Source organism: Salminus brasiliensis, chromosome 20 (assembly GCF_030463535.1).
Source record: "Salminus brasiliensis chromosome 20, fSalBra1.hap2, whole genome shotgun sequence".
Lineage (NCBI taxonomy): Eukaryota > Metazoa > Chordata > Actinopteri > Characiformes > Bryconidae > Salminus > Salminus brasiliensis.
Genome location: NC_132897.1, coordinates 26,510,757 through 26,582,845, shown reverse-complemented (window position 1 = coordinate 26,582,845; position 72,089 = coordinate 26,510,757).

Genomic DNA, 72,089 nt, shown 5'->3' with positions numbered 1-72,089 from the left:
TAATTGCAAGCCAACCAGACACTGATCCAGAAAAAAGAAATCAATATGTATGAAAAACGAATTAACACGTATCTTATACACAGTTGCAGATAATTGCAAGCCAGCCAGACACCGTTCCAGATGCAGACAACCACTCGCAGCTGAAGATCGATTGCCCCTTGTTGGCCAGATCCACTTTCAGGTAAAAAGGTGCGTCATGAGATCGTGTGACAAGAAAAAAGAAAATCAATATATGTATAAAAACCGAATAAACACGTACCTGTTACATAGTTGCAGATTAATTGCAAGATCCACTTTCAGGTAAAAAGGTGCGTCAGGTGGGTCATGAGATACTGAAAATAAGAAAGACAAAAAAGAAAGTCAACACAGTTGCAGATTAATTGCAAGCCAGCCAGACACTGATCCAGAAAAAAGAAATCAATATATATAAAAAATGAATTAACACGTATCTTTTACACAGTTTCAGATTAATTGCAAGCCAGCCAGATACTGTTCCAGATGCAGACAACCACTCACAGCTGAAGATGGATTGCCCCTTGTTGGCCAGATCCTCTTTCAGGTCAAAAGGTGCGTCAGGTGGGTCATGACATCCTGAAAATAAGAAAAACAAAAAAGAAAGTCAATATAAGTATAGAAACTGAATTTTCACTTACCTGTAACTCAGTTGCAGATGAAAAGAAAGCCAGTCAGACACCATTCCAGATGCAGGCAACCTCTCACAGCTGGACATGGATTGCCCCTTGTTGGCTAGATCCACTTTCAGGTAAAAAGGTGCGTGATGGGATCCTGTGTGACAAAAAAAAAAAGAAAATCAATATATGTATAAAAACCGAATTAACACGTATCTGTTACACAGTTGCAGATTAATTGCAAGATCCACTTTCAGGTAAAAAGGTGCGTCATGAGATCCTGTGTGACAAGAAAAATGAAAATCAATATATGTATAAAAACCAAATTAACACGTACCTGTTACACAGTTGCAGAATAATTGCAAGACAGCCAGACACCGTTCCAGATGCAGACAACCACTTATAGCTGAAGATGGATTGCCCCTTGTTGGACAGATCCACTTTCAGGTAAAAAGGTGCGTGATGGGATCCTGTGTGACAAAAAAAAAAAAGAAAAACAATATATGTATAAAAAACGAATTAACACGTATCTGTTACACAGTTGCAGATTAATTGCAAGATCCACTTTCAGGTAAAAAGGTGCGTCATGAGATCCTGTGTGATAAGAAAAAAGAAAATCAATATATGTATAAAAACCGAATTAACACGTATCTGTTACACAGTTGCAGATTAATTGCAAGCCAGCCAGATACTGTTCCAGATGCAGACAACCACTCACAGCTGAAGATGGATTGCCCCTTGTTGGCCAGATCCTCTTTCAGGTCAAAAGGTGCGTCAGGTGGGTCATGACATCCTGAAAATAAGAAAAACAAAAAAGAAAGTCAATATAAGTATAGAAACTGAATTTTCACTTACCTGTAACTCAGTTGCAGATGAAAAGAAAGCCAGTCAGACACCATTCCAGATGCAGGCAACCTCTCACAGCTGGACATGGATAGCCCCTTGTTGGCCGGATCCACTTTCATGTAAAATAGTGCGTGATGGGATCCTGTGTGACAAAAAAAAGAAAATCAATATATGTATAAAAACCAAATTAACACGTACCTGTTACACAGTTGCAGATTAATTGCAAGTCAGCCAGACACCGTTCCAGATGCAGACAACCACTCGCAGCTGAAGATGGATTGCCCCTTTTTGGCCAGATCCACTTTCAGGTAAAAAGGTGCGTCATGAGATCCTGTGTGACAAGAAAAAAGAAAATCAATATATGTATAAAAACCGAATTAACACGTACCTGTTACACAGTTGCAGAGTAATTGCAAGATCCACTTTCAGGTAAAAAAGTGCGTCATGAGATCCTGTGTGACAAGAAAAATGAAAATCAATATATGTATAAAAACCGAATTAACACGTACCTGTTACACAGTTGCAGAATAATTGCAAGCCAGCCAGACACCGTTCCAGATGCAGACAACCACTCATAGCTGAAGATGGATTGCCCCTTGTTGGCCAGGTCCACTTTCAGGTAAAAAGGTGCGTCATGAGATCCTGTGTGATAAGAAAAAAGAAAATCAATATATGTATAAAAACCGAATTAACACGTACCTGTTACACAGTTGCAGATTAATTGCAAGCCAGCCAGACACCGTTCCAGATGCAGACAACCACTCGCAGCTGAAGTTGGATTGCCCCTTGTTGGCTAGATCCACTTTCAGGTAAAAAGGTGCGTCATGAGATACTGTGTGACAAGAAAAAAGAAAATCAATATATGTATAAAAACCAAATTAACACGTACCTGTTACACAGTTGCAGATTAATTGCAAGATCCACTTTCAGGGAAAAAGGTGCGTCAGGTGGGTCATGAGATCCTGAAAATAAGAAAAACAAAAAAGAAAGTCAACACAGTTGCAGATTAATTGCAAGCCAGCCAGACACTGATCCAGAAAAAAGAAATCAATATGTTTAAAAAACGAATTAACACTTATCTTTTACACAGTTGCAGATTAATTGCAAGCCAGCCAGATACTGTTCCAGATGCAGACAACCACTCACAACTGAAGATGGACTGCCCCTTGTTGGCCAAATCCACTTTAAGGTAAAAAGGTGCGTCAGGTGGGTCATGACATCCTGAAAATAAGAAAAACAAAAAAGAAAGTCAATATAAGTATAGAAACTGAATTTTCACTTACCTGTAACTCAGTTGCAGATGAAAAGAAAGCCAGTCAGACACCATTCCAGATGCAGGCAACCTCTCACAGCTGGACATGGATAGCCCCTTGTTGGCCGGATCCACTTTCATGTAAAATAGTGCGTGATGGGATCCTGTGTGACAAAAAAAAAGAAAATCAATATATGTATAAAAACCAAATTAACACGTACCTGTTACACAGTTGCAGATTAATTGCAAGCCAGCCAGACACCGTTCCAGATGCAGACAACCACTCGCAGCTGAAGATGGATTGCCCCTTGTTGGCCGGATCCACTTTCAGGTAAAAAGGTGCGTCATGAGATCCTGTGTGACAAGAAAAAAGAAAATCAATGTATGTATAAAAACTGAATTAACACGTACCTGTTACACAGTTGCAGAGTAATTGCAAGATCCACTTTCAGGGAAAAAGGTGCGTCAGGTGGGTCATGACATCCTGAAAATAAGAAAAACAAAAAAGAAAGTCAACACAGTTGCAGATTAATTGCAAGCCAGCCAGACACTGATCCAGAAAAAAGAAATCAATATGTATAAAAAATGAATTAACACTTATGTTTTACACAGTTGCAGATTAATTGCAAGCCAGCCAGATACTGTTCCAGATGCAGACAACCACTCACAGCTGAAGATGGACTGCCCCTTGTTGGTCAAATCCACTTTAAGGTAAAAAGGTGCGTCAGGTGGGTCATGACATCCTGAAAATAAGAAAAACAAAAAAGAAAGTCAATATAAGTATAGAAACTGAATTTTCACTTACCTGTAACTCAGTTGCAAATGAAAAGAAAGCCAGTCAGACACCATTCCAGATGCAGGCAACCTCTCACAGCTGTACATGGATAGCCCCTTGTTGGCCGGATCCACTTTCATGTAAAAAAGTGCGTGATGGGATCCTGTGTGACAAAAAAAAAGAAATTCAATATATGTATAAAAACCAAATTAACACGTACCTGTTACACAGTTGCAGATTAATTGCAAGCCAGCCAGACACCGTTCCAGATGCAGACAACTACTCGCAGCTGAAGATGGATTGCCCCCTGTTGGCCAGATCCACTTTCAGGTAAAAAGGTGCGTCATGAGATCCTGTGTGACAAAAAAAAAGAAAATCAATATATGTATAAAAACCGAATTAACACGTACCTGTTACACAGTTGCAGAGTAATTGCAAGATCCACTTTCAGCGAAAAAGGTGCGTCAGGTGGGTCATGAGATCCTGAAAATAAGAAAGACAAAAAAGAAAGTCAACACAGTTGCAGATTAATTGCAAGCCAGCCAGACACTGATCCAGAAAAAATAAATCAATATGTATAAAAACCGAATTAACACGTATCTTTTACACAGTTGCAGATTAATTGCAAGCCAGCCAGACACCGTTCCAGATGCAGACAACCACTCGTAGCTGAAGATGGATTGCCCCTTGTTGGCCAGATCCACTTTCAGGTAAAAAGGTGCGTCATGAGATCCTGTGTGACAAGAAAGAAGAAAATCAATATATGTATAAAAACCGAATTAACACGTACCTGTTACACAGTTGCAGATTAATTGCAAGATCCACTTTCAGGTCAAAAGATGCGTCAGGTGGGTCATGAGATCCTGAAAATAAGAGACAAAAAAGAAAGTCAACACAGTTGCAGATTAATTGCAAGCCAGCCAGACACTGATCCAGAAAAAAGAAATCAATATGTATAAAAAACAAATTAACACGTATCTTTTACACAGTTGCAGATTAATTGCAAGCCAGCCAGACACCGTTCCAGATGCAGACAACCACTCACAGCTGAAGATGGATTTGCCCCTTGTTGGACATATCCACTTTCAGGTTAAAAGGTGCATCAGGTGGGTCATGACATCCTGAAAATAAGAAAGACAAAAAAGAAAGTCAATATAAGTATAGAAACTGAATGTTCACTTACCTGTAACTCAGTTGCAGATGAAAAGAAAGCCAGTCAGACACCATTCCAGATGCAGGCAACCTCTCACAGCTGGACATGGATAGCCCCTTGTTGGCCGGATCCACTTTCATGTAAAAAAGTGCGTGATGGGATCCTGTGTGACAAAAAAAAAGAAAATCAATATATGTATAAAAACCAAATTAACACGTACCTGTTACACAGTTGCAGATTAATTGCAAGCCAGCCAGACACCGTTCCAGATGCAGACAACCACTCGCAGCTGAAGATGGATTGCCCCTTGTTGGCTAGATCCACTTTCAGGTAAAAAGGTGCGTCATGAGATCCTGTGTGACAAGAAAAAAGAAAATCAATATATGTATAAAAACCGAATTAACACGTACCTGTTACACAGTTGCAGAGTAATTGCAAGATCCACTTTCAGGGAAAAAGGTGCGTCAGATGGGTCATGAGATCCTGAAAATTAGAAAGACAAAAAAGAAAGTCAACACAGTTGCAGATTAATTGCAAGCCAGCCAGACACTGATCCAGAAAAAAGAAATCAATATGTATAAAAAACGAATTAACACTTATCTTTTACACAGTTGCAGATTAATTGCAAGACAGCCAGATACTGTTCCAGATGCAGACAACCACTCACAGCTGAAGATGGATTTGCCCCTTGTTGGCCATATCCACTTTCAGGTAAAAAGTTGCATCAGGTGGGTCATGACATCCTGAAAATAAGAAAGACAAAAAAGAAAGTCAATATAAGTATAGAAACTGAATTTTCACTTACCTGTAACTCAGTTGCAGATGAAAAGAAAGCCAGTCAGACACCATTCCACATGCAGGCAACCTCTCACAGCTGGACATGGATATCCCCTTGTTGGCCGGATCCACTTTCAGGTAAAAAGGTGCGTGATGGGATCCTGTGTGACAAAAAAAAAGAAAATCAATATGTGTATAAAAACCGAATTAACACGTACCTGTTACAGAGTTGCAGATTAATTGCAAGATCCACTTTCAGGTAAAAAGGTGCGTCATGAGATCCTGTGTGACAAGAAAAATGAAAATCAATATATGTATAAAAACCGAATTAACACGTACCTGTTACACAGTTGCAGAATAATTGCAAGCCAGCCAGACACCGTTCCAGATGCAGACAACCACTCATAGCTTAAGATGGATTGCCCCTTGTTGGCCAGGTCCACTTTCAGGTAAAAAGGTGCGTCATGAGATCCTGTGTGATAAGAAAAAAGAAAATCAATATATGTATAAAAACCGAATTAACACGTACCTGTTACACAGTTGCAGAGTAATTGCAAGATCCACTTTCAGGGAAAAAGGTGCGTCAGGTGGGTCATGAGATCCTGAAAATAAGAAAGAAAAAAAAGAAAGTCAACACAGTTGCAGATTAATTGCAAGCCAGCCAGACACTGATCCAGAAAAAAGAAATCAATATGTATAAAAAACAAATCAACACGTATCTTTTACACAGTTGCAGATTAATTGCAAGCCAGCCAGACACCGTTCCAGATGCAGACAACTACTCAGAGCTGAAGATGGATTTGCCCCTTATTGGCCATATCCACTTTCAGGTAAAAAGGTGCATCAGGTGGGTCATGACACCCTGAAAATAAGAAAAACAAAAAAGAAAGTCAATATAAGTATAGAAACTGAATGTTCACTTACCTGTAACTCAGTTGCAGATGAAAAGAAAGCCAGTCAGACACCATTCCAGATGCAGGCAACCTCTTCCAGCTGGACAGGGATAGCCACTTGTTGGCCGGATCCACTTTCATGTAAAAAAGTGCATTAAGGGATCCTGTGTGACAAAAAAAAAGAAAATCAATATATGTATAAAAACCAAATTAACACGTACCTGTTACACAGTTGCAGATTAATTGCAAGCCAGCCAGACACCGTTCCAGATGCAGACAACCACTCGCAGCTGAAGATGGATTGCCCCTTGTTGGCTAGATCCACTTTCAGGTAAAAAGGTGCGTCATGAGATCCTGTGTGAGAAGAAAAAAGAAAATCAATATATGTATAAAAACCGAATTAACACGTACCTGTTACACAGTTGCAGAGTAATTGCAAGATCCACTTTCAGGGAAAAAGGTGCGTCAGGTGGGTCATGAGATCCTGAAAATAAGAAAGACAAAAAAGAAAGTCAACACAGTTGCAGATTAATTGCAAGCCAGCCAGACACTGATCCAGAAAAAAGAAATCAATATGTATAAAAAACGAATTAACACTTATCTTTTACACAGTTGCAGATTAATTGCAAGCCAGCCAGATACTGTTCCAGATGCAGACAACCACTCACAGCTGAAGATGGACTGCCCCTTGTTGGCCAAATCCACTTTAAGGTAAAAAGGTGCGTCAGGTGGGTCATGACATCCTGAAAATAAGAAAAACAAAAAAGAAAGTCAACACACTTGCAGATTAATTGCAAGCCAGCCAGACACTGATCCAGAAAAAAGAAATCAATATATATAAAAAACGAATTAACACGTATCTTTTACACAGTTGCAGATTAATTGCAAGCCAGCCAGACACCGTTCCAGAAGCAGACAACCACTCGCAGCTAAAGATGGATTGCCCCTTGTTGGCCAGATCCACTTTCAGGTAAAAAGATGTGTCAGGTGGGTCATGAGATCCTGAAAATAAGAAAGACAAAAAAGAAAGTCAACACAGTTGCAGATTAATTGCAAGCCAGTCAGACACTGATCCAGAAAAAATAAATCAATATGTATAAAAACCGAATTAACACGTATCTTTTACACAGTTGCAGATTAATTGCAAGCCAGCCAGACACCATTCCAGATGCAGACAACCACTCACAGCTGAAGATGGATTGCCCCTTGTTGGCCAGATCCACTTTCAGGTAAAAAGGTGCGTCACGTGGGTCATGACATTCTGAAAAAAAGAAAGACAAAAAAGAAAGTCAATATAAGTATAGAAACTGAATGTTCACTTACCTGTAACTCAGTTGCAGATGAAAAGAAAGCCAGTCAGACACCAGATAAGATGCAGGCAACCTCTCAGAGCTGGACATGGATAGCCCCTTGTTGGCCGGATCCACTTTCAGGTAAAAAGGTGCGTGATAGGATCCTGTGTGATAAAAAAAAAGGAAATCAATATATGTATAAAAAACGAATTAACACGTACCTGTTACACAGTTGCAGATTAATTGCAAGATCCACTTTCAGGTAAAAAGGTGAGTCAGGTGGGTCATGACATCCTGAAAATAAGAAAGACAAAAAAAAAAATCAATATATGTATAAAAACCGAATTAACACGTACCTGTTACACAGTTGCAGATTAATTGCAAGATCCACTTTCAGGTAAAAAGATGCGTCAGGTGGGTCATGAGATCCTGAAAATAAGCAAGACAAAAAAGAAAGTCAACACAGTTGCAGATTAATTGCAAGCCAGCCAGACACTGATCCAGAAAAAAAAGAAATCAGTATGTATTAAAAACGAATTAACATGTATCTTTTACACAGTTGCAGATTAATTGCAAGCCAGCCAGACACCGTTCCAGATGCAGACAACTACTCAGAGCTGAAGATGGATTTGCCCCTTATTGGCCATATCCACTTTCAGGTAAAAAGGTGCATCAGGTGGGTCATGACATCCTGAAAATAAGAAAAACAAAAAAGAAAGTCAATATAAGTATAGAAACTGAATGTTCACTTACCTGTAACTCAGTTGCAGATGAAAAGAAAGCCAGTCAGACACCATTCCAGATGCAGGCAACCTCTCACAGCTGGACATGGATAGCCACTTGTTGGCCGGATCCACTTTCATGTAAAAAAGTGCATTAAGGGATCCTGTGTGACAAAAAAAAGAAAATCAATATATGTATAAAAACCAAATTAACACGTACCTGTTACACAGTTGCAGATTAATTGCAAGCCAGCCAGACACCGTTCCAGATGCAGACAACCACTCGCAGCTGAAGATGGATTGCCCCTTGTTGGCTAGATCCACTTTCAGGTAAAAAGGTGCGTCATGAGATCCTGTGTGAGAAGAAAAAAGAAAATCAATATATGTATAAAAACCGAATTAACACGTACCTGTTACACAGTTGCAGAGTAATTGCAAGATCCACTTTCAGGGAAAAAGGTGCGTCAGGTGGGTCATGAGATCCTGAAAATAAGAAAGACAAAAAAGAAAGTCAACACAGTTGCAGATTAATTGCAAGCCAGCCAGACACTGATCCAGAAAAAAGCAATCAATATGTATAAAAAACGAATTAACACTTATCTTTTACACAGTTGCAGATTAATTGCAAGCCAGCCAGATACTGTTCCAGATGCAGACAACCACTCACAGCTGAAGATGGACTGCCCCTTGTTGGCCAAATCCACTTTAAGGTAAAAAGGTGCGTCAGGTGGGTCATGACATCCTGAAAATAAGAAAAACAAAAAAGAAAGTCAACACACTTGCAGATTAATTGCAAGCCAGCCAGACACTGATCCAGAAAAAAGAAATCAAAATATATAAAAAACGAATTAACACGTATCTTTTACACAGTTGCAGATTAATTGCAAGATCCAATTTCAGGTAAAAAGATGCGTCAGGTGGGTCATGAGATCCTGAAAATAAGCAAGACAAAAAAGAAAGTCAACACAGTTGCAGATTAATTGCAAGCCAGCCAGACACTGATCCAGAAAAAAAAGAAATCAGTATGTATTAAAAACGAATTAACATGTATCTTTTACACAGTTGCAGATTAATTGCAAGCCAGCCAGACACCGTTCCAGATGCAGAAAACTACTCAGAGCTGAAGATGGATTTGCCCCTTATTGGCCATATCCACTTTCAGGTAAAAAGGTGCATCAGGTGGGTCATGACATCCTGAAAATAAGAAAAACAAAAAAGAAAGTCAATATAAGTATAGAAACTGAATGTTCACTTACCTGTAACTCAGTTGCAGATGAAAAGAAAGCCAGTCAGACACCATTCCAGATGCAGGCAACCTCTCACAGCTGGACATGGATAGCCACTTGTTGGCCGGATCCACTTTCATGTAAAAAAGTGCATTAAGGGATCCTGTGTGACAAAAAAAAGAAAATCAATATATGTATAAAAACCAAATTAACACGTACCTGTTACACAGTTGCAGATTAATTGCAAGCCAGCCAGACACCGTTCCAGATGCAGACAACCACTCGCAGCTGAAGATGGATTGCCCCTTGTTGGCTAGATCCACTTTCAGGTAAAAAGGTGCGTCATGAGATCCTGTGTGAGAAGAAAAAAGAAAATCAATATATGTATAAAAACCGAATTAACACGTACCTGTTACACAGTTGCAGAGTAATTGCAAGATCCACTTTCAGGGAAAAAGGTGCGTCAGGTGGGTCATGAGATCCTGAAAATAAGAAAGACAAAAAAGAAAGTCAACACAGTTGCAGATTAATTGCAAGCCAGCCAGACACTGATCCAGAAAAAAGCAATCAATATGTATAAAAAACGAATTAACACTTATCTTTTACACAGTTGCAGATTAATTGCAAGCCAGCCAGATACTGTTCCAGATGCAGACAACCACTCACAGCTGAAGATGGACTGCCCCTTGTTGGCCAAATCCACTTTAAGGTAAAAAGGTGCGTCAGGTGGGTCATGACATCCTGAAAATAAGAAAAACAAAAAAGAAAGTCAACACACTTGCAGATTAATTGCAAGCCAGCCAGACACTGATCCAGAAAAAAGAAATCAAAATATATAAAAAACGAATTAACACGTATCTTTTACACAGTTGCAGATTAATTGCAAGATCCAATTTCAGGTAAAAAGATGCGTCAGGTGGGTCATGAGATCCTGAAAATAAGCAAGACAAAAAAGAAAGTCAACACAGTTGCAGATTAATTGCAAGCCAGCCAGACACTGATCCAGAAAAAAAAGAAATCAGTATGTATTAAAAACGAATTAACATGTATCTTTTACACAGTTGCAGATTAATTGCAAGCCAGCCAGACACCGTTCCAGATGCAGAAAACTACTCAGAGCTGAAGATGGATTTGCCCCTTATTGGCCATATCCACTTTCAGGTAAAAAGGTGCATCAGGTGGGTCATGACATCCTGAAAATAAGAAAAACAAAAAAGAAAGTCAATATAAGTATAGAAACTGAATGTTCACTTACCTGTAACTCAGTTGCAGATGAAAAGAAAGCCAGTCAGACACCATTCCAGATGCAGGCAACCTCTCACAGCTGGACATGGATAGCCACTTGTTGGCCGGATCCACTTTCATGTAAAAAAGTGCATTAAGGGATCCTGTGTGACAAAAAAAAAGAAAATCAATATATGTATAAAAACCAAATTAACACGTACCTGTTACACAGTTGCAGATTAATTGCAAGCCAGCCAGACACCGTTCCAGATGCAGACAACCACTCGCAGCTGAAGATGGATTGCCCCTTGTTGGCTAGATCCACTTTCAGGTAAAAAGGTGCGTCATGAGATCCTGTGTGAGAAGAAAAAAGAAAATCAATATATGTATAAAAACCGAATTAACACGTACCTGTTACACAGTTGCAGAGTAATTGCAAGATCCACTTTCAGGGAAAAAGGTGCGTCAGGTGGGTCATGAGATCCTGAAAATAAGAAAGACAAAAAAGAAAGTCAACACAGTTGCAGATTAATTGCAAGCCAGCCAGACACTGATCCAGAAAAAAGAAAACAATATGTATAAAAAACGAATTAACACTTATCTTTTACACAGTTGCAGATTAATTGCAAGCCAGCCAGATACTGTTCCAGATGCAGACAACCACTCACAGCTGAAGATGGACTGCCCCTTGTTGGCTAAATCCACTTTAAGGTAAAAAGGTGCGTCAGGTGGGTCATGACATCCTGAAAATAAGAAAGAAAAAAAGAAAGTCAACACACTTGCAGATTAATTGCAAGCCAGCCAGACACTGATCCAGAAAAAAGAAATCAAAATATATAAAAAACGAATTAACACGTATCTTTTACACAGTTGCAGATTAATTGCAAGCCAGCCAGACACCGTTCCAGAAGCAGACAACCACTCGCAGCTAAAGATGGATTGCCCCTTGTTGGCCAGATCCACTTTCAGGTAAAAAGATGTGTCAGGTGGGTCATGAGATCCTGAAAATAAGAAAGACAAAAAAGAAAGTCAACACAGTTGCAGATTAATTGCAAGCCAGTCAGACACTGATCCAGAAAAAATAAATCAATATGTATAAAAACCGAATTAACACGTATCTTTTACACAGTTGCAGATTAATTGCAAGCCAGCCAGACACCATTCCAGATGCAGACAACCACTCACAGCTGAAGATGGATTGCCCCTTGTTGGCCAGATCCACTTTCAGGTAAAAAGGTGCGTCACGTGGGTCATGACATTCTGAAAAAAAGAAAGACAAAAAAGAAAGTCAATATAAGTATAGAAACTGAATGTTCACTTACCTGTAACTCAGTTGCAGATGAAAAGAAAGCCAGTCAGACACCAGATCAGATGCAGGCAACCTCTCAGAGCTGGACATGGATAGCCCCTTGTTGGCCGGATCCACTTTCAGGTAAAAAGGTGCGTGATAGGATCCTGTGTGATAAAAAAAAAGGAAATCAATATATGTATAAAAAACGAATTAACACGTACCTGTTGCACAGTTGCAGATTAATTGCAAGATCCACTTTCAGGTAAAAAGGTGAGTCAGGTGGGTCATGACATCCTGAAAATAAGAAAGACAAAAAAAAAAATCAATATATGTATAAAAACCGAATTAACACGTACCTGTTACACAGTTGCAGATTAATTGCAAGATCCACTTTCAGGTAAAAAGATGCATCAGGTGGGTCATGAGATCCTGAAAATAAGCAAGACAAAAAAGAAAGTCAACACAGTTGCAGATTAATTGCAAGCCAGCCAGACACTGATCCAGAAAAAAAGAAATCAGTATGTATTAAAAACGAATTAACATGTATCTTTTACACAGTTGCAGATTAATTGCAAGCCAGCCAGACACCGTTCCAGATGCAGACAACCACTCACAGCTGAAGATGGATTGCCCCTTGTTGGCCAGATCCACTTTCATGTAAAAAGGTGCGTCAGGTGGGTCATGACATCCTGAAAATAAGAAAGACAAAAAAGAAAGTCAATATAAGTATAGAAACTGAATGTTCACTTACCTGTAACTCAGTTGCAGATGAAAAGAAAGCCAGTCAGACACCATTCCAGATGCACTCAACCTCTCACAGCTGGACATGGATATCCCCTTGTTGGCCAGATCCACTTTCAGGTAAAAAGGTGCGTGATTGGATCCTGTGTGACAAAAAAAAGAAAATCAATATGTGTATAAAAACCGAATTAACACATACCTGTTACAGAGTTGCAGATTAATTGCAAGATCCACTTTCAGGTAAAAAGGTGCGTCATGAGATCCTGTGTGACAAGAAAAATGAAAATCAATATATGTATAAAAACCAAATTAACACGTACCTGTTACACAGTTGCAGAATAATTGCAAGCCAGCCAAACACCGTTCAAGATGCAGACAACCACTCATAGCTGAAGATGGATTGCCCCTTGTTGGCCAGGTCCACTTTCAGGTAAAAAGGTGCGTCATAAGATCCTGTGTGACAAGAAAAAAGAAAATCAATATATGTATAAAAACGGAATTAACACGTACCTGTTACACAGTTGCAGAATAATTGCAAGCCAGCCAGACACCGTTCCAGATGCAGACAACCACTCGTAGCTGAAGATGGATTGCCCCTTTTTGGCCAGGTCCACTTTCAGGGAAAAAGGTGCGTCAGGTGGGTCATGAGATCCTGAAAATAAGAAAGACAAAAAAGAAAGTCAACACAGTTGCAGATTAATTGCAAGCCAGCCAGACACTGATCCAGAAAAAATAAATCAATATGTATAAAAACCGAATTAACACGTATCTTTTACACAGTTGCAGATTAATTGCAAGCCAGCCAGACACCGTTCCAGATGCAGACAACCACTCGTAGCTGAAGATGGATTGCCCCTTGTTGGCCAGATCCACTTTCAGGTAAAAAGGTGCGTCATGAGATCCTGTGTGACAAGAAAGAAGAAAATCAATATATGTATAAAAACCGAATTAACACGTACCTGTTACACAGTTGCAGATTAATTGCAAGATCCACTTTCAGGTCAAAAGATGCGTCAGGTGGGTCATGAGATCCTGAAAATAAGAGACAAAAAAGAAAGTCAACACAGTTGCAGATTAATTGCAAGCCAGCCAGACACTGATCCAGAAAAAAGAAATCAATATATATAAAAAACGAATTAACACGTATCTTTTACACAGTTGCAGATTAATTGCAAGCCAGCCAGACACCGTTCCAGAAGCAGACAACCACTCGCAGCTAAAGATGGATTGCCCCTTGTTGGCCAGATCCACTTTCAGGTAAAAAGATGTGTCAGGTGGGTCATGAGATCCTTAAAATAAGAAAGACAAAAAAGAAAGTCAACACAGTTGCAGATTAATTGCAAGCCAGTCAGACACTGATCCAGAAAAAATAAATCAATATGTATAAAAACCGAATTAACACGTATCTTTTACACAGTTGCAGATTAATTGCAAGCCAGCCAGACACTGTTCCAGATGCAGACAACCACTCACAGCTGAAGATGGATTGCCCCTTGTTGGCCAGATCCACTTTCAGGTAAAAAGGTGCGTCACGTGGGTCATGACATTCTGAAAATAAGAAAGACAAAAAAGAAAGTCAATATAAGTTTAGAAACTGAATGTTCACTTACCTGTAACTCAGTTGCAGATGAAAAGAAAGCCAGTCAGACAACAGATCAGATGCAGGCAACCTCTCAGAGCTGGACATGGATAGCCCCTTGTTGACCGGATCCACTTTCAGGTAAAAAGGTGCGTGATGGGATCCTGTGTGATAAAAAAAAAGGAAATCAATATATGCATAAAAAACGAATTAACACGTACCTGTTACACAGTTGCAGATTAATTGCAAGATCCACTTTCAGGTAAAAAGGTGAGTCAGGTGGGTCATGACATCCTGAAAATAAGAAAGACAAAAAAGAAAATCAATATATGTATAAAAACCGAATTAACACATACCTGTTACACAGTTGCAGATTAATTGCAAGATCCACTTTCAGGTAAAAAGATGCGTCAGGTGGGTCATGAGATCCTGAAAATAAGCAAGACAAAAAAGAAAGTCAACACAGTTGCAGATTAATTGCAAGCCAGCCAGACACTGATCCAGAAAAAAAGAAATCAATATGTATTAAAAACGAATTAACATGTATCTTTTACACAGTTGCAGATTAATTGCAAGCCAGCCAGACACCGTTCCAGATGCAGACAACCACTCACAGCTGAAGATGGATTGCCCCTTGTTGGCCAGATCCACTTTCATGTAAAAAGGTGTGTCAGGTGGGTCATGACATCCTGAAAATAAGAAAGACAAAAAAGAAAGTCAATATAAGTATAGAAACTGAATGTTCAATTACCTGTAACTCAGTTGCAGATGAAAAAAAAAGCCAGTCAGACACCATTCCAGATGCACTCAACCTCTCACAGCTGGACATGGATATCCCCTTGTTGGCCAGATCCACTTTCAGGTAAAAAGGTGCGTGATTGGATCCTGTGTGACAAAAAAAAAGAAAATCAATATGTGTATAAAAACCGAATTAAAACATACCTGTTACAGAGTTGCAGATTAATTGCAAGATCCACTTTCAGGTAAAAAGGTGAGTCATGAGATCCTGTGTGACAAGAAAAATGAAAATCAATATATGTATAAAAACCAAATTAACACGTACCTGTTACACAGTTGCAGAATAATTGCAAGCCAGCCAAACACCGTTCAAGATGCAGACAACCACTCATAGCTGAAGATGGATTGCCCCTTGTTGGCCAGGTCCACTTTCAGGTAAAAAGGTGCGTCATAAGATCCTGTGTGACAAGAAAAAAGAAAATCAATATATGTATAAAAACGGAATTAACACGTACCTGTTACACAGTTGCAGAATAATTGCAAGCCAGCCAGACACCGTTCCAGATGCAGACAACCACTCGTAGCTGAAGATGGATTGCCCCTTTTTGGCCAGGTCCACTTTCAGGGAAAAAGGTGCGTCAGGTGGGTCATGAGATCCTGAAAATAAGAAAGACAAAAAAGAAAGTCAACACAGTTGCAGATTAATTGCAAGCCAGCCAGACACTGATCCAGAAAAAATAAATCAATATGTATAAAAACCGAATTAACACGTATCTTTTAAACAGTTGCAGATTAATTGCAAGCCAGCCAGACACCGTTCCAGATGCAGACAACCACTCGTAGCTGAAGATGGATTGCCCCTTGTTGGCCAGATCCACTTTCAGGTAAAAAGGTGCGTCATGAGATCCTGTGTGACAAGAAAGAAGAAAATCAATATATGTATAAAAACCGAATTAACACGTACCTGTTACACAGTTGCAGATTAATTGCAAGATCCACTTTCAGGTCAAAAGATGCGTCAGGTGGGTCATGAGATCCTGAAAATAAGAGACAAAAAAGAAAGTCAACACAGTTGCAGATTAATTGCAAGCCAGCCAGACACTGATCCAGAAAAAAGAAATCAATATATATAAAAAACGAATTAACACGTATCTTTTACACAGTTGCAGATTAATTGCAAGCCAGCCAGACACCGTTCCAGAAGCAGACAACCACTCGCAGCTAAAGATGGATTGCCCCTTGTTGGCCAGATCCACTTTCAGGTAAAAAGATGTGTCAGGTGGGTCATGAGATCCTGAAAATAAGAAAGACAAAAAAGAAAGTCAACACAGTTGCAGATTAATTGCAAGCCAGTCAGACACTGATCCAAAAAAAATAAATCAATACGTATAAAAACCGAATTAACACGTATCTTTTACACAGTTGCAGATTAATTGCAAGCCAGCCAGACACTGTTCCAGATGCAGACAACCACTCACAGCTGAAGATGGATTGCCCCTTGTTGGCCAGATCCACTTTCAGGTAAAAAGGTGCGTCACGTGGGTCATGACATTCTGAAAATAAGAAAAACAAAAAAGAAAGTCAATATAAGTTTAGAAACTGAATGTTCACTTACCTGTAACTCAGTTGCAGATGAAAAGAAAGCCAGTCAGACAACAAATCAGATGCAGGCAACCTCTCAGAGCTGGACATGGATAGCCCCTTGTTGACCGGATCCACTTTCAGGTAAAAAGGTGCGTGATGGGATCCTGTGTGATAAAAAAAAAGGAAATCAATATATGTATAAAAAACGAATTAACACGTACCTGTTACACAGTTGCAGATTAATTGCAAGATCCACTTTCAGGTATAAAGGTGAGTCAGGTGGGTCATGACATCCTGAAAATAAGAAAGACAAAAAAGAAAATCAATATATGTATAAAAACCGAATTAACACATACCTGTTACACAGTTGCAGATTAATTGCAAGATCCACTTTCAGGTAAAAAGATGCGTCAGGTGGGTCATGAGATCCTGAAAATAAGCAAGACAAAAAAGAAAGTCAACACAGTTGCAGATTAATTGCAAGCCAGCCAGACACTGATCCAGAAAAAAAGAAATCAATATGTATTAAAAACGAATTAACATGTATCTTTTACACAGTTGCAGATTAATTGCAAGCCAGCCAGACACCGTTCCAGATGCAGACAACCACTCACAGCTGAAGATGGATTGCCCCTTGTTGGCCAGATCCACTTTCAGGTAAAAAGGTGCGTCAGGTGGGTCATGACATCCTGAAAATAAGAAAGACAAAAAAGAAAGTCAATATAAGTATAGAAACTGAATGTTCACTTACCTGTAACTCAGTTGCAGATGAAAAGAAAGCCAGTCAGACACCATTCCAGATGCACTCAACCTCTCACAGCTGGACATGGATATCCCCTTGTTGGCCAGATCCACTTTCAGGTAAAAAGGTGCGTGATTGGATCCTGTGTGACAAAAAAAAAGAAAATCAATATGTGTATAAAAACCGAATTAAAACATACCTGTTACAGAGTTGCAGATTAATTGCAAGATCCACTTTCAGGTAAAAAGGTGCGTCATGAGATCCTGTGTGACAAGAAAAATGAAAATCAATATATGTATAAAAACCAAATTAACACGTACCTGTTACACAGTTGCAGAATAATTGCAAGCCAGCCAAACACCGTTCAAGATGCAGACAACCACTCATAGCTGAAGATGGATTGCCCCTTGTTGGCCAGGTCCACTTTCAGGTAAAAAGGTGCGTCATAAGATCCTGTGTGACAAGAAAAAAGAAAATCAATATATGTATAAAAACCGAATTAACACGTACCTGTTACACAGTTGCAGAATAATTGCAAGCCAGCCAGACACCGTTCCAGATGCAGACAACCACTCGTAGCTGAAGATGGATTGCCCCTTTTTGGCCAGGTCCACTTTCAGGTAAAAAGGTGCATCATGAGATCCTGTGTGACAAGAAAAAAGATAATCAATATATGTATAAAATCCGAAGTAACACGTACCTGTTACACAGTTGCAGATTAATTGCAAGATCCACTTTCAGGTAAAAAGGTGTGTCAGGTGGGTCATGAGATCCTGAAAATAAGAAAGACAAAAAAGAAAGTCACCACAGTTGCAGATTAATTGCAAGCCAGCCAGACACCGTTCCAGATGTAGACAACCAATCGCAGCTGAAGAAGGAATGCCCCTTGTTGGCCAGATCCACTTTCAGGTAAAAAGGTGCGTCATGAGATCCTGTGTGACAAGAAAAAAGAAAATCAATATATGTATAAAAACCGAATTAACACGTATCATTTACACAGTTGCAGATTAATTGCAAGCCAGCCAGACACCGTTCCAGATGCAGACAACCACTCGCAGCTTAAGATGGATTGTCCCTTCTTGGCCAGATCCACTTTCAGGTAAAAAGGTGCGTCATGAGATCCTGTGTGACAAGAAAAAAGAAAATCAATATATGTATAAAAACCGAATTAACACGTACCTGTTACACAGTTGCAGATTAATTGCAAGATCCACTTTCAGGTCAAAAGATGCGTCAGGTGGGTCATGAGATCCTGAAAATAAGAGACAAAAAAGAAAGTCAACACAGTTGCAGATTAATTGCAAGCCAGCCAGACACTGATCCAGAAAAAAGAAATCAATATATATAAAAAACGAATTAACACGTATCTTTTACACAGTTGCAGATTAATTGCAAGCCAGCCAGACACCGTTCCAGATGCAGACAACCACTCACAGCTGAAGATGGATTGCCCCTTGTTGGCCAGATCCACTTTCAGGTAAAAAGGTGCGTCACGTGGGTCATGACATTCTGAAAATAAGAAAGACAAAAAAGAAAGTCAATATAAGTATAGAAACTGAATGTTCACTTACCTGTAACTCAGTTGCAGATGAAAAGAAAGCCAGTCAGACACCATATCAGATGCAGGCAACCTCTCACAGCTGGACATGGATAGCCCCTTGTTGGCCGGATCAACTTTCAGGTAAAGAGGTGCGTGATGGGATCCTGTGTGATAAAAAAAAAGAAAATCAATATATGTATAAAAAACGAATTAACACGTACCTATTACACAGTTGCAGATTAATTGCAAGATCCACTTTCAGGTAAAAAGGTGAATCAGGTGGGTCATGACATCCTGAAAATAAGAAAGACAAAAAAGAAAATCAATATATGTATAAAAACCGAATTAACACGTACCTGTTACACAGTTGCAGATTAATTGCAAGATCCACTTTCAGGTAAAAAGATGCGTCAGGTGGGTCATGAGATCCTGAAAATAAGAAAGACAAAAAAGAAAATCAATATATGTATAAAAACCGAATTAACACGTACCTGTTACACAGTTGCAGATTAATTGCAAGATCCACTTTCAGGTAAAAAGGTGCATCATGAGATCCTGTGTGACAAGAAAAATGAAAATCAATATATGTATAAAAACCAAATTAACACGTACCTGTTACACAGTTGCAGAATAATTGCATGCCAGCCAGACACCGTTCCAGATGCAGACAACCTATCACAGCTGAAGATGGATTGCCCCTTGTTGGCCAGATCCACTTTCAGGTAAAAAAGGTGTGTCATGAGATCCTGTGTGACAAGAAAATAGAAAATCAATATATGTATAAAAACCGAATTAACACATACCTTTTACACAGTTGCAGATTAATTGCAAGATCCACTTTCAGGTAAAAAGGTATGTCAGGTTGGTCATGATATCCTGAAAATAAGAGACAAAAAAGAAAGTCAACACAGTTGCAGATTAATTGCAAGCCAGCCAGACACTGATCCAGAAAAAAGAAATCAATATGTATAAAAAACAAATTAACACGTATCTTTTACACAGTTGCAGATTAATTGTAAGCCAGCCAGACAACGCTCCAGATGCAGACAACCACTCAGAGGTGAAGATGGATTTGCCCCTTGTTGGCCATATCCACTTTCAGGTAAAAAGGTGCATCAGGTGGGTCATGACATCCTGAAAATAAGAAAGACAAAAAAGAAAGTCAATAAAAGTATAGAAACTGAATGTTCACTTACCTGTAACTCAGTTGCAGATGAAAAGAAAGCCAGTCAAACACCATTCCAGATGCAGGCAACCTCTCACAGCTGGACATGGATAGTCCCTTGTTGGCCGGATCCACTTTAATGTAAAAAAGTGCGTGATGGGATCCTGTGTGACAAAAAAAAAAGAAAATCAATATATGTATAAAAAACAAATTAACACATACCTGTTACAAAGTTGCAGATTAATTGCAAGCCAGCCAGACACCGTTCCAGATGCAGACAACCACTCGCAGCTGAAGAAGGAATGCCCCTTGTTGGCCAGATCCACTTTCAGGTAAAAAGGTGCGTCATGAGATCCTGTGTGACAAGAAAAAAGAAAATCAATATATGTATAAAAACCGAATTAACACGTACCTGTTACACAGTTGCAGATTAATTGCAAGATCCACTTTCAGGTCAAAAGATGCGTCAGGTGGGTCATGAGATCCTGAAAATAAGAGACAAAAAAGAAAGTCAACACAGTTGCAGATTAATTGCAAGCCAGCCAGACACTGATCCAGAAAAAAGAAATCAATATATATAAAAAACGAATTAACACGTATCTTTTACACAGTTGCAGATTAATTGCAAGCCAGCCAGACACCGTTCCAGATGCAGACAACCACTCACAGCTGAAGATGGATTGCCCCTTGTTGGCCAGATCCACTTTCAGGTAAAAAGGTGCGTCACGTGGGTCATGACATTCTGAAAATAAGAAAGACAAAAAAGAAAGTCAATATAAGTATAGAAACTGAATGTTCACTTACCTGTAACTCAGTTGCAGATGAAAAGAAAGCCAGTCAGACACCATATCAGATGCAGGCAACCTCTCACAGCTGGACATGGATAGCCCCTTGTTGGCCGGATCAACTTTCAGGTAAAGAGGTGCGTGATGGGATCCTGTGTGATAAAAAAAAAGAAAATCAATATATGTATAAAAAACGAATTAACACGTACCTATTACACAGTTGCAGATTAATTGCAAGATCCACTTTCAGGTAAAAAGGTGAATCAGGTGGGTCATGACATCCTGAAAATAAGAAAGACAAAAAAGAAAATCAATATATGTATAAAAACCGAATTAACACGTACCTGTTACACAGTTGCAGATTAATTGCAAGATCCACTTTCAGGTAAAAAGATGCGTCAGGTGGGTCATGAGATCCTGAAAATAAGAAAGACAAAAAAGAAAATCAATATATGTATAAAAACCGAATTAACACGTACCTGTTACACAGTTGCAGATTAATTGCAAGATCCACTTTCAGGTAAAAAGGTGCATCATGAGATCCTGTGTGACAAGAAAAATGAAAATCAATATATGTATAAAAACCAAATTAACACGTACCTGTTACACAGTTGCAGAATAATTGCATGCCAGCCAGACACCGTTCCAGATGCAGACAACCTATCACAGCTGAAGATGGATTGCCCCTTGTTGGCCAGATCCACTTTCAGGTAAAAAAGGTGTGTCATGAGATCCTGTGTGACAAGAAAATAGAAAATCAATATATGTATAAAAACCGAATTAACACATACCTTTTACACAGTTGCAGATTAATTGCAAGATCCACTTTCAGGTAAAAAGGTATGTCAGGTTGGTCATGATATCCTGAAAATAAGAGACAAAAAAGAAAGTCAACACAGTTGCAGATTAATTGCAAGCCAGCCAGACACTGATCCAGAAAAAAGAAATCAATATGTATAAAAAACAAATTAACACGTATCTTTTACACAGTTGCAGATTAATTGTAAGCCAGCCAGACAACGCTCCAGATGCAGACAACCACTCAGAGGTGAAGATGGATTTGCCCCTTGTTGGCCATATCCACTTTCAGGTAAAAAGGTGCATCAGGTGGGTCATGACATCCTGAAAATAAGAAAGACAAAAAAGAAAGTCAATAAAAGTATAGAAACTGAATGTTCACTTACCTGTAACTCAGTTGCAGATGAAAAGAAAGCCAGTCAAACACCATTCCAGATGCAGGCAACCTCTCACAGCTGGACATGGATAGTCCCTTGTTGGCCGGATCCACTTTAATGTAAAAAAGTGCGTGATGGGATCCTGTGTGACAAAAAAAAAAGAAAATCAATATATGTATAAAAAACAAATTAACACATACCTGTTACAAAGTTGCAGATTAATTGCAAGCCAGCCAGACACCGTTCCAGATGCAGACAACCACTCGCAGCTGAAGAAGGAATGCCCCTTGTTGGCCAGATCCACTTTCAGGTAAAAAGGTGCGTCATGAGATCCTGTGTGACAAGAAAAAAGAAAATCAATATATGTATAAAAACCGAATTAACACGTACCTGTTACACAGTTGCAGATTAATTGCAAGCCAGCCAGACACCGTTCCAGATGCAGACAACCAATCGCAGCTGAAGAAGGAATGCCCCTTGTTGGCCAGATCCACTTTCACGTGAAAAGGTGCGTCATGAGATCCTGTGTGACAAGAAAAAAGAAAATCAATATATGTATAAAAACCGAATTAACACGTATCTTTTACACAGTTGCAGATTAATTGCAAGCCAGCCAGACACCGTTCCAGATGCAGACAACCACTCGTAGCTGAAGATGGATTGCCCCTTGTTGGCCAGATCCACTTTCAGGTAAAAAGGTGCGTCATGAGATCCTGTGTGACAAGAAAAAAGAAAATCAATATATGTATAAAAACCGAATTAACTCGTACCTGTTACACAGTTGCAGATTAATTGCAAGCCAGCCAGACACTGATCCAGAAAAAAGAAGCCAATATGTATAAAAAACTAATTAACAAGTATCTTTTACACAGTTGCAGATTAATTGCAAGCCAGCCAGACACCGTTCCTGATGCAGACAACCACTCACAGCTGAAGATGGATTGCCCCTTGTTGGCCAGATCCACTTTCAGGTAAAAAGGTGCATCAGGTGGGTCATGACATCCTGAAAATAAGAAAGACAAAAAAGAAATTCAATATAGGTATAGAAACTGAATGTTCACTTACTTGTAACTCAGTTGCAGTTGAAAAGAAAGTCAGTCAGACACCATTCAAGATGCAGGCAACCTCTCACAGCTGGACATGGATAGCCCCTTGTTGGCCGGATCCACTTTCAGGTAAAAAGGTGCGTCATGACATCCTCTGTGACATGAAAAAAGAAAATCAATATATGTATAAAAACCGAATTAACACGTACCTGTTACACAGTTGCAGTTTAATTGCAAGATCCACTTTAAAGTAAAAAGATGAGTCAGGTGGGTCATGAGATCCTGAAAATAAGAAAGACAAAAAAGAAAGTCAACACAGTTGCAGATTAATTGCAAGCCAGCCAGACACTGATCCAGAAAAAATCAATCAATATGTATATAAAACGAAATAACACGTATCTTTTACACAGTTGCAGATTAATTGCAAGCCAGCCAGACACCGTTCCAGATGCAGACAACCTGTCACAGCTGGAGATGGATTGCCCCTTGTTGGCCAGATCCACTTTCAGGTAAAAAGGTGCGTCATGAGATCCAGTGTGACAAGAAAAAAGAAAATCAATATATGTATAAAAACCGAATTAACACGTACCTGTTACACAGTTGCAGATTATTTGCAAGATCCACTTTCAGGTAAAAAGATGCATCAGGTGGGTCATGAGATCCTGAAAATAAGAAAGACAAAAAAGAAAGTCAACACAGTTGCAGATTAATTGCAAGCCAGCCAGACACTGATCCAGAAAAAATAAATCAATATGTATATAAAACGAAATAACACGTATCTTTTACACAGTTGCAGATTATTTGCAAGCCAGCCAGAGACCGTTCCAGATGCAGACAACCACTCACAGCTGAAGATTTATTGCCACTTGTTGGCCAGATCCACTTTCAGGTAAAAAGGTGCGTCAGGTGGGTCATGACATCCTGAAAATTAGAAAGACAAAAAACAAAGTCAATATAAGTATAGAAACTGAATATTCACTTACCTATAACTCAGTGGCAGATGAAAAGAAAGCCAGTCAGACACCATTCCAGATGCAGGCAACCTCTCACAGCTGGACATGGATAGCACCTTGTTGGCCGGATCCACTTTCAGGTAAAAAGGTGCGTGATGGGATCCTGTGTGACAAAAAAAAAAAGAAAATCAATATATGTATAAAAACCGAATTAACACGTACCTGTTACACAGTTGCAGATCAATTGCAAGCCAGCCAGACACCGTTCCAGATGCAGACAACCACTCGTAGCTGAAGATGGATTGCCCCTTGTTGGCCAGGTCCACTTTCAGGTAAAAAGGTGCATCATGAGATCCTGTGTGACAAGAAAAAAGAAAATCAATAAATGTATAAAAATTTATTTAACACGTACCTGTTACACAGTTGCAGAATAATTGCAAGCCAGCCAGACACCGTTCCAGATGCATACAACCACTCGCAGCTGAAGATGGATAATTGTAAGATCTAATTTCAGGTAAAAAGATGCGTCAGGTGGGTCATGAGATCCTTTAAATAAGAAAAACAAAAAAGAAAGTCAACACAGTTGCAGATTAATTGCAAGCCAGCCAGACACTGTTCCAGATGCAGACAACCTATCACAGCTGAAGATGGAATGCACCTTGTTGGCCAGATCCACGTTTAGGTAAAAAGGTGCGTGATGGGATCCTGTGTGACAAGAAAAAAGAAAATCAATATATGAATAAAAAGCAAATTAACACGTACCTGTTACACAGTTGCAGATTAATTGCAAGATAGGTAAAACGATGCGTCAGGTGGGTCATGACATCCTGAAAATAAGAAAGACAAAAAAGAAAGTCAATATAAGTATAGAAACTGAATGTTCACTTACCTGTAACTCAGTTGCAGGTGAAAAGAAAGCCAGTCAGACACCATTCCAGATGCAGGCAACCTCTCACAGCTGGACATGGATAGCCCCTTGTTGGCCGGATCCACTTTCAGGTAAAAAGGTGCGTGATGGGATCCTGTGTGACAAAAAAAAAGAAAATCAATATATGTATAAAAAACGAATTAACACGTACCTGTTACACAGTTGCAGATTAATTGCAAGCCAGCCAGACACCGTTCCAGATGCAGACAACCACTCGTAGCTGAAGATGGATTGCCCCTTTTTGGCCAGGTCCACTTTCAGATAAAAAGGTATGTCAGGTGGGTCATGAGATCTTGAAAATAAGAAAGACAAAAAAGAAAGTCAATATGCATATAGAAACCGAATGTTCAGTTACCCATTAATCATCTGCAGATTAATTTAAAGCCAGTCAATCATATCATGCATGTATCACATTTTTAATAATGAATAAATCACTATATTGACACTGTCATAATATATGCCTATTTTAACATTTTTTTATGTAAGTCTGCAGAAAGGTCTTGTGGACAGATGAGACTAAGATTAACCTATATGAGACTGAAGGAAAGAAAAAATGTGGACTGCCTCAATAGTGCTTGAAGTGCTTGGTCTGCACTCACCCTCTAATTAACAGTACATACTTTGAGTTCTTAAGAACAATTCAAAACATAGGAGTTGAAAAGCTCTCACAATGGTCTTTGTACTTCAGACATCCTTCTTTCTGAAGACATTTTATAATCCTGATCCATGCCTCAACCATGCACGTCCTTGGTTTGAGTTGCTGAGAGTCAATTTAGGAGTGATACCTTTATCCTACGGAGTCCTCTGTGTGTAAGTCTATTCCAAAGTCCATATGAAGAGCAAGTTAGTTGTTAGGAATGCAAATAAAGAAAGAAATAAACAAGAAAAATGAGAAGCTTTCTACAATAGCAGAACAGCACAAGGCTTGGCTGAATATATAAAGAATTAAACTTACAATGAGTATTAGGACCTATAGTTCCACCAATTCATTACAGTGAGGCCTGAAATTAGCCACATGTAAACCTCTTTGCTACAGCATGGTTCCCTTCTTTTGGCTTGTAACCTGGCGTACTTCCATTATACTGCCACATAGTGGATGGAGTAGGAATAACCATGAAAAAAAAAACATGCTATCTATCCCAACACTGGAGTCACATAGGTGTCATCTATGGCTTCAAGTAGGCCTAAGTTGTAGAAATTTTTTTATGCCAATATAGAAAATAGACAATAGGCAAGTGGCTTAAAGTCCAACCACAACAGGCCCAATGAGACAAAGAACCAGCAAAACAGGCCCAATGAGACAAAGAACCAGCAAAACAGGCCCAATGAGACTAGGGATGCATCTTTCAGATATTAGGGTCGGATATTGATCCCGATATTAACAATGCAATGTTTGGTCTCACTGACTTCATATTTCAGAATAAAAGCCAGGCAACACTGATGGGCACATGAGTTCCAAATAAATACACACAACTAAACATCACAATTACTGCATTTTCAGCTAAAACACACTATTCTGGAGTAATTAACAACATGAGAACTAGCAAACAGCGAATAGGCAACTGAAGACCTATCATCCAGGATAGATAAACAGACAGAAAGAGCATTGTGGATGGATGGAGAGAGAAGAGCTTTTTAAAGGAACAGAAAGGAATGCAACCCACAGAAACTTACTAAACTCTGTTAACATGGCTATGCCTAATCTCACCCTCCATACCCAATCTCACCACTTTCACTGGTGGTACTATTTCCACATATTTTTGTGAAATTTTATAATCCTGAACCTTATCTGAACCTTGGGCCTTGGTTGGAGTTGCTGAGAGTCAATTCAGGAGTGATACCTTTATCCTACCTTTGTCCTCTGTGTGTAGGTATTCAAATATCCACATGAAGAGTAAGTTAGTTGTAGGAAGTGTAAACAAAAGAAATAAACAAATAAGAAAAAAGAGAAGCTTTTTGTCAAAGCAGAACAGGATCTTCATTACAGTGAGGCCTGAAGTTAGCCACATGTAAACCTCTTTGCTGCAGCATGGTCTCTCCTTTTGGCTTGTAACCTGGCCTACTTCCATTATAGTGCCACATAGTGGATGGCACTATATTTTAGTGACAAATAAACAGTAATTTAATGCATTTACATCGGTGTTAATTTGTTGTATTTTATTTGACAAAGTTAGTGAGGTCAAATTTACATCAATCCTGATGCTTTAAGTCTCTCCCACATGGTGAGGTATACAGTTTATTTATCAATGGTTTCAGATCAGTATTGCGTATCTATTATTAAGTGTATGCATTGGTCTAGGAACTATAAAAGGTTGGTGCATCCCTAAATATAACATATAGGAAACAGAAGATCACAGCACTGTTGTGGTGCGTTTTTGACTTCACTAGTTAACAGAATATGCCTACATTGATAAATCCCTATATCTTTCACCCTAATTGGTGAATGTTTATATCAAGTCCTCTGGACAGACAATATTATAGAATAGACTAATGGACATTTACACCACATGCTGCAACAGCAAAGCAATCGGCTTTCTGATAAATTAAACTAGTCTATCAGATTATCCTACCTGTAGTTTTACTGCTGGAAGCACTTTCTAATAAATTAATCTAGTCCAGGAGGAGACCAATGAGATGAGATTGTCAGTGTTGTTTATGTTGTAATATTTCACATAATATTGACACATTGAAAAAAAAATAGCAGAATCTTAAAAAAACTGTCAATATATCACTGTCAAACACATCAAATACTGTCAATAAAGCACTTCAATATGTAGAATGTAAGGTAAAGCAAAAAATAATAAATGAATAAAAACAATCATTTCTGTTTTAAAATAATATAACAGCCATTAAAGCAGATAGAAAATTACTTACTGATAAGTAAAGTAAATAAATCGAGCCTAAAATGACAGCCAATAGCTTGTTGCCAAGGTCTGGTCTGCGTCAGAGTCGGCCAATCAGCGTTCAGGGGGGTGTTACCTCAGCTCCTCTGCTAGAGATGTGCTGTGGATCAGAAAAAAAGAGAGAAACGCTAAAGTGAAACAGGATGGAGAGTTTTATTAAGACTTTTTTTGCATGAAATCACAAGGCTTGGCTTAAAATATAAATAATTAAACTTACAATGAGTAAAAGAACCTATAGTTCCACCAATAACAATCTTCATTACAGTGAGACCTCAAGTTAGCCACATGTAAACCTCTTTGCTACAGCATGGGTCCCTTCTTTTGGCTTGTAACCTGGCGTACTTCCATTATACTGTCACATAGTGGATGGAGTAGGAATAACCATGAAAAAAAACATGCCATCTATCCCAACACTGGAGTCACATGGGTGTCAGCTATGGCTTCAAGTAGGCCCAAGTTGTAGGAATTTATGCCAATATAGAAAAACAGACAATAGGCAAGTGGCTTCAAGGCCCAACCACAACAGGCCCAATGAGACATAAAGAACCAGGCAAAACAGGCCCAATGAGACAAGGAACCAGCAAAACAGGCCCAATGAGACATAAAGAACCAGCAAAACAGGCCCAATGAGACAAAGAACCAGCAAAGCAGGCCCAATGAGACATAAACAACCAGCAAAACAGGCCCAATGAGACTAGGGATGCATCTTTCAGATATTATGATCGGATATTGATCCCGATATTAACAATGCAATGTTTGGTCTCACTGACTTCATATTTCAGAATAAAAGCCAGGCAACACTGATGAACACATGAGTTCCAAAAAAAACACAACCAATCATCAAAATTACTGCATTTCAGCTAAAAAACACTGTTCTGGAGTAACAAGCAACATGAGAACTAGCAAACAGCGAGTAGGCAACTGAAGACCTATCATCCAGGATAGATAAACAGACAGAAAGAGCATTGTGGATGGATGGAGAGAGAAGAGCTTTTTAAAGGAACAGAAAGCAACCCACAGAAACTTACTAAACTCCATTAACAGGGCTATGCCTAATCTCACCCTCCATACCCAATCTCACCACTTTCACTGGTGGTACTATTTCCACATATTTTTGTGGAATTTTATAATCCTGAACCGTATCTGAACCTTGGTCCTTGGTTGGAGTTGCTGAGAGTCAATTCAGGAGTGATACCTTTATCCTACCTTTGTCCTCTGTGTGTAGGTATTCAAATATCCATATGAAGAGTAAGTTAGTTGTAGGAAGTGTAAACAAAAGAAATAAACAAATAAGAAAAAAGAGAAGCTTTGTCAAAGCAGAACAGGATCTTCATTACAGTGAGGCCTGAAATTAGCCACATGTAAACATCTTTGCTACAGCATGGTCTCTCCTTTTGGCTTGTAACCTGGCCTACTTCCATTATAGTGCCACATAGTGGATGGAGTAGGAATAACCATGAAAAAAAAAAACATGCCATCTATCCAAACACTGGAGTCACATGGGTGTCAGCTATGGCTTCAAGTAGGCCCAAGTTGTAGGATTTTTTTTTTTTTATGCCAATATAGAAAAATAGACAATTGGCAAGTGGCTTAAATGCCCAACCACAACAGGCCCAATGAGACATAAAGAACCAGCAAAACAGGCCCAATGAGACATAAAGAACCAGGCAAAGCAGGCCCAATGAGACATAAAGAACCAGGCAAAGCAGGCCCAATGAGACATAAAGAACCAGCAAAGCAGGCCCAATGAGACATAAAGAACCAGGCAAAGCAGGCCCAATGAGACATAAAGAACCAGGCAAAGCAGGCCCAATGAGACATAAAGAACCAGCAAAGCAGGCCCAATGAGACATAAAGAACCAGCAAAGCAGGCCCAATGAGACATAAAGAACCAGGCAAAACAGACCCAATGAGACATAAAGAACCAGCAGAACAGACCCAATGAGACTTAAAGAACCTGCAAAACAGACCCAATGAGATAAAGAACCAGCAAAACAGGCCCAATGAGACATAAAGAACCAGCAAAGCAGGCCCAATGAGACAAAGAACCAGCAAAGCAGGCCCAATGAAATATAAAGAACCAGGCAAAACAGGCCTAATGAGATAAAGAACCAGCAAAACAGGCCCAATGAGACATAAAGAACCAGCAAAACAGTCCCAATGAGACATAAACAACCAGCAAAACAGGCCCAATGAGACTAGGGATGCATCTTTCAGATATTACGATCGGATATTGATCCCGATATTAACAATGCAATGTTTGGTCTCACTGACTTCATATTTCAGAATAAAATCCAGGCATCACTGATGAACACATGAGTTCCAAATAAATACACACAACTAATCATCAAAATTACTGCATTTTCAGCTAAAAAAACTTACAGTAAGTATTAGAACCTATAGTTCCACCAATAACAATCTTCATTACAGTGAGGCCTGAAGTTGGCCAGATGTATACCTCTTTGCTACAGCATGGTTTCCTTCTTTTGGCTTGTAACCTGGCATACGTCCATTATACTGCCACATAGTGGATGAAGTAGGAATAACCATGAACAAAACATGCCATCTATCCCAACACTGGAGTCACATGGGTGTCAGCTATGGCTTCAAGTAGGCCCAAGTTGTAGGATTTTTTTTATGCCAGTACAGAAAGATAGACAATAGGCAAGTGGCTTAAAGGCCCAACCACAACAGGCCCAATGAGATATAAAGAACCAGGCAAAACAGGCCCAATGAGACATAAAGAACCAACAAAGCAGGCCCAATGAGACATAAAGAACCAGCAAAGCAGGCCCAATGAGACATAAAGAACCCAATGAGACTAGGGATGCATCTTTCAGATATTACGATCGGATATTGATCCCGATATTAACAATGCAATGTTTGGTCTCACTGACTTCATATTTCAGAATAAAAGCCAGGCAACACTGATGAACACATGAGTTCCAAATAAATACACACAACTAATCATCAAAATTACTGCATTTTCAGCTAAAAAAAACACTATTCTGGAGTAACAAACAACATGAGAACTAGCAAACAGCGAGTAGGCAAATGAAGACCTATCATCCAGGATAGATAAACAGACAGAAAGAGCATTGTGGATGGATGGAGAGAGAGCTTTTTAAAGGAACAGAAAGGAAAGCAACCCACAGAAACTTACTAAACTCTGTTAACATGGCTATGCCTAATCTCACCCCCATACCCAATCTCACCACTTTCACTGGTGTTACTACTTCCACATATTTTTGTGGAATTTTATTATCCTGAACCGTATCTGGACCTTGGTCCTTGGTTGGAGTTGCTGAGAGTAGATTCAGGAGTGATACCTTTATCCTACCTTTGTCCTCTGTGTGTAGGTATTCAAATATCCATATTAAGAGTAAGTTAGTTGTAGGAAGTGTAAACAAAAGAAATAAACAAATAAGAAAAAGAGAAGCTTTCTGTCAAAGCAGAACAGGATCTTCATTACAGTAAGGCCTGAAGTTAGCCACATGTAAACCTTTTTGCTGCAGCATGGTCTCTCCTTTTGGCTTGTAACCTGGCCTACTTCCATTATAGTGCCACATAGTGGATGGAGTAGGAATAACCATGAAAAAAAACTTGCCCTCTATCACAACACTGGAGTCACATAGGTCAGCTATGGCCTTAAGGAGGCCTGAGTTGTAGGACTTTTATGCCAATATAGAAAACAGACAATAGGCAAGTGGCTTAAAGCCCAATGAGACAAAGAATCAGCACAACAGGCCCAACAGGCCAAGGTCCTGCACAATTGTTTCTTATTTTAGTGACAAATAAATAGTAATTTAATGCATTTACATCTGTGTGTTAATTTGTTGTATTTTATTTGACAAAGTTAGTGAGGTCAAATTTACATCAATCCTGATGCTTTAAGTCTCTCCCACATGGTGAGGTATACGGTTTATTTATTTAACAATGGTTTCAGATCAGTATTGCGTATATATCGTTAAGTGTATGCATTGGTCTAGGAACTGAAAAAGGTTGGTGCATCCCTAAATATAACATATGTGAAATATTATTGAAAAGAGGGAAGAAAAAAAAGCTTTACTTTGTACATTTATTTGTATTTTGTTAACAGGACAGTTATTTTCTGACTCTTCTGTGACTCTTCTCTGCAGTTTGGCTGCACCTGCGTGAACACTTGATGGTGAACCAAGCCCTCGTCTAGAGGAACAGCTTGGAGAGTTCAGAAGCAGTGGACGGACCTTTCTTCTTCTCTGGGGGGACTACACTCAGCAGTGTGGGAGGAAAATAAAGAAAGTTAGACTTTTCAAGTGGATTGAACTCGAAGGAAAGGAAACATAGCCAAAGAAAGGAGGTTTTATTATTTAATTTATTTACAACCTACTTACTGTTGAGCGGTTCTGTTGAGCTGCGAGAGTTTCAGCCTTTTCTGGAGTTGGTTGGTCTTCAGGTCGTTGGCTCTCACTCAGAGCTGTTTCTTTACCTCAATGGTGAGTCTCCGTTCTGCTCTTGGGGTCATTTTGACTGTAGATCCTCTGAAAGCTCTTTTTGGTGAGGCATGGCTCACATATGCATATTCATCTTGTGTGGAGCGAAACTCAGAAGAGTAGAGAAGACTTCAGGTATGAGAACACCTGACTCCAGTTAGCTTTCTTTGAGATTCAGAATTTTTTTGTTCTTATTTTAGGCACATTATGTTAATACGCTTGACCTGGATTAGATCTCATTTTATGACAAATTAATGCAGAAAACCATAGAATTGCAAAGGGTTCACATACTTTTTCTTTTCACTGTAGAATAGGCTAAGCATGTAAAGCATGTAAAATTGTAGGATGTATGGATTTATGGTCTCTGTGAAACAGTTACTTAGCATAGGCCTCTTCCCCTTTTTGGCATATGTCCACCAAACTTGACTTTCGAAAGGTGCAGTGCCACTTCCTAGTGCCAGATGCTGATTAGGAACTGAACCCCCTTTCAAAACGTGCCTCAGATCCTTACCTACTGGATAGGCTTGACTTTGGGCCTACTTTAGGTTACTAAACTGAGAAATCCTGCTTTGTGAAATGACCCCCAGGAGTGGCTACATGTTTACATAGGATTCAACTGATTTGTTAGATGAACAGAATTACTGACACATTTGATTCATTTTGTTACTCTTGGCATGCAGGTATCCCACCAATGCAGAGTATGTTCAGGTTGACGATGCATTAATTGTGAAGAGCCGTTTCCTGAGGGATGTTAAGGAGGACGGTTATGTAAGTTTGGTTTTTTTAGAATAAATTTATTATTGTTGATCACAGAAGAGTAGTTGGTGTAATATTGGTGGAGAGATTTGCGTAATTTCTCTTTTTTGTTTGAGACTGATAACTTTGCTGAAGGAATCATGCATTGTTGGAGAGGATGCTACGTCTGAGGCCCACATTAAGGTGTTGCATGAAAAGTACAGGACGACACAACCTGATTTAATGATCGTGAATGACCACATGAAGAAGACCTTTGCATTGGCAGCATGGAGAACTAGCTGAGGGAATGGCCATTAAAAACCTTCTGCTGGAGGTTAGCCATCAAATGTGTCAATTGTGTCTTTAATAGTCTATTATAAGATATTTATGGCTGTTCTAGGTTTTTTACTCTTTGCTACTGCCTTCATCACTGCACTTTATTACAACATCACAATGAGTGTGTATTTTCTGCTTTTATCTTACAGTTGTATGATGAGATCGATGCCATCCATTCCCTAATGATGTATGTTTGTCACTGCTTCAGCTGAAACAATGCTGGGAGTTTTCCACTAAAGGACTCCTAGGTACTCTTCAAGAGATGCTCGCCATGTGTAAGCATGCCATTTTTGTCTCTACCAGCAGACCTACAGAATACTCTTAAATTCATTGATACTCTCAGATGTATACAGTTTCAAGAAAAGGTGCTTCAGTGTGTATCTAATATTGCACACAATGATGTTTAGTATTTTCTTGGTGTTTGTGTAATGGGCCATCTGCATAGTAAAGTGATTCCATTGTTTTGGAAAATCTTACTTCCTAAACATAGAAACTCTGTGGGTTCTGTGTGGTAAAATGTTGTTTCTGGTGTCTGGTGGGTGCTTTTCTTTTTAATAAGGCTGATCAATAGGAATAAATGTAACCTTTTGATATGGATTCTTTGAGTATGGCATACATTTGGCCATGTTAGAATAAAAGCTGGTATAATAAATAATTTTTTGCTTTATTTCATTGTTTTGTTTGCTGTTAAAGCCACATTTTAATGCTATTGAGTCAAATTGTTTTTGTTTGTTTTTTTGTTTTTTGTCTTTTATATTTTCACCTCCATAAAAAAGTTCTGTTTCTAAAGCTCTTTCAATTAATGCTAAAGTTGAGTGTATGTTTACCACTAAATAAACAGCATAGAAAGACATTGTGAACATGTGTGGATATTTCAGGTACAAGGTACAAGAATGGCTATTAGGGCCAAGAATGGCTTGTCACTGGGATAGTGCCTCTTAAAGCACATTTTGGAAAGGGGACACAGTTGTACCATAGTTGGGTACGTATGCTGGCCAAAATCGGTCAAGGCCGGTGTGAAGGGGGTGCACTGGGGACGGAATGTGCCCGAACACTGCTAACAGGTAGCAAAAGAGTAAATGTTATACAGTGATGATTTTGCTTCTAGCTACATAAGGGAATGAACTGATAATTGTAGCATAACCAAGGTGGGGCTGAGGGTATAAAGACTCTGAGAAACTGTTCTGCACTGAGGAAGATTTTATGCATTGCATTGTCTTACTCCAATAAATTTGTTACTCACTTTGATCCTGACTCAGAGACTCAGCTTTTCATTTCTGTCACGGTTTTTCCATCACAATCTGGCATCACGAACAGGATGAGCAACGGAGTGCAGCGGAGGGGAGAGAAGTGAACACACACACAGAGGATGCTCTCTGGCAGAGGCTGGACCCAAAAGCAGGGGAAAATCCCACATAGCAAGGGAGAAGTACCGTGGGGTGAGTGTGACTGATCCCTCCACTTGCAATCCAAGCCTCATCTACGAACATTGGTGGTGGTGAGTGACAGAATAATTACTTCCGAAAATGTAATTCCCCTCCACCTTTCCTTGAGCATTCCTCCTGAATGAAGTTTAGTTACATGACGGTGTAACAAGTGAAGACTAGCCTGATCATAGCGAGGCCTCTATTGATAGACATATCACTAGAGCAATAGGTCCAGACCGTGGGAAAGAGTGCTAATAGTTTTGGTACAGGGTACCAAATATAGAATAAGTAGGCAAAGGGAGGTGAGACGTGGTTGTTGGGGCTAAATTACTAATTGAGTCACTAAATCAAGTGAGAGAACAAGATGGGATCCCAGTTAGCTAAGGAATTACGTTTTAAACCAAAGGTTAACACTGCAGCTCTCTTAAGTCAGATGAGCCAGGATTATGGTACTGATAGTGTAATGTATGTCCCATTGTGGATAAAATATTTCGGATTCCCGACTACTGGGAGCCATATTTCACAGTGTGAAATATCTGCATAAGTTTAAGGATAGAGTGGGACAAGCACCGGTGGGGTGCCCACAAGCAGTGTTTAAACATTGTGCGAAACATAAAGCAAGTATGTTATGGGCGATTGGGTTTTGGATAGAAGAAGCAGAGCGCAGGCAGACAGAGAGAGGAAAGAGGGGCGGGGGTAAAACTAAACCAGTGTCTCAGTGTGTCTCAGTTGCTGCCGATCCTGACCTGCAGGAAGACCAGCAGCAGCAGGAACACCAGAACTAGGCTGGAGCAGCACCCGATCAAGCGGCAGTGGAACAACCTCCTCCACCATATGGCCTACCACCAGACCCGGCATCGCAGGTCCCTATGCCGCAGCGCAACAGGCGCTTGAGGAACTGGACGCCAGACATGGGAAGGCCAGCCCACTCGCATCGCCAGTAGCTTCCCATACCCGAAGCCATGACACAGGAAAAGGACTTAACTTCCTGACCAGGGGAAGTCTTCACTGCACTGCAGCTCTTTTCCTATGGTAGAGGTGGCTGGACCAGAGGGTCCCCTCTTAGTACATCGATACTGGATTGAAAAGGACATGATGGAAGCTGCCTCCGGCCTGTCTGACCCCCGACAAGTAGGATGAAGCAAGTTTGGAGGAGAATTCGAGGACTTTGTTATATCATGTCGTCTGACCTCGAATGAGATAAAACGCATTCTGTTCCAAAAATTGGGCTCCAGCTACTGCAAGGTTGATCGAGGCTGGCCGGATGGAGATGTACGCCTGGCTGATCCCACCTACAACCCCGGAGCTAACGTTCATCCGGACCCCAATGCCCCTTATCGAAACATGATAAGAGACTTGAGAACTCAATTGGAAGCTGCCTTTCCCCTACATGTGAAAATAGCAGCATGCAAGCAGGAAGATGGAGAGACTGTTCAAGATTATCTAGTTCGCTTGACGAGAGTTCACACGGACTTTAGCAGACTGGAAGTACCTGCGGCGAGAGCAAACAATCCAGAAGATGTTACCCCATGGGAAGCACATCTGCGCAACAACTTCCTGATGGGTCTGAGATCTGACCTCTCCAACGCTATCAAGCAGCATTGCATGGGGTATACCAGACAGCCCATCGCCATCATAGAGGACCATGCCAAGCATCACGAGAACCTTCTCAACGCTCAGTCAAAGAAGAAAGAGAAAAAGCAGACAGACACATTGGATCAAGCCATGTTGATGATGGTACAGCAAGTTGCAGCCCTCCCCTCTAACGCTCCATGCGGGGGAGGCCGAGGAAGAGGACAAGGGAGGCAGAGGGGTCGAGGATGAGGCAGGGGCATAGGAAGAGGATTTGCAGGCAATGGGCCAGCTTTCCAGCCAAACCAACCAAATGCGGATCAGGGTGAATCATGGGTGAATCGATGCTATAATTGTGGCCAGTATGGACATTTTACCAGGGTTTCGAGCAGTATGTCCAGGAGGAGGGAAAACCAGCAGCAACGCATCAGGAGCAGTGACGGGCGGTGGAGGGGCAGGACGGTGGAACGGGACTGACACAGCAACTGACACAGCAAAAAGGGAAGTGCCTTCTTCTTCTCCCTATCTTTCATTAGTGCAACAGCTTACAACATGCTCATTAAGTATGCCAAAATTTACTTTGATTGTAGAAGGGAGGATAGCGGGGTGGGCCACTCAGTGATTAGGACTAATGAGCTTCATTGTGAAAACCCCAAGCATTAATAGGGGTAGAGGGAGAAGTGGTCAGAGAAAAGATGTCTGTGCCCCTCCAATGTTCCCTAGATGGGAAAACTTTTCGCATTGTTTCCTGATGTCTTCTGTTTGTCCTGTGAATTTACTGGCCAGAGATTTGATGTGTAAACTAGGGTGTACCCTAATTAGCTCCCCGGGGGGATTAGCTGTAGATTTTTCAGAACAACCATGCATGGTACAGGTAGCGTCAGGGGTTCTGGGGTATGCTTATATGTGGTGCAGTGTTGATGAGCAGGGGGAGATTGTCAGACACTTTCTATCAGAGGCAGAGAGGGTGGTGTCTAATCCTTTGTAGTGGAAGAAGAGTGATTTACATTGCACTTCACATATTAGCCAAGGCTCTGATAATGATTATGAAAAAAAAATCACATCAGGAACAGAGCCTTTGTAAACCACAGCACTGATATGGAATGGTAAGATGGCAGCTGCTCTAGTCTCACTAACAAAACAGCATGAGGTTCATAGGAAATTCTTACCCCCACATCTCCCTGGCCAGATTTAAACACACCCTCCCGTGGCGAGATATTGGGCCATGGGCCTTGAGGGTGGCCAGGGCTAATGATTGGGCTGAGCGCCCCAATGTGTATATTCCACAAAAATGTGGAAGTGTCCCTTTCAGTACAGGCTGAGAGCAGAGCAAACAGTGGAGCTGTTTGGCTAACCTCCACTGATTCAGGCTGCCACACTCACAGAAGGGTAGGAACTGGAGCTTGTTTCACTTCCCCCTCAGCTGTGGGATTGATTAAAGATTGTGAACCAGTATCCATTACACCAAAATCCACATATAGGCCCAGACAAGCTCAGTACCCCTTGAAACCTGAAGCAGTTGATGGTATTAGACCCGTGTTTCAAGCTTTGCTTGAGGCAGGGGTCATAGTGCCATGTCCAGATTCACCAGTTAGGACACCAAACCCGGCCTGGATGAGTGGAGGTTTGTTCAGGACCTGCAGGCAGTAAATGCTGCGGCTCAGGCTCAAGTACCTGAAGTACCAAACCCCCATACTATCTTATCTCAAATTCCTACAGACCACACCCATTACACAGTGGTAGATTTAGCGAATGCATCCTTCGGTGTACCTTCTCAGATTGCAGTTGTTAAATGCGCAGCGCACACCTCAGCAGATGATCCTGTCATCAAGGGAAACGCCTTTGCAGACCATGTGGCCAAATGCACAGCTCATGCAGCGCCTGTTGCCGCCGCTCAACTTCCTGTAACGGACCAAGAGAAACCCACCCTGCAAGAAATTCAATCTACTGCCACTGCAGCAGAAAAAGCTCAGTGGACCAAATCAGGGTGTGTCAAACAAAACAATGTGTGAATACACATTGCAACAAATAGACCATGTATCCCAAAGGCATCCATTAAAGGGTTAATTGCTATTGCTCATGGGAGGAGTCACATGAGCAAAGGGGGGATAATGGATATAATAGCAAGACACTGGTATGCACCCGGACTCTCCACACTCACCCAAAATGTTTGTTCTAACTGTCTCACATGTGCACAAAACACACACAGACACACACAACCTCTGTCACAACAGCCTGTGGGTCACCCCCCAGTGACAGAGCCATTTCAGCACTGGCAGATTTCTCCTGGTCTGTGTATGTATGTTCAGTAAATGGGTTGAAACTTTCCCCACAGGTACTCAGGATGGGAAAGCAGTGGCAAAAAAACATTCCTCAGAGAAATAATCCCCAGATGGGGTCTGCCACAACGCATCTCAAGTGACAATGGCACACCATTTGTACACACAGGCCTAACCGGTCTAAACTAGTACTTAGTTAGACATGATAGACATGAGAAAACATTGCAACTATCACCCCGCGAGCGCTGGGGCAGTCGAAAGGGTTAATGGGACCATTAAAAATGCAGGACTTTATCACCTCACTTACGTTTTCATCTTTCATGGCTTGATGTCACATTTACCATTTTTTCAGTTAATGTACAGGAGAGTCGAGATAGAACTTGTGCAGTGGCATCCCCGAGAGTGAGCTTTGTGTAATGACTCTGTCAAGTTACAAGTAAACCCAGTTTCTTTTCTGGTGTGACAGGACACCTGTGATATCCTATGGTTTTGACCATGCTGTCAAAGCATTGGTCTATTCAAACTGGTTAGTTCTGGTACTGATCTGTTTTTACTCTGGTGTGTAATAAACAGACCAGTAATATTGATCAGACATGTAATATTGATGAGATCTGTAAAAATGATCAGACCTGTAATAATGATGAAACCGGTCCGGCCAGTGCAGGAACAGAAATAGACTGTGATTATAATACAGATCTAACCAACACTTTAAACTTCCATAACACAGAGATCACAACACTGCTCAGTTCTCACTGGTTCTTAAACTGGTTTGTTCTAACACTGAACTGTCATAACAGTCGTCTGTTCTGAAAATGGATTGTTCCAACAATGCTCTGGTCTGGTCTGGTCTGTTCTGCTCTGAGTTGACCTCTACAACAACCAGTGCCCAAATCAATTGCAAGCGTAAGGTCCCTGCTTCATTATGGCTGTTGCTGGGCTTTTTGAGTGTATGAAGTGTGGCATGTACAGGCTATATCCTTTGGAAAAAGTAGACCAGTTAGAGGTGTGCATCATGGGTTTACTAAAGGATAGAGAGCAAGAGTCACTGGTAGCAGCCCTGGATGCCTTAGGGAGAGCTAGCAAACCCAGCCACCCCCCCCCCCCCACCTTACACAGCCTGGAGGTGTGTTTGGGGTCATTGTCCTGTTGAAAAATGATGGTCCAACTAAACAGGGGGATGGGATGGCATGTCACTGCAGGATGCTGGGGTAGCCATGCTGGTGCAGTGTGCCTTCAATTTTGAATAAATCCCCAACAGTGTCACCAGCAAAACACCCCCACACCATGACAGCTCCTCCTCCATGCTTCACAGTGGGAACCAGGCATGTGGAATCCATCCGTTCACCTTTTCTGCGTCTCACAAAGACACGGCGGTTGAAACCAAAGATCTCAAATTTGGACTCATCAGACCAAAGCACAGATTTCCACTGGTCTAATGTCCATTCCTTGTGTTTTTTGGCCCAAACAAATCTCTTCTGCTTGTTGCCTCTCCTTAGCAGTGTTTTCCTAGCAGCTATTTGACCATGAAGGCCTGATTTGTGCAGTCTCCTCTTAACAGTTGTTCTAGAGATGGGTCTGCTGCTAGAACTCTGTGTGGCATTCAACTGGTCTGTGATCTGAGCTGCTGTTAACTTGCGATTTCTGAGGCTGGTGACTCGGATGAACTTGTCCTGAGAAGCAGAGGTGACTCTTGGTCTTCCTTTCCTGGGTCGGTCCTCGTGTGTGCCAGTTTCGCTGTAGCGCTTGATGGTTTTTTTGACTCCACTTGGGGACACATTTAAAGTTTTTGCAATTTTCCGGACTGACTGACCTTTATTTCTTAAAGTAATGATGGCCACCTTTTTCTTTTTAGTTAGCTGATTGGTTCTTGCCATAATATGAATTTTAACAGTTGTCCAATAGGGCTGTAGACTATGTAGTAACCTGACTTCTGCACAACACAACTGATGGTCCCAACCCCATTGATAAAGCAAGAAATTCCACTAATTAACCCTGATAAGGCATACCTGAAAACCATTTCAGGTGACTACCTCTTGAAGCTCATTGAGAGAATGCCAAGAGTGTGCAAGGCAGTAATCAGAGCAAAGGGTGGCTATTTTGAAGACACTAGAATATAAAACATGTTTTCAGTTATTTCACCTTTTTTTTGTTAAGTACATAACTCCACATGTGTTCATTCATAGTTTTGATGCCTTCAGTGAGAATCTACAATGTAAATAGTCATGAAAATACACAAAACGCATTGAACTGCGTCTCACTGACGCAGGGGATTGTTCCATCGTGCTTCAAACAGTCCATCATCGTTCCTGTCCCGAAGAAACCACAGCCAGCCTGCCTCAACGACTACCGCCCAGTCGCCCTCACATCAGTCGTGATGAAGTGCTTCGAGAAGCTGGTGAGAGACTTCATCACATCCACACTGCCCGACACCCTGGACCCGTTTCAGTTTGCATACCGTCCAAACCGTTCCACAGATGATGCCATCGCTCACCTTCTCCACACATCGATGACACATCTGGATGCTGGGAGGGGTAATTATGTTAAAATGCTGTTTGTGGACTACAGTTCAGCATTTAACACTATTATTCCCTCAAGACTCACCACAAAGCTGGAAGATCTAGGTCTCCACCCATCCATCTGTGACTGGATCTCCAACTTCCTGACTAACAGACCACAAGCTGTTCGGGTAGGCAAGCATGTCTCACCCACCCTCACCCTCAGTACCGGAGCCCCTCAGGGCTGTGTCCTTAGCCCTCTGCTGTACTCGCTGTACACCTCAGACTGCAAAGCCACTTCCAGCTCCACCAACATCATTAAGTTTGCTGACAACACAGTTGTGGTGGGCCTGATCTCAGGAAACAATGAAAAGGCCTACCTGGAAGAGATTAGAACCCTGGAGAACTGGTGCCAGGATAATAATCTCCAGCTAAATGCCAGCAAAACGAAGGAGCTGATTGTGGACTTTAGCAGGAAACAGCAGAGGAGCTACCAACCTGTCCACATCAGTGGAACGGCGGTGGATAGGGTAGGAAGCTTCAAATACCTTGGAGTGACCATCTCTCAGGACCTGTCATGGAGTTGCCACATCAACACCATAACGAAGAAGGCTCGTCAGCGCCTATACCACCTGAGACGACTGAGGGACTTCAGACTGCCCTCCAAGGTACTACGATCCTTCTACTCCTGCACCATCGAGAGCATCCTCACGGGGAACATCACAGTCTGGTTTGGGAACAGCACCAAGCAGGACAGGCAAGCGCTACGACGAGTGAGACGTTCAGCAGAGCGAATCACTAGGATGGAGTTTCCTGACCTGCAGTCCATCTACAAGAAGCGGTGTTGGACCAAGGCCAAGAAGATTGTGAAGGACCCCAGTCATCCCAACAATGGACTGTTCTCTCTGTTGCCCTCGGGGAAACGCTTAAGAACCCTGAAGGCTAACACAGAGAGAATGAGGAGGAGCTTCTTTCCACAAGCCATCCGTGCCTTGAATGGGGACAGGGACTTAGGACACTAAATCAAAGTATCTACATACACAAACTGGACCCTCACTCACTACAATACACAACCATGGCTCACGGAAAACACACTACGGACAACAATGGAAATATTTCTTTTAACTCACACATACACTCACATACAGATAAATATGTACATATGTATATGTATGTATATATACACACACACACACACACACACAGACACGCACTATTTCATCTCTGTATATATATTTGTATATTTGTATTCTGTACTTTTTTTTGCTTATATTTCTATATTTTCATTTTTATATTCTATTCTTTAACTTAAATGTAACTTATTCTATTTTTATTTTCTTCATTTTTATTTTATTTTTCTTTTGCACTTTTGCACTTTACTTCATTAAGTTAAGGTTTAGTTAAGTTTAAATGTAGATTTTTATTGTATAGCTTGATGTGAGCAGACTGTCAAAAAAGCATTTCACTGCAAGTTATACTGTGTATGACTATGTATGTGACAAATAAAATTTGATTTGATTTGATTTGATTTGATTTGAATGAGAAGGTGTGTCCAAACTTTTGGCCTGTAGTGTAGCTAGATAGCTAGGCCAGAGCAACGGACATTAGCAGCAACCTTAAGTGACTATCAAACGAGATATTGGACAGTTATTCATTTAGTGAATGTAATACTTTATTTATTTACTTAACTAGGCAACTTAGTGAAGCTGTACCCTTTCGAAATATGCTTGTTGAGAGAATTTTGCATGCAAAAATGACACAACAAACAGGTCTGGGATAAGTGGGTTAAGTGCCTCCCCGTGGTTCTCTAGCAAAGCAGAACCAGGCCACAAAAAAGAACTGGTCTCCGTGCCTTTGAGATAGTGTTTGGCAGGCCTCCCAATACGGGATTAGGTCCACCATCACTGGATAACCAGTTACTTGACCACTCTCTCATGATGTATTGCGTCTGTGTCTAAGCAGGTGAAAGCAGTTCTGCCGCAACCAGCTGACCAGCCCTTTGACGACCACAAGCCAGGTGATCGGGTGCTGATACGGGACCTCCGCAGATGAAGGTGGAACCAGCCGAGCTGGTCATTATAGGGACACTGTATATCCTAACTGCTAAACATGATTCTGATGGCTTTGATGAAGTTTACTTCAGGCACCCAGGGAAGAATGACTTTTGGCAGTATGTTAATTTCACAATCCATACATCAGGTGTAAATAATACTTTTAATAATACTCTTAATGCCACACGCCTCAGTTGATCCATTTGTTTTTGAAATACATCCAGACTCATATGAGACAGTGAATAGCACTTGGCTTAACCATACCTATGTGAGTGCAACTGAGACCTACCAGTTCCTTAAAGGGAAAGGGGCCACTGCGCCTTGGTGCATCTGAGTGCACATATAACCCTGTATTCCATGCATCCTTATCCTCATACTCGCCGTAATGCACTGAAGACCTTATCTGTACCCAACGAGCACAAATTAACCACTGAAGGAGAACGATTTGCTTAAGGTCTGAGTTGACAGCACTGCGACTAATGACCATCCAAAACTGCATGGCCCTTGATTTGCTCTTAGCCAAGAAAGGGGGAGTCTGTAGCATGCTTGGTAAACACTGCTGTACTTATATTCCCCCAACGATGCTCAGGAGGGTAACATCAGCATGGTTTTGCGCCAAATGCGCACTGTAGCTGCTCAACTCAGAACAAGGGGTTGATTCATGGTCTTGGGGTTGGGGATCTATTCTAGCTGGTTTACGCAGTATATTCTTCGTAATCTTGCCCATTCTCATGTTATTGGTGCTTCTGCTTTGCTGTGGACCATTACTGTGTAATTGTATCACTGAAACTTTGTTTCACTGAGTTCAGGTGAGATATCAGCTCCTGCAGATTATGAAGGATCCTGAACTTGAAGAATTAGACAAAGAACTGGGGCTGGGGCTTTTGTTTGATGAAAGTAATCTGTAAACATGATTGATTAGAATCAAAGGGGGAAGTTGTAATGAAACTTGTTTATTAAAGTGATTCATAATCAGTATGAGGGCATTATTAATTTCTTTTATTCAGTGATGATCATGTATGCTTGTGTAACTAGAACTGTTAGTTTTCTAACTCTCTGTACAGGCAGCAGTCTTATGTGGTGTTACTCTTTGGGACCCAAGTGGACTTTGAAGTGTTTTAGAATAGAATATCCAACAATGAGAACACCGCGCTGAGGAGACATCCGCGGTGCCGGTGCAGGTGACGGCGAAGACGAAGAGCTGAAATATGGGAATCTGCATATTGCGTCCCACACAGAGATCCGATTTTGGAATACAGTCCAGATACAAGTCCCATGAAGTGACCAGGAGTAAAAGGGGTCTAAGTGACTACAGCTGTGGTCAGAATTAGATCCTGGTTGAAGGTAAAATGCTGGGAACATCCCTGCATTCAATAAATGAAGACATAAAAGGGTACAAATTCAGTGTATTCATGTTTAATGTACATGTGAAGATGTACACATCCCTTAAATGTTTCTAATAAAATAAAAAAGCTGTATTAGAATGCAAAATAAACACAAATATAGTAAAAAACAAATCTTTAAGAATAACTGCAAACACAAATACAGTAAAAAGAAATTTTTTTTAAAGTATATTGAAAGTTATGTGTGTGTGTGTGTGTGTTATAAATCAAACGGCAAATTAAAATGTTTTACACATACAGCAAAGGTTCTAGTAGGTCTCCTGGGCAGTCTCTGCATTGTTCATATTTGAATACAGAACAAAGGATAAATACATTACAAATGCATATACAGTGCCCTCCATAATTATTGGCACCCCTGGTTAAGATGTGTTCTTTAGCTTCTAATAAATTAAGTTTTTTTCTAAATAATATAGGACCACGATGGAAAAAAGAGTCAAATCCAACCTTTAACTCATAAAATCACCTGTTCCACAATTATTGGCACCCCTAACATTTCTTAGGAAATAAATGTAATTAAAGTATTTCTGTCAATTCTACAGTAGTTTACGAAGTTGATCAGAGTATGTAGGAACATTTATTTGTAAATCACAACTTCCTGTTTCCCTGGGGTATAAATATGATGTGACACAGAGGCCATTTCTCTTCAACATGGGAAAGACAAAGGAACATACCATTCAAGTAAGGCAGATGTGTGTTGACCTCCGCAAGTCAGGCAATGGCTACAAGAAAATAGCCACTCACCTACACCTGTCCATATCTACTGTCAGAGGAATTATTAAGAAGTTTAAAACAACTGGAACAGTGGTAAACAAGCCTGGACGAGGACGCAAGTTTATTTTGCCACCACGCACAGTGAGGAGGATGATAAGAGAAATAAAAAGGTCTCCAAAGCTCACTGTTACAGAATTGCAACAAATGGTAGCTTCTTGGGGTCACAAAGTCTCCAAAACAACCATCAGGCGCTATCTGCATGCCAACAAGCTGTTTGGGAGGCATGCACGGAAAAAACCTTTTCTCACTCACAATCATAAACGCAAACGTTTGGAGTTTGCTAAGCAGTACTGGAACTTCAACTGGGACCGTGTGCTTTGGTCAGATGAAACTAAGATAGAGCTTTTTGGCAACAAATGCTCTAAGTGGGTCTGGCGTAACACAAGCTGAGTATGCAGAAAAGCACCTCATGCCCACTGTGAAATATGGGGGAGGATCAGTGATGCTGTGGGCCTGTTTCTCTTCCAAAGGCCCTGGGAACCTTGTTAGGGTGCATGGCATCATGAATGCTTTGAAATAGCAGGACATTTTAAAACAAAATCTGGTGGCTTCTGCCCAAAAGCTGAAGATGGGTCGTCACTGGGTTTTTCAGCAAGATAATGACCCAAAACATATGGCCAAATCTACACAGAAATGGTTCACCACACACAGAATCAAGCTCCTCCCATGGCCATCTCAGTCCCCAGACCTCAACCCCATTGAAAACCTGTGGGGTAAGCTAAAGAGGAGAGTGCAGAGGAGAGGACCCAGGTCGCTGGATGACTTAGAGAGATTGTGCAAAGAGGAATGGTCAAAGATCCCTCTATCTGTATTCTCCCATCTTGTGAAACATTGGTTGTACAAAATGGGTTGTACAAAGTATAAACATCAGGGGTACCAATAATTGTGGCACACATGATTTGATGTTAAACAATTATTTCTTAATGTGGGATTTTTAAAGCTTGGATTTTACTCTTTTTTTTCCATTGTGGTCCTATATTATTTAGAAAAAAACTCAATTTATTAAAAGCTAAAGAACACATCTTAACCAGGGGTGTCAATAATTATGGAGGGCACTGTATACATAAAGGACATACCCATAAAAGATATGTCCCAAATTTGTCCTTCTTGGTTAGCAATGGCTGAAGTTACTGCCCTTTCCTAAAGACACCCATCATTCAACGCAACACAATTACGAAAGTCTCCACTCCATGTTTAAAAATGTTGCAACTCCAGCTAAACATGACGCTCATTGTTAAGGAGGCAACCAATAAAATGAGAGTAAGGGTGAGACAGATTTACTCATGTTTATGTCTAAATCATTTGAAGCAAACATGACCCAACCTACCTCTGCACCATCTTCCCCTCCAATTACCTGCCCACTTTGTTCCATCTCTCCCGCTCAAATTAGACGAGGTCCTGATACTTTTCTTCAGTCACTGTTCAGAATCACATCGTGGCTTTGTGTTGGAAAAATTACGCATTTTAAGGAACAAATGGCTTTATTTGTTTAATCTAATAATAAATGAATGACATTTGGTAGATATATTTTAAAAAGTAATAAATCTTTTTATTATCAGTGTGATATTTAATATATTAAGGATAGTCAAAGATAGTCATTCACGTAGGGGCCAGTAATATTGGCCTGTGGATATCTAAAGTGACTAAGGATAATATTCAAGAGGAGACTACACTGGCCCAGGCGATGTCGTAATATGCTCTGCTGCTTGCCCTCAGGCTTACAGCAGACTCACAGCGCTAAACCTGGATGTCCAAGTGGTGTTCAGAAAATCATGTGGGCTTCAAAGACAATTGGATAAAGTATGAGGACAAGCCTGGTTTTATAGGCAGGGATGGTGGAGTCCACCCCACGCGGGAGGGTGCTGCCTTACTTTCATGCAGCATAGCCCACAGTCTTTTAGTTAGTCTGCAGAGTTTGATTTGTTCTGATTGTTCTATCAGATGTATGAAGTGGAGAATTTAGCATTTCATTTCAACTCATTTCACCTGTGTGGGGTGAAACTTTTGGCGTTCTCGGTCAGGTACTTTAAACTGCAGGATGTGGGAAAATGAACATTTTATTTTAGGTCTTTTCAACTGTGTGAAATTCTGTTTCAGGTACTTTAACCTAGATACAGTGGGGTATGAAATGTTTGATTTCTGATATTTACAGTATTATTAGGATTACATTTTAGGGGGGTGAATCATGTTATCTGAAAAATGGGCTACGCTAACCCTCTTATAGAATCCATAGGGGGCGCTACAAGCTCTGTGTTGAATGTGAAGCGCAACACTGTATCCCGTATTCAGAGCTATGCTACTGAATTCTGTATGAAAAGTAGCAGAACTTTCCTACAGACCACAGTAACAGAACACTGTTCTACAATAGAGTAGCGTAACAATGTCTTACAGAACACAGTAGCCTGAAACTGTTCATTCACAGAGTAGCATAATGCTTTCATACAGAAAACATTAGAATAATTATTTTGATATAGAATACAGTACCAGTACTCTTTCAACCAGAATACGGTAGCATAACACTACACAACCAGCATAGAGGAGAATAACTCATACAGAATACAGGATTCAATTCAAATACATTTTATTTATACAGCGCTTTCACAACAAATGTGGTCACACAGCAGCTTTACAGAGATCGTTTGAGCAAGCCAGTGGCAAGGAAAAAGAGGAACCCATCCTCCTCTGGTCGACACCGGATAGCACAATGAAAAGCAAAACAGGAATAAAACACGGAATTAAGGGAATATGGCCAAGGTGCCGTCAAGCCATAAAAAGATGAACAGGAGTGAAATGTTAAAGTCCATGCAGGTACACTGTCACAAGCACAGCCATGCAGTGAGGTGAGGATGACTCCATTAGAGGCCCCAGAACCGGACAGCGGGCAGGAGGGTGGTGGAGAGAGCCAGGTCTGCTGATGGAACAGTTGAAACTGGGCATCTCAACACATGGGAAAGAGAGAGAAAACACAAAGGGTTAGGAGGGGAAGGGAGGGGGGTATCACAGCAAAAACTTTTTAGAAGGGTTACAGCAGGACAGGGTAGGCAAGAGCAGCCAAACACAAATGCACTCGCACCAGCAGGGGGCAACTCAGCACATGGGGGGGAGAGAAAGAAAAGGTTTAGGTTTATATATGAATATGAACAGCACTAACACCGCTCAAGCACAACAAAGCAGCAAACCAATTTACACAGAACACAGCAGTGTAATTTTCATGCAAAACACAAGCTGGACACAGCAGCCCAACACGGTTCAAGCTGAACACAAGCAAGTGGCACAGCTGCAGCCACCTTTAGCACTGTGCTTGCAAGGCAATCTCGAGAAAAATTTTAGACACAGCAGCATAATTATTATACAGAACACAGTTAATTGACATCGTTCAAGCAGAACACAGCAGCGTAACAATTTTAATGAAAAACACAAGCAGGACAAAGCAGCGAAATACCAATCAAGCAGAACACAAGCAAGTGGCACAGCAGTGAAATCTCGTTCAAGCAGAACACAGCAGCGTACCAACGATCATACAAAATACAAGCAGGGCATAGCAGCCCAACATGGATCAAGCAGAACACAAGCAAGTGACACAGCTGCAGCCACATTTAGCACTGTGCTGGCAAAGCAATCTTGTAAAACAATTGGAGACTGTGGGTGCAAAAGTTTTACTTGTTTCTTACGGAGAGTGGGATTGTTGAGGAGTCGGAAAAGTACAATGCGCCACCTTTCTGCACGTCGCTGGGGAAGATGCAGTAAAGGTCTACAACATGTTACAATTCAGTGAGGAAAATAAATAAATAAATAAATAAAAATAATGAAGAAAAGGTTTAGGTTTATATATGAATATGAACAGCACTGTAACATCGTCCAAGCACAACAAAGCAGCAAAACAATTTACATGCAAAACACAAGCAAGACACAGATGCCCAACACCGTTCAAGCAGGAAATGGTAGAGAAATATTATTCAAGCAGGACACAGCAGCAGAATAATTTTTATGCAAAACACAAGCAGGCCACAGCAACGCAACATGGATCAAGCAGAACACAGCAGCAAAATTATTATACACAACACAGTTAATTGACATCGTTCAAGCAGAACACAAGCAAGTGGCACAGCAGTAAAATATCGTTCAAGCAGAACACAGCAGCGTACCAACGATCATGCAAAACACAAGCAGGACACAGCAGCCCAACACGGTTCAAGCAGAACACAAGCAAGTGGCACAGCTGCAGCCACCTTTAGCACTGTGCTGGCAAGGCAATCTCTTGGAAAATTGGAGACTGTGGGTGCAAAAGGTTTACCTGTTTGTTACAGAGTGGGATTGTTAAGGAGTTTGAAAAAGTCCAATGCCCCCACCTTTCCGCACGTCGCTGGGGAAGATGCAGTGAAGGTCTACAACATGTTACAATTCAGTGAGGAAGAAACTGAAACAAGAAATGTGCTGAAAAACAAGTTCAGGGATTGCAGAGTCAAGAAAGAACCTACCCTATGTTCACCATTTGTTCTTCACGAGAGCTCAGGGTCCAGCTGAAAGCACTGAGGCGTACAGGAGGAATTTGGGGACCAGAAACTGCAGAATTCAGCAAAGTACTCACATATTCTGGCCACCGCATGTCACTGCTGGGAAAGCTACAGCTCACCTGTGAACACAAAAGCCAAAAATGCAAAAATGAATTTCACATATTGTTGACGGTGATGTACCAGCAGTACTAGAGCGTGAGACATGGGAGATGTTACAGCAGGACAGGGTAGTAAAGAGCAGCCAAACACAAATACACTCGCACAAGCAGACAGCAGGGGGCAGCTCAGCACATGGGGGAGAGAGAAGAAATGAAGGAAAAAATAAAATGAAAAAAAGGTTTAGGTTTATGTATGAATATGAACAGCACTGTAACACCACTCAAGCACAACAAAGCAACAAAACAAATTATACAGAACACAGCATCATCATTTTCATGCAAAACAAACAGGACACAGCAGCGTAACAATTTTTATGCAGAACACAAGCAGGACACAGCAGCCCAACATGGTTCAAGCAGAACACAGTAGCGAAATATCGTTTAAGCAGGGCACAGCAGCATAACGTTGCTGAAAAACATGCAGGACAGCAGCGAAATTATTATACAGAACAAGTGACCCTGTTCAAGCAGAACACAGCAGAGTAACAAATTTGATGCAAAACACAAGCAGGACACAGCAGCCCAACACGGTTGAAGCAGCACACAAGCAAGTGGCACAGCTGCAGCCACCTTTAGCACTGTGCTTGCAAGGCAATCTCATCAAAAATTGGATTTTTAGGTGCAAAAGTTTTACCTGTTTCTTACCGAGAGTGGGATTGTTGAGGAGTCTGAAAAAGTCCAATGCACCACCTTTCCACATGTCGCAGGAAAAGATGCAGTGATTGTCTACAACATATTACAATTCAGAGAGAAAGAAACTGAAACAAGAAATGCGCTGAAAAACAAGTTCAGCGATTACTGTGAGTCAAGAAAGAACCTACCCTATGTTCACCATTTGTTCTTCACGAGAGCTCAGGATCCAGTTGAAAGCGTACGGGAAGACTTCGGGGACCAAAAACTGCAGAATTCAGCACAGTACTCACATATTCTGGCCACCGCATGTCACCGTTGGGAAAGCTACCACTCACCTGTGAACACAAGAGCCAAAAACGCTAAACTGAATTTCACATATTGTTGACGGTGATGTACCAGCAACACTAGGACGTGAAACATGGGAGATGTTAGGTGTGGTTGAAAGAGTGCATGGAATCACAACTTAAAATTACATTCTGAAAGGCATTGATCTGTTCACTGTTCTTTGATTCCTACCAGGACATCACCACATTCAAGTAGATCCCATGGTCTCACCAGTGATTCATCCACCAAGAAAAGTCCCGATTGCCCTGAAAGACAACAATCATTGATGAGCTACACAAAATGGAGAAAAGGGGTGTAATCACCAAACAGCATGAGCTGAATAACTGGGTAAACAGCATGGTCACAGTGGTGAGGATTTAGGCAGATCAACCTTCATGATGAAAGTTCCAAGCTCTGCACACTGAACATACCCATTGAAAGACACAGATTCCTCTGACTTTCTTTTGGAGTGTCCTCAGCTTCAGAGGTATTCCAAAGGTCAATTGCAGACTATTAAAGGCCTGGAAGGTGTCGTCAACGTTCCGAACGATATCTTAGTCTGGGGTGAAACGGTTAAGGAAACATGAGGGCAGGCTCATCCAAGTGCTGAAAACGGAAAGACAGTGGAACCTGAAACTCAACAAAAACAAGTGCAAGATCAGATCATCACAAATGCGGTACATGGCCATATGCTCGCTGCAGAAGGTCTCAATCCAGATCAAGTGAGAGCTGTAACACACATGCCTGCACCAGAAAACTAACAGGCACTCATGAGATTAATGGGCATGATTCAGTACCTTTCCAAGTTTATTCCCAACCTGTCTGAAGTCGGTGCACCTCTCAGAAAACTGCTTGAGCATGACACTCCGTGGCAAGTCGAGCACAAAGCTATGAAAAACTGAAATCTCTGGTACTGGTAACACCATGGTACTGGTACACCATCTGTAGATGCAAGCTCAGAAGGCTTCGGAGCAGCAGTTCTGCAGGAGGGAAAGCCAGTGGCTAAATTACATTCCGAAAGGCAACAGCAAATGATGCAGCTACTACACACAAGGACCATGGAAGGATGGCCCAATGAGGAAAAATCCAAAACATACTGGACATTCAAAAAAGAAAAAGCAAAATGCAGATTTAAGACAAGCTGTAGAGAAGACAACTCAAGTAGAACAGCTATTATGACAGACAGACAAAGAGCCCCCCAAACATATACATGTGGAACAAGGTGAGAATTCAGAGAGGGCAACCTGCTATCATGATCAGCCACGATTCTTCACAGTCCAGACGCCAGATGGAGAAACCTATAGAAGAAACAGAAAACAGAACACACATTCACAGGACACAGTTCAAGTTCCTGTTCTTCTTCACATGTGGTTATGAACATTAACAGAAACAATGTCCTGCTTATGGACAAGTGTGCAAATCCTGTAACAGCAAAATCACTTCACCAAAAATGTGTCTAACAAAACATATCAGAACAGAATGACGGGGAAAAAAATCATGCAGTTGAACAAAAAGGCAGAGCAGGAAGATTTCTTCATTGGAACAGTTGAAATAAGAAACAAAAACAGGAGTATTAGATACACATCAACACTGTAACAACAAAAGTCAATAGAATAACTGCACTGAAAATAAAACAAGAACATTGTTTTCAAGTTGGACACTGGTGCTGAATGCAAGGTCATCTCAGGAAATGTCTACAAGTCACTTAGATTTGAAACAAAACTCCAGAATTCAGCTTGAAAACCGCTCACATATTCTAGACACTGCATGTCACCGTTGGGAAAGCTAACGCTCACCTGTGAACACAAAGGCCACAAATGCAAGATTGAATTTCACATTGTTGACAGTGATGTACCAGCAACACTAGGACGTGAGACATGTGAGAGATTAGGTGTGGTTTAAAGATGGAAGAACCTATAGAAACAGAAAACACCTCAGGACGACTGAAACAGTTCCCATCAGCATCACCCAATGTTGTTGCTGATTCCTGTGTCGAGCAGCAGGTCAGTGAATCTGGACCACCTGCAGAAACTGGTACTGCAAAACAATCTGACTTACCTGAGACACATCCGAGAGAGACATTCTTCACAAGGTCAGGAAGACAAGTGAAAACACCAGCAAGATACAAGGACTGAATCTGGAACACACATACAGTACACATTCAGAATATTCTCACACACATTCAGAGGACACGGTTCAAGCTCCTGTCCATCTGCTGACTGAATTTAACGTTACTGTCATTTACTGCATCTTAGATTTGTTTAGGTTATTCTGCAACATCAAGCTATTCTCATAAATATGGTGTCAAATGTACAGTTCATGTAGTTCAGTTCAGAGACTTCATCTCATTTCCCTTGAGTTTTAAAGCATTATGGTCCGACAGTGTTTGTATGAACGTTGTTGAGAGTCCTGCACAGCCCAAATCATCCTCATTTATAGTTCTATTCATATTAAGAAAGAGAAATAAAAATATATGAATTCAAGTGTGGAGATTTCACATGTTCTGTAGCTAAGAGGCAGCCCTAGCTAAGAATCACGCAGCTCACCCAAAAGTAATAAAGTGTAAGTGTAGCACAGAGTCGTCCTTCCTCCATACTTTACACTGAGGAACTGAACCGGTTAGCAGAGGGAAAAACGGCCGTGGTGGTCGAGGAGCTCCTCGGCTTTTCCGGGGTCACGCAGACGCCGCCAGTCCCTCTCCGGTGCGGGAGTGGAGACGACGACTCTCGGTGTCCGTCGCGCCGGTAGTGCTGGAGCTCAGACGCCGCGTTGGAGGAGTCACGGGTCAAGCTGGACGACTTCCTTGCAGAGCGGCTGGAAAGCTCGTTTTTCCGCGGTCGCCATGTTTCTCGAGGGTAAAGAGAAAAACGCAAAGCGCGGTTAGTGAGACAGAGGACTGTACAGTAACACAGACAGCACAAGGATTCCAACAAGTGCCTAAGATGAAGAAGACAAAGCTCACATTACGGACTATAAAGTAGGATGGCCGGTCGAAGCTCTGTGTGGAATCACGGCTCGAGCTTTGAAAGCAGGGCCGCATCGAAACAGCAGCTCAGAGTCTCCTGAAAATACCTACGATCACGTGATCGCCGGAAACGAAGCTTCCTTACGTCACTGGAACACAATCGCGGGTCAATGCGCGTGAGTTTCCGGTCCCGCTGTAGACGAGCTGCATATAATCTGAAATATGTACTTAAATAAAACGGAAATACAGAACATGTGTGAATTTGCTTCACTTTCATGATAAAATTATTGACATTCCTCAGCATTCAAGGGTTTTTACTGGAGACGATGTGAAATGACCTTGAATAAAAACATTTTACAGCTCTATTTCTGTGTTCAACAGATGTACAGTCTACATGCACATTCAACAGTGGTGTTTTTCCCTTAATCTAATAGTGTCAAACATGGCTGTTGTGTTTAGGAGGAGAGTAAAGGAATTACACACTCAGATGAAATTCATTCAGTTAAAGGAAGAAACGCAGTCCGACATCGCTGTATGGAGCAGTTTGGACAAAGCTTATGAACACAAGTGAATCAGGCAGTGGTGGTGTAGTATTGTATTTGTACAACAGGTGGCGCAGTAGAGCTGTGAAGCTGAGCAGCATCCAACCACTTTTCCCTCATTTCTGCATGAAAGGGTTGATTGATTACAGACTCATTTTTGTGATAAAGGATCTGCCCTGTTTTTAGACTTTTATAAAGCCTCAGTTCAGCAGAGCTTTATTTTATTAAGTAATTATTAGATATTTTCTTTATATTATCTGACAGTAACACACTAAATGTCCAAATGTTTTTGGACACCATTTTTTAATCAACGCATTCAGCAATCAGTTGCACCCATTGCTGACACTGTCCCTGTAATGCAGTATTGCCAATAGAATAGGACTCTCTGGAACAGATAAACATGAACCTATCGGCTCCATGCCTAATGCCAATCGTGGGCTAGAGGGGTATAAAGCCTCCAGCATTGAGCTGAGGAGAGGTGGAACTGTGTTCTCTGGAATGATGGTGCTCATGATGCCCTTTACTTCTAGGGTGAGCTGGGGAAACTTTTAGCTTTGAGTTGGAGATGAGGTTGGGTGATTATCCAATATTCTGACCTCACCAAAATCTAGCAGAAAGTCTTTCATGGCAGTAGAAACAGTTACTCCAACAAAAGCAGGCTAAACTCTTTTTTAATACTCTTGAGTTTAAAAGAAATAACAAATAAGCAGGTGTCCAAATACTTTTGTCATATAGTGTTTTTCTTAGAAATGCTGAATTCTTTTGTTGAAGAGACTCTGGTCAGTTCTGAGAGCAGCAGGTCTAAACTTAAACCTGGACTAAATACAGACAGAAGTTTTAAATTTTACTTTGAGTAGAAACAAATATACATCCAGAACACATCAGTAATGCAGAACAGCTCTTCATTCAGGCTCTTTTCCTGAACATGATATTAATAATATAAACTTTACAGCTGTTTGGAAAAGATGAAGCATTAAGGAGGAGTCTAAAGTAAGTGTAGAAATGAAGACGCTGCTCAGCACTGATGTGTGTATTAATGATAAACTGATTAGTCGTGTGCTTCTCTGTGGACGAGTTGTGATGAAAAGGAGGATCTCAGCCCGTTCTCTTCCTACAATGGAAAACACACACACACACACACACACACACACGTTAAACACTGCATACACTTCCATCTCCAACTATGAGGGTTTATTTAGGGTGTATTCTACACACTGTACACTAACATGTTTCTATAAAACAACAATGGGGCAGAAATGAAAGTATTGCAGCACTGATATTAAAAAGTACCACAAGTGTTTGAGCAGCATGAGTGTAGAGCTTTTGCACTGACTGCATTTTAAACTGAAGGTCACACTGATGGTCAATAAGAGGAAATATCTCACATACTTTAAAAATGAATCTTAGTCTAGATACAGGAGATGAAACCTCGGTCTCCTGGTTTAAAAACTGTATGTTGAGGAGTTTAGTCAGTTGTGGATAAATGCTGCATCAGCATGTTCAGAAACTTCAAATAGCAGGTTAGCGTGAGGGTTGTTGTGAAAAAGGTTTCTTGGATCTCAGGCTCTGATCGCTGTGGCCTCCCAGAGATCAAACTCCCTCTCTCTCAATGACAGTAGGCTATTAGCCCACTTCTTGTTCTGTGCACACCCTGCTATGGTGTTGTGCTCTTCCTTTGCCTAGAGAGGTGTAATGTAGAGCACAAAGACTCCTTTAGGGGGAGCTGCGAGGCGTCATACAGCCTCATGTCCTGTGTCTTCTCGCTCTCGAGAGAATATGCTTCCTGAAACACTCGGGGATTGAAAGGACGTGAGACGAATATGCAGCATGGCATCTCTCGACTCCAGCAGCACTGGACAGCTCCCTCTGGGAGAGCAGAGGAGAAGGCTTGTTGAGTGTCTCCATCTAGTGGCTGAAGCCGGAAGTAGAAGAGGCTCTGGTGGACAGTGTTAGGTTAGGTGGAAGTGGTGTGTTCTGGTTTGGTGTCGGGTTTCTGTTATGGGGAAGACTGCTGTTTACCTTGTGTGGTTGTACTGGAAAGGATGAATGATCAACAATAACAGTCAAAAGTTTGGACACACCTGGTCGAATGTGTGCTGATCATTAACTGAAACGTTTGATGCTAGGATGACCGTATTTTTCTTTTTAAAAAAGAGGACACTCGGGACAAATGAGTACCCACCGCAGCTGTCTCTAAACTTTTGACTGGTACTTCGTTTAAGTTTTTTTTTCTGTTTCTAATTTCTAATAAAGTACTTTGCTTGGTTCCTTCAGCATATTGTAGTTGTACTGTAAATATACAGTATAATGAGGTATGTCTCAACAGTCAGGGTTCCACAAAGATGTTCTAGCTAATCCAGATCAGTTTTATTTAAAAAAGCAAGCAGGAAATGTCTGATGAGCTGAGGGAATTAAGACTTCGCCGTACTGTGTGAGGTAAGATACAGTGTGTGAATGTGGTGGAGAGAGTTGAGGAGTGGTCCGATGACGTGGACAGATTTTTTAACTCTGCGCTGTCTTCTTTCTTCTGTACCACATAATGTGGGGGGTATCTCTCTCTCTCTCTCTATTTATATCTCCTTTGCCTTCATTACCCTCCACCTCTCCTTCTCTGCCCTGTGGTAACGGATGTATGGGACTATGTTGTAGGTAAAGGCCCAGAACCTGAACCTGCGGGCCAGAACCTGAATGATAATGAATGAGCGATTAGACAGTGTTGTGTTGCTGCATATTTTCTAACTGAACTGACGGTTAGAATCAGTGTAGGTACCGAACCCAAGCACAGATTTTTACCTTTGAAGATTTTCTATTCTAAAATGATGAATCCTCCTGGGGTGGTGAAGCTGATCAACAACACATTTAGTTCTTATAAATGTCAGTAGGGGGATTTCTCTGAAGACTGTTCTCTGATGAGGGCTGGTAGCTGAATTGGTTCTTGAGAGGACCTGATGCTCCCTGAAACTGAAGTTCAAAATGGAAAGTTGTGTATTAGACATCTCTCCTGTTGTGAAAGACATTTGTGTCACGTAGAAGACATGAACCTTCTTAGGGCCTTTATTCCTTCACCTCTTAAACTCCCAGACTTTGACATTCTAAGGATTATTATTCAGCAAGGACATGGAATACAGCACACACTGCCCAAATCCTTCTAAAGGTAGAGGAGTGAGGAATGAGTTCCTGTGGAGTTTCAGAGGTTAAAAGGGTTCATGATGCTCACCACAGTTTAAACAAACACTGAAAATTACCTGGAATCGTACTGGACATCTTCTCTAACTGGCTACAAGAGGTATAGTCTTCCTTGTCTTCAGGATCTGCTTGAGAGACAACATGACAGATTATCTAGAACATGTCAAGTGATGTGGATAACATCAAATACCTCAGAGTTTGATGCTAGTTAATAATAATAATAATAATAATAATAATCTGAAGGGGAGTTGAAGCCTCGGTCTCCTGGTTTCCTGCATCACTGTGGGAGCAACGGTTCTAGCTCAACAACGACCCACGGAGCAGGACTTTCCTAATTGAACCCAGCCAGTAGGTCAACACTTAGATCCATGCTTGAGGGCTACAAGGGGTGTACCCTTGTTGACTTTGTCAGGATCTGTGGGAGGGACACAATAAAAAAAAGATTAAACAACAAATATATTTATTTACTCACCACTCAGCTCACATACCTTAAACTTTAGCCTCCTGGTTCTTTGCTTCATGGTGGACTGTGTGAGTACAGCTTCTGCCTCCACCACTGCCCCACAGAGCACATCCTCACAAGCCTGCTGGGAACACGAAGAAGCCGAAACTTCTGCAGAGGAAGCAGAATGATGAGCATCCTGCTGGGAAAAAGAGAAGGTGTTGTGCACCACAGAGTTTGTCCTGAAAAACGTCTTCAGCTTTCTTCCAAGTGTCCTGGAGGCTCGGTTCTACAACATAATCCTTAGCTGCCCTTTCAACTGTAGCACAAAGTGGACATTACATGAAATGTATAAAAATATTTAGTTTAGTAACAATCTTTGATATTTAATATGCTGTAACTATAGTAATGGAGGACTTTGAGCTCACTGTGTGTACATCTGTTTTAAAGTTATAACAATGTTTTATAGGAATAATTGATTCTGTATTATTACCAAAACTGAAGTTTGACCTGGTCATCAGCAGTCAGCAGTACATTTTCACTTTTGTGGTCACGAGTGAGAAAGTCCTGCTGGTGCAGATAGATTGTGGCACTGAGGAGCTGGAAGGACCCGGTTTTGGCTGGTTGATGAGGATATTGAAATGTCATGGATGTGAATGATGTGAGAGAGGATCCCTACTAGAGAATATCAAGTTCCCGGGGCAGGAAATCAGAATCCTCATCCGAGTTCATCACCATATGCAATATTTTTAGAGTCACTTGGTTGGGGTACTGTTTGGACCACGTTTTGGCATCCATGGGGATGTTGTGGCTGAGACGACATCAGCCTTGGACAGCCAAGCACCACGGCCAGCCAGTTTAATCAAGGCGATGGCGTGGTCCACAGTGGCATAGCTGAGACGGAAATCCGACTCAGAAAGCGGGTTGTTTACCTCCTAAGGAGGAGAGATACAGAGTTACAAAATTCAGCCTTGGGAGCAGAGTGAGTGAAGGAGACCCTACGGTCTTGGAGAACCTTCTGGAGCTTGACAACGGTCTAATCCAAGATGCGAGGGGAACTGGACTTCAAAGAAGAGGCGCGTGGAAGCACCAGAGGCACGGGAGAAGCCGGCGTGGGTGCAGTACGTCTGGGACGCAGAGAGCAGCCGCGTGCAGTTGGGGAGGACGGCGAAGATCCGAGGCAACGCTGGGAACCAGAATGAGGGAGACGAGAGCGGCCGCATCAGGAAGAGCCGGATGAGACCCACTAGCAGGAGTGGCTAGAACAGAAACGAATCGACCTGAGCCGCAGAGCGGAATGAGGAGGGGCAGGAGAGAGACAACGCCGGTCGAGAGAGAAGAGCTGGTCATCCGAGGTAATGTCGAGATCCATGTCGGGAAAGGCGAAGGTGAGTGACGCACAGAATAGGCGGGTACAGCTTGGTCTGTGCAAGTTTTTGGCACGAGAACGAGAAGGGAGAGGAACGGTTTTATAGTGTGAAGAAATGGAGGGGAGAAGTTTGGGCGTGGTCCTTCTCCCAAACTTCAGTTATTACATAACTCCATTTGTGGAGATCACATTCCCATTAGATCCGTTGCGGCAGACTCAATCACGATGAACACCTGCCCGTCTCGTTCAAGATTTCATGGACGTGAACAATGTGAGGGTGGTTCGCAATTCTGAGAACGTCCACTTCCCGGCGCAGGAAATCAGGGCTGTTGTCTATTATTTTTACAGCCACTTAGTTGGGGTAACTTTTAAATGTGGCCACGACCTTGAAGCCCAAACCTCTCAGGACAAAACTGAAGAGTCTTCAACTGAACCTTAATGTTTACCAGTCCTTCAAATGTTGAAATGAACAGAATAACTGTACAAATCAAGAGAGACTCCCACATCAAGAATTCTATGAATCATTCCAGTTGTTGTGAGTGTCCGTTTACATCTGTCACAAGTGGAATTCAGTACTACTTCTTTACTTTTCGTTTTAGGTATATGAACTTGATACACAATCATAAACTGGATCAATCCATGTCTGCTACAAGGAGGGGAGACATGGAAAGAATCACTTTCCATACTTTACTTGAGAAAGAGGAGCTTGAGTACACTTATTAGGGTGGGAACAAACTAAGTGTCAAATTTCTAAACCAAATGTAGCCACTGAAAGGTGGAGCTCAAAGTAGGAGGGCGATGATTGGCAGTCAACAATCTTGTCCTTAGAATGACTGAAGTCCCAGAAATGTCCTAAAAAGCATGTAGATTTATTACTGCTGGCTGGAAGCTTCTGCTGATTATATGGACAAAGCATGTAGATACAAGAGGGAATTCATTAAGTGGTTGGTTGGTATAAACAGAGATCTGATAAAAATAGTAAATAAACATACTTGCTGTAGACACTGGAAATGGCTCAGGTTTAGAAGTCTCACGTGGGAGACCTCCTACAGCACAGCTAGAAGTAAGGTTAAGGTTAAACCAAATGGTTTTAGTCAGAGAGGAAGACATGCTAATTAACTACATCAATTCAGAGTCTCTGCAAATACATTTCAGGGTCTAACAAAACCCACAAATTCATTTTACCTTGTGTTGCCAAAGTATGAGCAGGACTACCAGATTTAGCCCCTGCCTCCCAATATCTAGACAAACAGCAGCTTCTGGAGCTGTTTAATTCTGCTACTTAGAAGGAGGACTACTTTCAGATACTGTAAAGCAATCAGTACTTTTTCATTACGCTTCAGAGCTAAAATGTGACCCTGGAAGTTTTCTATTCACACTTAAATAAGAACTAATGAAATATGTGAGGTAAAGTTGAGTTAAACAGAGCTAATGCAGCTCAGCATCAGCTATTAACTCTAACTAATATTCCTACTGGAGAAACAACAAGATTAGCTAAAACAGCTAACGGCAGAAAGCCTGTGTTGTCGGATGAAACAGTATATAAAAGTTAGTCCGTTTTTATCAGGACCTTTTCCATCCAACAAAGTGGAAAATAAGACCCCTCTTTTAGAAAGGTTAGAGCTCCCGAAGTTTCTAAGTTAACGCCGAACATCAGCAGCGCTAGCAAGTTATCTCCTACAGTCGTACAGCTAAAGTACAAACACACACGAAACCAGAAAACCAAGCTTTCAAATATTCGCTGTACGTTTATGGTCACATATAAGGTAAAAGATCAGCTTAAAAGCAGCTAGTTCACATGAACTCACCTGGCTCTATCGGGAACGTCTGTCCTGGGTGCCTCCTTGAAGTAGACTGACAGACTGGAAGGGGCGATACCGGTGACTGCGCCTCGTCCCAACACAACTGGACTACAGCTTCATTTGGGCAAAGCTGGAGCGACGATGAGGATTGCAGATGGAAAATCTTCCATAAACTCAAAACTGCTAAAGCTCCTCATTTAGATAACGCTTTAAACACTGTACACTCATATGCAATTGTACACACACTGTTTAATTAGCATATTTGATTTCATTTAGAAAGTCCAGAATATGCTGCCATAGCATTTCTATGTTGTTTATTTGATGAACAATCCACATTTAGTACATCATACATATTTATAGTACTAAACTGTAAATCATACAGATTTAAACATTTTATATATTTTGTTATTTTATTAAATAGGTTAATTCTCAGCGTCTTTAAAGCTTTCAGATGAAAACACTGAGAGACAGAAAGTGTAAACTTCAGTACTGGAAATCATGATGTAATTGAATTTATTAAAAAATAAATGAAGTGAAATGAAAACTTTAACACTGTAGAAGAAATCTGTCTCTACTGGACAGACACGTCACTTCCGGCTGACAGGTCCAGCGCTTGCTCTCCTGCTGCTTGTTTCTCCCAGTCATATCTTTGTATTAGGGATGAGCAGAACGAGGCTTTTTAACCATTTGAAGCCGAAGTGGTTCATTTGAAGCTCTACTGCGCCACCTGTTGTACAAATACAATACTACACCACCACTGCCTGATTCACTTGTGTTCATAAGCTTTGTCCAAACTGCTCCATACAGCGATGTCGGACTGCGTTTCTTCCTTTAACTGAATGAATTTCATCTGAGTGTGTAATTCCTTTACTCTCCTCCTAAACAAAACAGCCATGTTTGACACTATTAGATTAAGGGAAAAACACCACTGTTGAATGTGCATGTAGACTGTACATCTGTTGAACACAGAAATAGAGCTGTAAAATGTTTTTATTCAAGGTCATTTCACATCGTCTCCAGTAAAAACCCTTGAATGCTGAGGAATGTCAATAATTTGATCATGAAAGTGAAGCAAATTCACACATGTTCTGTATTTCCGTTTTATTTAAGTACATATTTCAGATTATATGCAGCTCGTCTACAGCGGGACCGGAAACCCACGCGCAGTGACCCGCGATTGCGTTCCAGTGACGTAACGAAGCTTCGTTTCCGGCGGTCACGTGATCGTAGGTATTTTCAGGAGACTCGGAGCTGCTGTTTCGATGCGGCCCTGCTTTCAAAGCTCGAGCCGTGATTCCACACAGAGCTTCGACCGGCCATCCTACTTTATAGTCCGTAATGTGAGCTTTGTCTTCTTCATCTTAGGCACTTGTTGGAATCCTTGTGCTGTCTGTGTTACTGTACAGTCCTCTGTCTCACTAACCGCGCTTTGCGTTTTTCTCTTTACCCTCGAGAAACATGGCGACCGCGGAAAAACGAGCTTTCCAGCCGCTCTGCAAGGAAGTCGTCCAGCTTGACCCGTGACTCCTCCAACGCGGCGTCTGAGCTCCAGCACTACCGGCGCGACGGACACCGAGAGTCGTCGTCTCCACTCCCGCACCGGAGAGGGACTGGCGGCGTCTGCGTGACCCCGGAAAAGCCGAGGAGCTCCTCGACCACCACGGCCGTTTTTCCCTCTGCTAACCGGTTCAGTTCCTCAGTGTAAAGTATGGAGGAAGGACGACTCTGTGCTACACTTACACTTTATTACTTTTGGGTGAGCTGCGTGATTCTTAGCTAGGGCTGCCTCTTAGCTACAGAACATGTGAAATCTCCACACTTGAATTCATATATTTTTATTTATCTTTCTTAATATGAATAGAACTATAAATGAGGATGATTTGGGCTGTGCAGGACTCTCAACAACGTTCATACAAACACTGTCTGACCATAATGCTTTAAAACTCTGAACTGAACTACATGAACTGTACATTTGACACCATATTTATGAGAATAGCTTGATGTTGCAGAATAACCTAAACAAATCTAAGATGCAGTAAATGACAGTAACTTTAAATTCAGTCAACAGATGGACAGGAGCTTGAACCGTGTCCTCTGAATGTGTGTGTGAATATTGTAAATGTGTACTGTATGTGTGTTCCAGATTCAGTCCTTGTATCTTGCTGGTGTTTTCACTTGTCTTCCTGACCTTGTGAAGAATGTCTCTCTCGGATGTGTCTCAGGTAAGTCAGATTGTTTTGCAGTACCAGTTTCTGCAGGTGGACCAGATTCACTGACCTGCTGCTCGACACAGGAATCTGCAACAACATTGGGTGATGCTGATGGGAACTGTTTCAGTCGTCCTGAGGACGTGTTTTCTGTTTCTCTTATAGGTTCTTCCATCATGTCTCACATCCTAGTGTTGCTGGTACATCACTGTCAACAATGTGAAATTTAATCTTGCATTTGTGGCCTTTGTGTTCACAGGTGAGCGTTAGCTTTTCCAATGGTGACATGCAGTGTCTAGAATATGTGAGCGGTTTTTAAGCTGAATTCTGGAGTTTTGTTTTAAATCTGAGTGACTTGTAGACATTTCCTGAGATGACCTTGCATTCAGCACCAGTGTCCAACTTGAAAACAATGTTCTTGTTGTTTAAAGATTTTCAGTCCAGTTATTCTTTTCACTTTTGTTGTGACAGTGTTGATGTTTGTCTAATATTCTGTTTTTCTGATTTCAACTGTTCCAATGAAGAAATCTTCCTGCTCTGCCTTTTTGTTCAACTGCATGATTTTTTTTCCCCTCATTTTGCTTTGATTAGTTTTGTTTTACACATTTTTGGTAAAGTGATTTTTCTGTTGCAGGATTTACACACTTGGCTATAGGCAGGACATTGTTTCTGTTTATGTTCATAACCACATCTGGAGCAGCTTGCTTCTGTTGCTTGTTCAGTTTTAGTTGTTTGGATTTGCTCTTCTGTTCAAACCCAACTGTTTGTTTTGTTTCTGTCGTTCTGTTTTGTATTTCATTGAGCACTTTTTTCACTTCACTTAATGTCTCTTCATTTGCACAGCAGATATTCATGGCCTTTGTCTATGTCCGACCTGTTTCTCTCAGCAACCTTGCCCACAATTAGTCTTCCCTAATACCACAAACACTCCTGTCTCTGATTAACGAGTCATGTAACTCACCAAATTCATGGTCTTTCGCCTTTTTCAGGTCTGTGGAAGAAGCCTCTCTGTATGCCTCTCTCGGATGTGACTCAGGTAAGTCAGATTGTTTTGCAGTACCAGTTTCTGCAGGTGGACCAGATTCACTGACCTGCTGCTCGACACAGGAATCTGCAACAACATTAGGTGATGCTGATGGAAACTCTTTCAGTCGTCCTGAGGTGTTTTCTGTTTCTATAGGTTCTATCATCTTTAAACCACACCTAACGTCTCGCATGTCTCACATCCTAGTATTGCTGGTACATCACTGTCAACAATGTGAAATTCAATCTTGCATTTTTGATTTGAGTTTTGTTTCAAACCTGATTTGTAGATCTGTGCTGCGATGACATTGTCTTCAAGTTGGACACTGGTGCTGAATGCAAAGTTCTTGTTTTATTTTCAGTGCAGTTATTCTATTGACTTTTGTTGTTAATGTTGATGTTTATCTAATACTCCTGTTTTTGTTTCTTATTTCAACTGTTCCAATGAAGAAATCTTTCTGCTCTGCCTTTTTGTTCAACTGCATGATTATTTTCCCCCGTCATTCTGTTCTGATTTGTTTTGTTAAACAGAAACAATGTCCTGCTTATGGACAAGTGTGCAAATTCTGTAACAGCAAAATCACTTTACCAAAAATGTGTCTATGTTCATAACCACATCTGGAGAGGAACAGGAACTTGAACTGTGTCCTGTGAATGTGTGTTCTGTTTTCTGTTTCTTCTATAGGTTTCTCCATCTGGCGTCTGGACTGTGAAGAATCGTGGCTGATCATGATAGCAGGTTGCCCTCTCTGAATTCTCACCTTGTTCCACATGTATATGTTTGGTGGGTTCTTTGTCTGTCTGTCATTATAGCTGTTCTGCTTGAGTTGTCTTCTCTACAGCTTGTCTTAAATCTGCATTTTGCTTTTCTTTTTTGAATGTCCAGTATGTTTTGGATTTTTCCTCATTGGGCCATCCTTCCATGGTCCTTGTGTGTAGTAGCTGCATCTCTGGATCATTTGCTGTTGCCTTTCGGAATGTAATTTAGCCACTGGCTTTCCCTCCTGCAGAACTGCTGCTCCGAAGCCTTCTGAGCTCGCATCTACAGATGGTGTACCAGTACCATGGTGTTACCAGTACCAGAGATTTCAGTTTTTCATAGCTTTGTGCTCGACTTGCCACGGAGTGTCATGCTCAAGCAGTTTTCTGAGAGGTGCACCGACTTCAGACAGGTTGGGAATAAACTTGGAAAGGTACTGAATCATGCCCATTAATCTCATGAGTGCCTGTTTGTATTCTGGTGCAGGCATGTGTGTTACAGCTCTCACTTGATCTGGATTGAGACCTTCTGCAGCGAGCATATGGCCATGTACCTCATTTGTGATGATCTGATCTTGCACTTGTTTTTGTTGAGTTTCAGGTTCCACTGTCTTTCCGTTTTCAGCACTTGGATGAGCCTGCCCTCATGTTTCCTTAACCGTTTCACCCCAGACTAAGATATTGTTCGTAACGTTGACGACACCTTCCAGGCCTTTAATAGTCTGCAATTGACCTTTGGAATACCTCTGAAGCTGAGGACACTCCAAAAGAAAGTCAAAGGAATCTGTATCTTTCAATGGGTATGTTCAGTGTGCAGAGCTTGGAACTTTCATCATGAAGTTTGATCTGCCAAAATCCTCACCACTGTGACCATGCTGCTTACCCAGTCGTTCGGTTCATGCTGTTTGGTGATTACACCCCTTTTCTCCATTTTGTGTAGCTCATCAATGATTGTTGTCTTTCAGGGCAATCGGGACTTTTCTTGGTGGATGAATCACTGGTGAGACCATGGGATCTACTTGAATGTGGTGATGTCCTGGTAGGAATCCAAGAACAGTGAACAGATCAATGTCTATCAGAATGTCATTTTACTTTGTGATTCCATGCACTCTTTCAACCACACCTAACATCTCCCATGTCTCACGTCCTAGTATTGCTGGTACATCACCGTCAACAATATGTGAAATTCAGTTTAGCGTTTTTGGCTTTTGTGTTCACAGGTGAGTGGTAGCTTTCCCAACGGTGACATGCGGTGGCCAGAATATGTGAGTACTGTGCTGAATTCTGCAATTTTTGGTCCCCGAAGTCTTCCCGTACGCTTTCAGCTGGATCCAGAGCTCTCATTAAGAACAAATGGTGAACATAGGGTAGGTTCTTTCTTGACTCTCAGTAATCGCTGAACTTGTTTTTCAGCGCATTTCTTGTTACAATTCAGAGAGAAAGAAACTGAAACATGTTGTAGACCATCACTGCGTCTTTCCCTGCGACGTGCAGAAAGGTGGCGCATTGGACTTTTTCAGACTCCTCAACAATCCCACTCTGTATGAAACAGGTAAAACTTTTGCACCTAAAAATCCAATTTTTGATGAGATTGCCTTGCAAGCACAGTGCTTAAAGGTGGCTGCAGCTGTGCCACTTGCTTGTGTGCTGCTTCGACCGTGTTGGGCTGCTGTATCCTGCTTGTGTTTTGCATCAAATTTGTTACTCTGCTGTGTTCTGCTTGAACAGTGTCACTTGTTCTGTATAATAATTTCGCTGCTGTCCTGCTTGTGTTTTTCATCCATGTTATGCTGCTGTGCCCTGCTTGAACGATATTTCGCTACTGTGTTCTGCTTGAACCATGTTGGGCTGCTGTGTCCTGCTTGTTTTGCATGAAAATGATGCTGCTGTGTTCTGTATAATTTTTTTTTTTGTTGCTTTGTTGTGCTTGAGCGGTGTTTACAGTGCTGTTCATATATTTATATATATAAACCTAAACCTTTTCTTCATTTTTATTTTTTCCTTCATTTCTTCTCTCCCCAATGTGCTGAGCTGCCCCCTGCTGTCTGCTGGTGTGAGTGCATTTGTGTTTGGCTGCTCTTTCCTACCCTGTCCTGCTGTAACATATCTCCCATGTCTCACGCCCTAGTACTGCTGGTACATCACCATCAACAATATGTGAAATTCAGTTTAGCACTTTTGTGTTCACAGGTGAGCGGTAGCTTTCCCAACGGTGACATGCAGTGGCCAGAATATGTGAGTACTTTTGCTGAATTCTGCAGTTTCTGGTCCCCAAATTCCTCCAGTACGCTTCAGTGCTTTCAGGTGGACCCTGAGCTCTCATGAAGAACAAATGGTGAACATAGGGCAGGTTCTTTCTTGACTCTCCGTAATCCCTGAACTTGTTTTTCAGCACATTTTCTTGTTTCAGTTTCTTCCTGACTGAATAGTAACATGTTGTAGACCTTCACTGCATCTTCCCCAGCGATGTGCCGAAAGGTGGCGCATTGGACTTTTTCAGACTCAACAATCCCACTTTCTGTAAGAAACCGGTAAAACTTTTGCACCCACAGTCTCCAATTTTCAACGAGATTGCCTTGCAAGCACAGTGCTAAAGGTTGCTGCAGCTGTGCAACTTGCTTGTGTTCTGCTTGAACCGTGTTGGGCTGCTGTCCTGCTTGTTCTGCATCAAAATTGTTACGCTGCTGTGTCCTGCTTGATTTGTATTTCGCTGCTGTTCCACTTGCTTGTATCTGCTTGATTGGTATTTTACTGCTGTGTCCTGCTTGAACAACATTTCACTACTGTGTTCTGCTTTTACCATGTGGGGCTGCTGTGTCCTGCATCAAAGTTGTTTCGCTACTGTGCCACTTGCTTGTGTTCTGCATGAGAATGGTTATAGTGCTGTGTTTTGTATAAATTGTTTGACTGCTTTGTTGTGCTTGAGCGGTGTAACGATGCTGTTCATATTCATATATAAACCTAAACCTTTTCTTCATTATTATTATTTTTTTTTCTTAATTTCTTCTCTCTTCCCTGTGTGCTGAGCTGCCCCCTGCTGTCTGCGGGTGCGAGTGCGTTTGGCTGCTCTTGCCTACCCTGTCCTGCTGTAACCCTTCTAAAAAGTTTTTGCTGTGATTTTCCCCCCTCCCCCCTCCTAACCCTTTGTGTTTTCTCTCTCTTTCCCATGTGTTAAGATGCCCAGTTTCAACTGGTCCATCGGCAGACCTGGCTCTCTCCACCACCCTCCTGCCTGCTGTCTGTTTCTGGGGCCTCGAATGGAGTCATCCTCCCCTCACTGCATGGCTGTGCAGTATGGAGGAAGGAGGCCTCTGTGCTACACTTACACTTTATTACTTTTGGGTGACCTGCGTGATTCTTAGCTAGGGCTGCCTCTTAGCTACATAACATGTAAAATCTCCACACTTGAATTTATATATTTTTGTTTCTCTTAATATGAATATAACTATAAATTAGGATGATTTGGGCTGTGCAGGACTCTCAACAACGTTCATACAAACTCTGTCGGACCATAATGCTTTAAAACTCAAGGGAAATGAGATGAAGTCTCTGAACTGAACTACATGAACTGTACATTTGACACCATATTTATTAGAATAGCTTGATGTTGCAGAATAACCTAAACAAATCTAAGATGCAGTAAATGACAGTAACTTTAAATTCAGTCAGCAGATGGACAGGAGCTTGAACCGTGTCCTCTGAATGTGTGTGAGAATATTCTGAATGTGTACTGTATGTGTGTTCCAGATTCAGTCCTTGTATCTTGCTGGCGTTTTCACTTGTCTTCCTGACCTTGTGAAGAATGCCTCTCTCGGATGTTTCTCAGGTAAGTCAGATTGTTTTGCTACACCAGTTTCTGCAGGTGGACCAGATTCACTGACCTGCGGCTCGACACAGGAATCTCCAACAATGTTGGGTGATGCTGATGGAAACTTATTCTGCCACCCTGAGGACGTGTTTTCTGTTTCTCCTATAGGTTCTTCCATCATGTCTCACGTCCTAGTGTTGCTGGTACATCACTGTCAACAATGTGAAATTCAATCTTGCATTTTTGGCTTTTGTGTTCACAGGTGAGCGTTAGCTTTTCCAACGGTGACCTGCAGTGTCTAGAATATGTGAGCGGTTTTCAAGCTGAATTCTGGAGTTTTGTTTTAAAGTGACTTGTAGACATTTCCTGAGATGACCTTGCATTCAGCACCAGTGTCCAACTTGAAAACAATGTTCTTGTTTATTTCAAGATTTCACTTTTCACTTTTGTTGTGACAGTGTTTGTTTGTCTAATATTCTGTTTTTCTGATTTCAACTGTTCCAATGAAGAAATCTTCCTGCTCTGCCTTTTTGTTCAACTGCATGATTTTTTTTTTTTCCTCATTCTGCTCTGATTGTTTTGTTTTACACATTTTTAGTAAAGTGATTTTTCTGTTGCAGGATTTACACACTTGGCCATAGGCAGGACATTGTTTCTGTTTATGTTCATAACCACATCTGGAGCAGCTTGCTTCTGTTGCTTGTTCATTTTTAGCTAGTTTGGATTTGCTATTCTGTTCAAACCCAACTGTCTTTGTTTCTGTTGTTCTGTTTTGTATTTCATTGAGCACTTTTTTTTTTTTTCACTTCATTTGATGTCCCTTCATTTGCACAGCAGATATTCATGGCCTTTGTCTATGTCTGATCTGTTTCTTTCAGCAACCTTGCCCACAATTAGTCTTCCCTAATACCACAAACAGTCCTGTCTCTGATTAACGAGTCATGCACCTCACCGAATTCATGGTCTTTTGCCTTTTTCAGGTCTGTGGAAGAAGCCTCTCTCTATGCCTCTCTCTGGTGTGACTCAGGTAAGTCAGATTGTTTTGCAATACCGGCTTCTACAGGTGGACCGGATTCACTGACCTGCGGCTCGACACAGGAATCTGCAACAACATTGGGTGATGCTGATGGAGACTCTTTTAGCCGCCCTGAGGAGGTGTCTTCTGTTTCTCCTACAGGTTCTTCCATCATGTCTCACGTCCTAGTATTGCTTGTACATCACTGTCAACAACAAACAGTCCTGTCTCTGATTAACGAGTCATGTAACTCAGTTAATTTGTGGTCTTTTGCCTTCTTCAGGTCTGTGGTCAGTGCTTTCAACGGGCCCGAGAAAAGCTAAGGGCTCCTCGAACACCACTGCCGGTGTTCCTTTTTTCTTACCGGTACCTCAGTGTAAAGTATGGACTAAGGATGACTCTGTGATATACTTTGTGTTTGGTTGCCTCTTTGGTACATAACATAGGTGACATCCCCACATTTGTTTTGTTTTTTTTATTCATATATGAGAATAGCTTGACATTGCAGAATAACCTAAACAAATCTAAGATGCAATAAATGACAGTAACCTTAAATTCAGTCAGCAGATGGACAGGAGCTTGAACCGTGTCCTCTGAATGTGTGTGTGAATATTGTAAATGTGTACTGTATGTGTGTTCCAGATTCAGTCCTTGTATCTTGCTGGTGTTTTCACTTGTCTTCCTGACCTTGTGAAGAATGTCTCTCTCTGATGTCTCAGGTAAGTCAGATTGTTTTGCAGTACCAGTTTCTGCAGGTGGACCGGATTCACTGACCTGCGACTCGAAACGGGAATCGGCAACCGGCAACAACATTGGGTGATGCTGATGGGAACTGTTTTTCAGTCGTCCTGAGGTGTTTTCTGTTTCTCCTATAGGTTCTCCCATCTTTAAACCACACCTAACATCTCACATGTCTCACGTCCTAGTAATGCACTGTCAACAATGTAAAATTCAATCTTGCATTTTTGATTTGTAGATCTGCTGCGATGACATTGCATTCAGCACCAGTGTCCAACTTGAAGACAAAGTTCTTGCAGTTTTATTTACAGTCCAGTTGTCCAGTTTTCCACTTTTGTTGTGACAGTGTCAATGTTTTTCAGCTTTTCCAATGAGTAAACCTCTGCATTTTGTTCAACTACATGATTTCTTTTCTCCTTCTGCTTTGGTTTGTTTTGTTAGACACATTTTTGGTAAAGTGATTTTCTGTTGCAGAATTTGCACACTTTGCCATAGGCAGGGCATTTGTTTCTGTTTCTGTTCATTACCACATCTGGAGAGGGACAGGAACTTGAACTGTGTCCTGTGAATGTGTGTTCTGTTTTCTGTTTCTCCTATAGGTTCTTTCATCTGGCGTCTGGACTGTGAAGAATCGTGGCTGATCGTGATAGCAGGTTGCCCTTCTCTGAATTTTCACCTTGTCTCACATGTATATGCTTGGTAGGCTCTTTGTCTGTCTGTCATAATAGCTGTTCTGCTTGAGTTGTCTTCTCTACAGCTTGTCTTTAATCTATATTTTGCTTTTCTGCTTTGAATGTCCAGTATGTTTGGATTTTTCTCATTGGGCCATCCTTCCATGGTCCTTGTGTGTAGTAGCTGCATCTCTGGATCAGTGCGCTGACTTCAGACAGGCTGGGAATAAACTTGGAAAGGTAATGAATCATGACCATGAATCTCATGAGTGCCTGCTTGTTTTCTGGTGTAGGCATGTGTGTTACAGCTCTCACTTTCTCTCAATCTAAATTGAGACCTTCTGCAGAGAGCACATGGCCATGTACCGGATTTGTAATGTGATCTGAAGTTTGATCTGCCAAAATTCTCACCACTGTGACCGTGCTGCTTACC